This window comes from Sesamum indicum, linkage group LG5 (genome assembly GCF_026168435.1).
Source record: "Sesamum indicum cultivar Baizhima isolate 11 linkage group LG5, ASM2616843v1, whole genome shotgun sequence".
Lineage (NCBI taxonomy): Eukaryota > Viridiplantae > Streptophyta > Magnoliopsida > Lamiales > Pedaliaceae > Sesamum > Sesamum indicum.
The window spans coordinates 14,052,137-14,124,225 of NC_142661.1; the positions used below are offsets into that span (position 1 = coordinate 14,052,137).

General features: G+C 34.8%; 3 protein-coding genes and 1 pseudogene across 5 annotated transcripts; 1 reads left to right on the forward strand and 3 right to left on the reverse strand.

The window, feature by feature from the left end:
- Positions 1-9,721: 9,721 nt before the first annotated feature.
- YAB5 (plant-specific transcription factor YABBY family protein) lies at positions 9,722-15,284 on the reverse strand. Of its 2 annotated transcripts, XM_011080100.3 has the most exons (7): positions 15,036-15,284; positions 13,983-14,108; positions 12,700-12,823; positions 12,323-12,371; positions 11,308-11,383; positions 11,089-11,157; positions 9,722-10,007 (listed from the first exon to the last, which is right to left on the reverse strand). In XM_011080100.3, exons 1-7 carry the CDS (start codon positions 15,093-15,095, stop codon positions 9,960-9,962), a joined length of 552 nt encoding a protein of 183 aa, XP_011078402.1. In that variant the 5' UTR covers positions 15,096-15,284; the 3' UTR covers positions 9,722-9,959. The 2 variants fall into 2 exon arrangements, with proteins under 2 accessions (XP_011078402.1, XP_088736970.1); XM_088880844.1 differs by lacking the exon at positions 12,323-12,371.
- A 6,810-nt stretch (positions 15,285-22,094) lies between these two features.
- Positions 22,095-28,348, forward strand: LOC148788160 (uncharacterized; annotated as a pseudogene).
- An 8,526-nt stretch (positions 28,349-36,874) lies between these two features.
- On the reverse strand, positions 36,875-43,267 carry LOC105162138 (putative GEM-like protein 8). 2 transcript variants are annotated; one of them, XM_088880794.1, is made up of 5 exons: positions 43,152-43,267; positions 42,724-42,976; positions 37,813-37,841; positions 37,451-37,725; positions 36,875-37,336 (listed from the first exon to the last, which is right to left on the reverse strand). In XM_088880794.1, the coding sequence occupies exons 2-5, from the start codon at positions 42,807-42,809 to the stop codon at positions 37,328-37,330; spliced, it is 399 nt and encodes a 132-aa protein (XP_088736920.1). In that variant the 5' UTR covers positions 42,810-42,976; positions 43,152-43,267; the 3' UTR covers positions 36,875-37,327. The 2 variants fall into 2 exon arrangements, with proteins under 2 accessions (XP_088736920.1, XP_088736921.1); XM_088880795.1 differs by lacking the exon at positions 43,152-43,267 and having other exon boundaries at positions 42,724-43,145.
- A 13,080-nt stretch (positions 43,268-56,347) lies between these two features.
- Positions 56,348-58,932, reverse strand: LOC148788161 (putative mitochondrial protein AtMg00820). Its single transcript, XM_088880846.1, has 2 exons — positions 58,502-58,932; positions 56,348-56,712 (listed from the first exon to the last, which is right to left on the reverse strand). Exons 1-2 carry the CDS (start codon positions 58,589-58,591, stop codon positions 56,437-56,439), a joined length of 366 nt encoding a protein of 121 aa, XP_088736972.1. The 5' UTR covers positions 58,592-58,932; the 3' UTR covers positions 56,348-56,436.
- Between the last annotated feature and the right edge of the window lie 13,157 nt (positions 58,933-72,089).

The window sequence follows — 72,089 nt, forward strand, 5'->3', positions numbered from 1 at the left end:
TCTGATCAATCCAATGACAACTTGTTTCAGTGATAAGTTGAAATTTAATTTGAAGATTGATAATTTTATCTCTGTCTCATATCAATTTAAAATCTGCTATGGAATGTAAATAATATTTGTGTTTGAATGTGAAGCAAAAATATAATTATGGTAGTTGATTTAATTAATATATAAAAAACGTGTTGAATTAGAAAGAAAATGTAATGACTGTAATTTATTTTGGTATGTTCTTTTCTTGTGGTAGTAGAATATTCATTGTGATCTTACACGAATTTAACGACCTTGAAGGTCGACCTCTTTACATATAGCTAACTCCTCCAAAATTAAGTGTTGGGTTCCTGAGAATAAAACACGAACGGTGAGCTCGTCGGGTGCGTACCGGACAACGACCCTCCAACGCTCAAATCAGTTTGATCAAGGTGAAATTATGCGATTAGAAGGCTTAGATCGAAAAGGCTGGGAATCAGTTACCTCGAAATATGGCATCTTGGGGTATTTATAGGGCTTAGGTGGATACTGTGGAATGGGCCACGTGGCCTTATCCTGTTAGCCCCCGTCCAAGATCGGACGGTATTCGTTGCCTTGGTCTTCAAACGGGCATTCGGATCCGGGTAAGGGTCGCTCTGCCCCAACTGATCAAAAGGGCACGGATCTGAGGTATGCAAAGACTGAAATGCCCTTCATTAAGGTCATTTTAGGCATTTCGTGCATATTTGAATAGATACTTATCATTACTCCCCAACTTATTCAAAGTGCAATTAATTGCTCTGTGAAGAAGTAGAACGGTCGCGTCCGTTGATTATGTCAGAGATATGTCCACGTGTCGCCATCTTGCTTCTCTGTCAGATGCGCTTCCCCAAGCAGTATTCTTATAAATACCTCACTCATTCAAATTCTGAGACTTGCCCCACCTACGAGCTCTTTCGACCCCTGTATCCAGAATTCGATTTCGATCAGCAGCTTCTCGAGCCATTCTGTTCTCAAGGTACGATGTCTTCTAGTTTTAGTTCAAATTCTAGTTCCGATTCTGGTTCTGGTTTGGGGTCATCTGCGACCTCTCCAAAATCAACCGATGCTCCTTTACCTGTATCTCTTCCTGAATCTCCTAGGGTAGCTAAGAAATCCGTAACTTCTAAAAAACCCTAGAAAACTAAAAATACCTTGGAAAATCATGCTGGTCCTTCTACTTTTGAGAAGTTTCAGGATAGGATGGTTAAAAATCCATGGGAAGCCATTGTTAGTGCCGTTAAATTGCCCATCCATAAGATTAGGGAACGTTACTTCATACCCCATGATTACGAGATCATGATCCCTAGGTCTTTCGATCGCATGCATCAACCTCCATCAGGTTTTTGTGCATTTTCCCTTAAGCACTTCGACGCCGGTCTGAGACTTCCTCTAGCTTCCTCTTTAGCCTCCATTCTTCATAAGTTAGGCCTTAGTCCTATGCAACTGTCACCCAATTCTATTAGCCATATAATTCTTTTCATAATAATAATGAAATTCTTGCGTCTTAAGCCCAATTTTGATAATTTTTGGACTTTATACTCTTTTACTACTTCCAAGCGATCCGGGGATAGGGGTTTTTTCTATCTATCTGCCAAGACTGACTGTAGGTATCTCGAAACTCTGAAATCCAACGTCGGACCCTAGCGTGATAAATATATTTTTATCCGACCTTTTCCTGGTATTGTATGGCCTTTTCGATTAGAATGGAGTAAATATAAGCCCATACCCAAAACGAGTGCAGGGGGCCTAGAAGGCGATCAAATCAATAGCCTTACGGCCTCTAGGTACGATCCAAAGAAGCTCTTAATAGAGAAGGTACTGCGCTCGCTCGTCTTTCTCCAGCACCCCTCCACATTCAGGAAACTTTAGGTGATCTCTCTATCTGATACTGATATGGCTATTCTCTATCTGTTCAGCTATTTTACTTACTTTCTTTTTTTGCAGACGAGATAGTTATGAACTCCCGCATCGCTTTGCGGCTTCAAGCAATTCAGAATAAAATTGGAGGATTGCCCCTCGTCCTTGCTGCAGAAACTTCTTCAACCCCTTCCCCAGTTCAAGGATCTACCTCGACCAGCCCAACAGGTGCTCATCGGAGTCTTGCGCCAGCTAACCCAATTCAGATCGATAGCGAAGAGACTCCACCTCTTCCTCTTCCCCAAAACGAATACAATTCAGAGGACTTGGAGTTAAATCTTGACGACGATGAAGATCAGGGCGAAGGTCAAGCCGGCGACCAAGATGAGGGTCAAGATGATGGTCCGGATGATGAGGGCACGAGCTCGAAAAAGAGGAAAAGGCACCATCATAAGAACAAGGGAAAAGGCAAAAACCATGCTGAACCCTCAAGATCTTCCAAATCTTCAAAATCTTCAAAGTCTTCGAAGTCCTTGAAATCTAGTCGGGGTCATGGGTCGAGATCGCAGAGCAGGATGGCTAAAGAAACTGCCGATCAAGCTGAAAAACGCGAAAACTTCTTAATGCTCGAATGGATGATGTCCTGGTGGAAAGAAGCCAGAAAGGAATTGAAGGGTAACCATCATCTTTCTTCCGAACTGAAGGGGGATCGTTGCATCACGAAATGGAACATCTCAGCGAACACCTCTGTTCTTTTCACTGAGTCGGGGCAAGACTCTTGGGATCTGTTCGATACGTGTATCCTCCCCCGCGATCAAGCTTCCTTGCTGATGAATGCCCCTACTCGGTTGGAAGAGCACGGTGCCCATACCCTGATGCAGGTAATCCATTTCTTCCTTCTTTCTCTGTTCACACAAATTTCTATTTTCACACTACTTTCCTTCGCAGACTATTTACAAACTCTATGAATTTGAGGTGTGTATATAGGTGGATTACTCTAGTAGTAATTACTAAGGCGAGCAACACATCTTCATGATTTCAACAATATTTGGAGAAAAAACCAACGTTGGCGAATCTTGAAGATGTTTGTGATATGATCTTTAAAACAACGAGAAGTTAGTGTGTTTGTGATCCAATCAAAACACGGGCTTGCAAATGAGCAAGATCCAAATACATGGATTGACATACTTCCACTATTACAGATATAATTGATCCATATGACTATATACTTAGTGTACGCATAAATACAAAATTTTAATTTATTTTAATTATCCATTATTGTTTAAAGAAGTCCCATTCTATCATAGGCTTTTCTCAGATCAAGCTTACTGGCCATTGAGCAATTAGTGGCATTACGATTTGTTCTTTTGCTTTTCATAGTATGTAGCGTTTCATGAGTTAAATTATGTCTAAAATTGTGTCTATTTGGTATGAAAGTATTTTGATAAGGGGAAATTAAGCGTACCATGTAAGGTCTATTAACAATGAGATTAGGAATAATCTTTTATATATGACATTACACAAACTTATTGGTTTAAAGTCTTTAACGCATTGTGGATTAGATTTCTTTGGTATTAGTATAATTATCTTTAATGTGGTACCACTAAAATTGATAAAAATGACCATTTGAAACCATCCCGTCCGAGTGCTTTAGTTGGTCCAATTTTATGCAATTAATGCATTGTAGTTTTCTATGTCAGTGACACTTCCATTAAGGAAATCTCTTCGGTTTATTGACTGGTGAGTGGAGTAGGGTATCATTTTAATTATTTGGTTATCAGATTTACAAAACAATTCATAATATTTTGGGACAGTTACGCTCCATTTTTCTGAGATTTGGTATAATTATATTTAGATTGCTTGTGATTTGAAAAATTATATTTAACATATCTAAAATTTGCTTTCGTTTAAGAAATAAGTTCTTCCATTAGTCCAAAGTTACTGAATAGATATCAACAAAAAACTGAATGAAAATTGATATTTACTTTTAATTCACTTATTACTGACTTATTGCAGGTCAAACAATACTTTTGGGACTAAACTACCCTTATAAAGATGAAAATATACCTCTTCACATGCATTAACACATGACATGTATGAAGGTAATTTGGTTATAAAATTATTTATCCGATCTGCAATAAATTAGTAATAAGTCAATTGGGTGTAAATATAGATTTTTTTTTTAATATTTTTGTTAATATCAGTAAATTTGGTGATTTTTGACTAACGAAAAGACTTATTTGTTAAGACAGAAGCAAACATCAGCAGTGTTACATGTAATTTTCCAAACCACAAGAATTTTATGTGTAACTATACAAACCTCAGGAGAGGAGAGTGTAATTATCCCTAATATTTTTAAAGTTCATTTAAAATATCATGAGAGTTATAAATTCAAATATCATTTTCGTTTTTAGTTTATTAAATAAATTTACCTCTGTCATATCTAATTTTTTCCCCTATTTATGAATTTTTTTTTTGCAATTTTAGTCCTATAATTTATAAGGAGTGGTATTTTTTATCCTACACGAATTGATTTTAGCAATTGATCAGTCCTATATATAACTTTCAAAATTTGGCAATTTTCACAATTTGACTGGAAAATTGCATGTAATTTGCATATGACCCAATTAAATTATAATTTTAGTCCTGTAATTAGGGGGCATTGGCTTTTTTGGTCCTATAACTTAGGGGAGTTGATATTTTTGATCCTACATAAATTTATTTATAGGACTAAAATTACAAGTAAATTGCAATTTCTGGCCAACTTGAACAAAAAAGGACTAAAATTGCTAAAATTATAAAATTACAAAATTAAATTATAAATTAATTTGTAGATAACTGAAAATGCCACCCCCACTATAAAACTCAAATTGCAATTTTTCCCCGTTTACTAATATAATAGCATAGTATTGAATTACCTTCCCCATATATAAGGGTAATTTTGTCATAACAAAAAAAAATCACGCTAGTTAAAGATGAATAAGGAGGCAATGAGCTTTTTATTTAAAATCTCTTGGTTGCCCTTTTATTTTGTTCAGATGTTTTTTCGTCCATTTATCATTTTACAGAGGTAAAATGCTATTAACACATATGCAAGAAGCTTTCAAATACTTCTGTTTGTTATAACTTTGATTTGAATTTATTTTAATTTTTTATTTTTAACAATATTAAATTTAGTTTTTTATCTATTAATTTTACGTAGATTGCGTCATTTAGTCTAATTTATGACTCTTACCCTTTTGATGATAAAAACTAATAGTCCATCCTAATATTCTATATGTAATATAAATAAATATTTTTTCAATAAACCTAAACTCTTATACCATTATAGGCGAGCATTACCTACGAGATGTAAAATGAATAGATATATATATGGACTAAAATTGCCCTTAGGTCTTTATCTTGAATCGTCTTTTATCCAATTGGGGAATTAAAAAGCCCTCTTGAAAAGTTGTGTAGGGATAAAATTATCTGAAATTGGAACAAAGGACTAAAATTAATTAATTTTCAAAGTTACTGGACTAAAATTAAAATAAATAAATTTTAAAAAATAAAATTAATAGTAAACAAACTTAAAGGATTAAACAAATCATTTTCCCTATTTGATATAACAAAAACAAAAGATGGGACAATCGATTTTTATATTTTTTCAGTTAAGTTATTTTAAGTTTTATGCTAGATAAATGAATACATTCGATAAAAAATTTAATTTAACTGACTTACAATGAACTGACAAATTAATTAACCTGAAACATTTTCAGCAATAGTAAGCAACATTACAAAAAAAAAAAAAAAAGCGGGATTTGACGCAGATGGGATGATCGTTCCAAAGCCTATTCTATATTGAAATGGTCATTGGCACTCTTGAGGAACAAAAATTGGTCGATGATATCATAATCCTCCTTTTTTATATTTTTTTTTTTTGTTTTGGGATGACCGCACCGTTACCAAAAGTGTTCCAAAAGAAGTGTTACAAGTAGTGTTCATAAAATCGGTTCTCACGTGTAACGGTAAATAATTGAAACTCATTTAGGAACAATTTAGTAATTAGGCATGGTCTTCATGAGACCATTCCTATATATGTGACAAATTTGTGTTTAAAAAATAACAGTTTGTAAATTCATTCCAAAAAATGAGGTACAATTTGGAATAGTTTGAGTAAGTAGCAGGTCAAATATTACAAAAATCGTTCCTAAGTATGAATTTTATTTAAAATGGAATGTGTTATAACGACAGTGACTCAATATATTACAAGTTAGAACGGTTTCAATTTATTATTAATATTGTATTACTAAACCGTTCCAGAGATAGTAAAGCTTCTATGATTTAATGGATACAAAATCGTTCCTATATGTGGTCCTAAGATAGTTATAGATTGCACATTAACGACTATTTTTAACGGCTATTTATATGTGTCAAGAATCATTCCAAAGACCATTCCAAATGTCCCTATATATATGTTCCTCTCTTTCTATTTAATCTCACTATCTTATTTCATTTTTATTATACTCATTTCTCTCGAATTTTCTTGATCTCTTACTATCCTATTAATATTTTTATACTCTCGTTCACCAATCTCTCTCGAACATTTTTTTATATTTAATATTATTTTGATCAAGTAACAACTTTAATCCTTTATTTGTCAATTGATTATATTTGTTGTTCTTTTATAAATTAAATTTAATATTATAATATATATATGTGTTTGTGTGTGTGTGTGTGTGTGTGTGTGTAGGACTCATCCTGTTAAGATAGTTGAAGAGATGGATGTATGAGAAGAACCTACCGAGGGTAGGTCTTACTCCGAAGTTTTGTATAGTGTTATTGCATTTATAGAACGGGTCAAGTTTCAACATGCAGATATGAACAGTAAGAAAATTAATTGTCCTTGTTGAGAGTGCAAAACTGAAGTTTTCAAAACTCCAGACGAGGTAAATTTTAGCTTATATATAAAAAGTTTTATGTTAGGGTATTATAATTGGACTTCACATGGCGAGAAGAGGGTGCAAGAGTATTTTGAGGCCTTCATCGCGCCCTATTTGCAGGAGGAGCAGCAAACTCCCGCTGCTCATGAGGAGGAGTGTACCAATACGTACTAGGTGATGCAACGTAGATGAATTGGGTGCAAAGGATGGTTTTCGATGCCGTCGGACTGAATTTTTGGTCTAATTATAATCAGGATGGTGCACATTGACTGCGAGGAATCTTTCTCTAATATATACACTCGATGCTTGTCTATGTGTAGAAAAAATATAATTATAATTATAACAAAAAAATTATAAAAAGTGATTAGGAGATGGTATTAATTTATATATAAATTGAAAAATTAGCTATAATTAACTAAAGAAAAACGAAAGCTAAGATAATTTTCTAAAAAATATAATAAAGTTGAAAAATGTATAAAATAGGGTGCTCAAGTATGGATTTAAGTATGAGGAAAGCAAATTTTTTAACTTTTAATGAATTTAAAAAAGAAAAGGATATTTAAATCAACATACATTTGTCTATCAAAATACCCAAAACAAATACTCTAACACATTCAATATTTAGTAATTTTGATAAGTTAATCACTTTATATGTCATCATTCTCTTTTACTAAATTAAACAAATAACTAAAAGTTTAAATGTATTTTTGATCCACTAACTTAATTAAATTATTTAGTATTTTCATTCTTTAATTTTTTATGGTAGTATTTTGATATTATATCTTTTTAATTTTAATAATTTTAGTCATTTACCATTCTCATCGGAAAGCTGCATGTGCCTCCCATGTTGACATTTTAAAATTGAAGTTTTTCTTCCTATTGGCCTACTTTTGACAGTATTTTGTCTTTTAACTTTATATGGTAGCATTTTAATTTGATCTTGTATCTTTTTCTTTTTTCTTTCGCAATTTTGGTCCTTTTTTGCCAAAGTTTACCCAACATTCATTCTTTTCATTATTAAAGGTGAACTTCAGTGAATAAAAGGATTGGGATTACAAAAATTAAAATGATACAAGACTAAGATACTAGCCTAGAAAGTTCATTAAAGAATGAAAATACCAAATGACCTAAGTTGGGGACCAAAAATTCTCTTAATTCTAACATTTGAATCCTCAACAAATTGAGAGATGAAATGTTAATGTCCTTCGCTGGTTGAAATCTTACATTTCATCCCTCAATTTTTTTCTCCGATGAACGACCCCGACGCTAGCCTTTTGACCCAACTTCGCCTTTGCCAACCCATCATTTTCCCTCAATCAATTTCCATTTCCATTTACTCCCTCTCAACTAATTTCTATTTCCATTCACTCCCCCTCGTACGGGTAGAGAGAGAGAAAGGTGAAAGGATGGTTTAAGTGTAATTAACCCATTATATAAATAGATAATTATTTTAGAAAAAAAATGTCAATCATATATAAGAAGAGTAAAAGTGAAACACTAACAAAATTATGGGTGTGTTTTGTTTGGATATATATTAAGATCAAATACTTCATAAAATATTTTAAAAAAAATTGGGTGAAGTTAACCTTTTATTTTTAAAAAGCTTATAAGATATTTCAGAATCTTCTAAAGTCGAATGGAAGAAAAAATTACTAAACTATTTTTAAGAGCTTATAAGCTCCTAAACATCTTATACTGAGAAGTTTATAAACTCAGCCAAACACCCTGTTAATTAAGTATATCAAAATATTAATGTTGGACTTAATTTTTCAGGTATTCAGCAACTGTTATATATGGTTTATATATGGATAGTCAAGGTCTTCTGTTTTATATTTTTATTTCAACTTATATTACATTTCCTATCTATATTATATTAAGGCTCACGATCTTAAAAGAAGTTATTTTTGATCGACAATATGCAGATTGATTAAAATATCTTGATAGAGAAAAGTATTATTTTAGTCCGCTAAGTATGTTTAATTTTAATTTTAATTCGATAACTATGTCCATTTTTCTTTAGGTCCAATAACTTACAAAATTACTTACTTTTAGTCCCCCGACAGACTTTTGGACAATTTTACCCCTATGCAACTTTTGAAAAGCAGTTTTAGTCCATATGCACTGATAGGGATAAAATTGTCCGAAAATCTGCCAGAGGACTAAAAGTAAGCAATTTCGTAAGTTACTGGACCTAAACAAAAATGGACATAGTTATCGAACTAAAATTAAAATTAGGCATATTTAGCGAACTAAAATAATACTTTTCACTATCCTGATATATAATTATTCACGCTGTTTAAATAATTTTTTATTCACACACATTTACAATTTATCTATTTTTATCAATTTTTGTCAAATCATTGCGTATATATCATCAAACATTTGTACAAGGGAATTTAACTGTTATATATATATATATATATATTTATATATATATATTGTACTCCAGAGAGGACGACGTTTGACCTTTTTTCAGACACAAAATATTCCAAATTAAATGCTATTTAAAAATTATAACGAATCAATATTCTATACTATGATATGATCAAGGATACAAAACTTAAATTTTTATAACTACAGTATAATCAATATTCGTAATGATTTTAACCTATGGCCAAAACATCTATTGTAAATTTTAGTTGTAGCTAATATTTCGACCTCGCTTGCAGAAACAACGGCTAACAACCATTGCAGTCACGATTAATTAGTATTTTTCATAATTTTTCAGTTTTAACCATAATAATTAACTATAACAAAAAATTATAATTAACTATATAGTCATTAGTCTATGCCAAAAAAAAAAGAGGAATATATAATTAAAGGCATTTAAATAAATAAATGCATTAATTTATAAAAAAAAATACTTTAGGACAAAAACAAAAAGAAAATCTTTGTAGGTTATTTCCAATAGCATTCTTATTTGGGCAATGTTGGGATTAAAACTGATAATCTCATTGCAAAATGTTAAACTGAGAAAATAATGAAAAACAATCAACAGAAGCAGTCACCACAACTGACATAATATTCCATAACAAATACAAGACATAATTAAACTTAGGATATTACAATGTTCTAAAGCATATATATATATATATATATATATATGTAGTAGGGCTGAATTTTCTTCAATGAGAGAGAGTCTCACACATGCATATATATGAAAGATGATCATTTTTTCAGAATGGCAGCCCTCCTCATTTGATGTTTCCCAGACCCCTGCATGCATGCACCCAATATAATTAAACTTCTCTTCATTAATAAATATTATTCAGACAGTAACTCATTTCTAAATAGGTATTTAAATTCACTTAAGTTTGAACACATTGACCAAATTCGAATACAAGATCTCTCATAAAAAAAATTTTACTCCGAACTATTAGGTTGTCCACCCAAAAGACGGCAAAGTCTTCATCGTCGATATTTTTTCTTGAATTTAAATAATAAATTAAATACACAACAAACCTAGTTATTCTATCTCTCATGTTTAATAAATAATATATATATATATATATATATACACACGTATATATATTGTTTAGCCAGTGAAAGGAGAGATAATAATGTCAGCATCGATCTTCCAAATGTACCGGAGACCAAAAATACTAAAAGTATAAGTCCTCCTGTTTAATCCTATATGCATCTATAATAATGTCCGAATTCTTCGACAAAATACATGAAATCATAATTAATTTTCAGTATTTACACAAATAGGCCAGATGGCTTGTATTTAATTTCCTTTGTAAAACCACTTGTTCGTAAGCGGAAGTATGGCATGAACTCTTGGGAAAAAATTAATTTTAGTTCTGTAAATTTATGGAAGGTGGTATTTTTTGTTCTGCACGAATTGATTTTTATAATTTAGTTATGTAACTTTATAATTTTGGCAATTTTAATCCTTTTCTCGGCCAATTTAAGTTGAAAATTACATGTGACTTGCATACGGCCAAATTAAATTATAATTTTAAATTTATAACTTAGGAGGTAAAGGCATTTTTAGTCCTATAATTTAGAAAAGTTGGTAGTTTTGATTTATACGACTAAATTGTAAAATTTAACTGGGCATATGCAAATCACATGTAATTTTCTGCTAAAATTGATCGAAAAAAGACTAAAATTATCAAAATTACGGGACTAAAATTGCAATTTTCCTCTAACCCTTGCCAGCTTACTAAAATCCAGAACAAATGTTTGCAGAATGCATAAAATAAAACTGATAAATAAAATAAGGAGTACTGCTCGCTTATAATGAAAAAGAAATAAAAAAGTGAAATTAAGGAGAAATTATAACATTAATTACCTCATTAACAAAAGCTTGGTTATTGGTCTCCAACATAAGCCCGAAATGGATGTGAGGGAAGTGTGCCCACTGCATCAAAAATGTCCATCAGTCAATACCCTAAAGAATAATTTGTACTGAAATTGCAGTGATGAGCCAACAAAAATTGTACAAGTTTTCACTTTCGCATGCACTACATAATTTAAGTGTCGAAATTCTCTAACACAAATGCCCACTTACATTTTTTGCAGCAGTACTGAAAGCTTCCCTGTGGCTGATCTCTGGATTATTGGCCTTAATTCTTTGAATCTCCTCTCTGACAATTCGCATTTACAATTCTCTCAATTAATTCATTCATTAATTAAAATGCCATCTAATATCTGCATTTATATATATATATATAGGGGGATTTAATTAAATTGAAGCTGCCTCTATATGAAAATTGAATATATAAAGCCCCCTTTAAACTTAAAAAAGGGTAAAAAAAATAAAAAAAGCCTTAATATTTTAGAAAAGGAATTAACATTTAACCCCGCATCTGTCGGGAAAAAAAAACCTTACAATTGGCTACAATTAACGGTTATGGCTAAAAATTATGGTGAGTAACTATATGTTAACAACTGTTAAATAAAATCGATGCAAAAGACTAATTTTTTCACTATATGAAAAGATTATTTGAGACAACTAAATAAGAGTCATGGTAAAAATATTTTATATGACTTTTAGCCATGCATGACAAATGTTTTAACCAACATCGCAAAAACCACGACCAACAACCGGTGCGCGGCCGTGGTCCAAAATTATCTACAACTGTTTATTATTAATCATAATAATTAGACATGATTAAACGTTATATGTCTTAAAGTGCATTTTGTTGTGTTCTTCAATTGCACAAATTAATTGCAATTAATTTTTATGTTTTAGGCTGTATTTTATATATTTTATTCTTATTTACTAACTATAAAAGTCGGGCCAAAACATTTAACTAGCACTTAATTTTCTTTTCTCTCCATCTCCACCGCACAAAAGAACGAGGTGCGTCGAGGTGGGAGAGAAAATAAAACTGAGTGCTAATATTAATTGAATTTATGCTTGGTAAAATGATGACAAAATAAACTATATCTAGACCAAAACATGAAAATCGATTGCAAATTGCGATTGTAATAGAAATTTAACCCTATATATGCATAAACAGTAGAGAAAGAAATATATATATATATATAGGGATGATAGAATTGTAGGTTTTGGTAATTACTTTATGAACTGGTTGTATGCAGACGGCACTCGCTGCCTCTTCTCCGGGGCTGCGGATTTATGAAATAAACGAGAAAATGAAGTAGAAAAATCAAATTCGCGATGAACTTAGAGAATTAAATTGGGAAAAATGCAATAAGCCTCCTTATGATATTGTAAATGAATAAATTACTCCCTTATGAACACAATATAGCGATTTACGACCTCCCTGTAGTTTCTAGAAAAGTCAGTTGTTTTATTTTAAAACACATAGAGGTAAATTGTTATTATTTTTTTTTATAGGAGAGTAATTTGCTAATATGCAATATTACAGAGAGGTAAATGCATCAAACTTGATTAAATATCAATTAAATTAGAAAGGAAAAAGAGAAAACGAACGTCGATTGACGATCCTCTGCTCTGGTTTGTGTGTGATGGAAGGTTGGATTGCCATCTTGTTGTTCCATTTGGAAGAGGAACCTAAGTGATCAACTTTGTACTCAGTGGAAGTGTGGCCAGCAGCCTGAAGTTCAAACATTTGTACAAGTGAAAAAATGAATAGCAAAACACATTGAAAAAAACAAAAAAAAAAAAGAGAAAAATGAAACAGTAAGACCAAATCTTGATATAAATTTTACATGCAAACTGGCGAAAAATGTACACTCAACGCGTAATCACAACATATGTAACACTTTTATTAAATTTATATTTTTTTTATCGATTGTAATTGAGTAAAATAAAATAAAGAGGAAAAAAATGGATGAAAGAAAACTCAAATATGGATAATTGGGATAATAAATTAGTGGGAAGTGGTAATTAATTAATTTAAAATAAAAATGGAAAAATAACAGATCAGAAAATATAAGAAACTAAACCACCATTTTCGATTATGACTTCAATTGAAAAGCTAAAACTTGAAAACAAGTTGAATAATTATACATAATTAAGAATATAAATGAAAGTCCGTAGGGACGTGATTTATTTAATAATATTGTAATTTATTAGCAGAAAACAATTGAGTGAAGACATTAATATATATTAAATGAGGAGAAAGAAAGAGAGATTTTGAGGGAAAGGGGTAGCACTGAAAAGATGTTTTCTCAGGAAAAAGAAAGAATAAAATAACGATGTTGAAGTGACTGAATCAGTTGGGAATGATGAAGAAAATGGCAGCTGTGATTGACAGTTTCTACATATATATATATAAATCTAAGAGGAAAAAACCAGTGTTTCCATAGCAGCAGACAGTTCCTGAGGATGTCTATATTTCATTTTTTTTTTTTTGGAAAAAAAATAGAACTTAGATCCCAACTTTCAAGCCCACCAACACATCAATCAAATCAACTAATCATTAAAAGAAACCAGAAAAAAAGTTTGAAAATATTAATAAAGAAAGAGCAGAAAAATCAAGAAAATTCCTTACATCCTACTAGAAAAGCAAAACTATATATATAGGTACTTAGATTCTGGCGGCTGTTAGGGAGGTAGGGTTCTCAGATGTAAGATCTTGGGAAAAGTATTTCTGTTTTTTCTTGAAAATTTAATACTGATTTTTAAGAGATTGATTCCCTCGAAAGAAGCAAAATCCAGAAACCCTAGATTTCAGAAGCCTAGCTATATATGTATGAGGTTTTTTATGATCGATCGCCCACAAATTGAGCTGAAATGTTGTTGAGAAAGACCTGAACATCTTGCCAGGACGGCTGCAGACATTGGAATGCAGCTGCCATATTCACACCCCAAACGTTGCTGCAGTGCCCACATCGAACTGTCACAACATCAAACAAGTTGTTGCATGGAACACTCACCTGCACAAGAGAAGCTCAAAATTTTTCAAGAGAGAGAGAGAGAGAAAATTTCCCTAGAAGTAACATTGAGAAACTTCTGACTTTGACATCCACAAGTAGAGAGAGAAAATAAAAATTGAAAGGAGTAAAAGAAAAGGGTCATGGAGAAACACTAGATATGAAATTAGCATGAATTTTTCCAGAAATTAAATGAATTTGTGGGAAAACAAACAAGGGCTTGAAAAAGAACCCTAAAATGTTAGGGTGAGCAGGGAGTGTGACTTTTCAAGAAATGGTCCAACCCAGGGAGCTTGAATTTTGATCCAGAGCCAGAAGCTGCTGGAGAAAAGCTTAATTTTGACAGCACTCAGCGCTTAGGAGATGGTGAAATCTTTTCAGCAAAGGAAAAAAGCTACAGCACACAGACGAGGAAATCCACTGCTCAAGGACTTGTCTTCATCAGCTTAAAATAAGTTTATACTACTTTTAGATAATCGACACAAAATATATATAATCTCTGTAGTTTCTCTCTCTCTCTCTCTCTCTCTCTCTGAGAGGTGGTTCTAACTTCAGGGCCTGAGGTATGACTTTTTTCTACTCTTTGACTGTAAAAGAAGAGAAGAAAGAGAAAAGTCTAATTGAAGATGTAGACATGACTGTATCAGAAAAAAAAAACACAAGAAACCCTGGCGGAAAATTAATTGTATTTCAGCAGAATAGCACCAAAAACCTGATCTCTGAAGCAAAGTTCAGCTTTAATCATCAAGGAAATTGTTCTTTCTTTAAAGAAACACACGCGAGAGAGAAAGAAAGGAAGGAAGCCCACAAGCACAAAAAGATGCATATAAAAATGAACAGCTCCATGCATAATTAATTGCTAGGAGTTTAGGGGATTTTGAGAGTATTAAAAGCAGATCCCAGAAAAGAATGTCTCTTAATTTGTTCTACCGCAAGAACAATACTGCAGAAGTTGCAAGGAATGTAACAGAGCTGCTCCGGCACATCCATTTCTTCAGAAGAAATTGAGAAGAAACACCAAACACAAGATCGAAGAAGTAGAGAAATGAAGCACTCTCAACACAAAAGGCCTATATATATTCTCTCTCTCTCTCTCTCTCTAGATTGCTTTCAAGATGAGTTATGTATCAGAGAAGCACAACTTCTGCTGCTATATAAAGAATTCTAAGGGCTAAAAAAACTTAACTTTTCCAGAGGCCCCCAAGAAAAAAGAATATGAATTTTTTGTGTAGGAGGTGAAGGGAAGTATTTAAAAAAAAAAAAAAAAGACAGAAAAAGCTAGCTAGGGTAGGATCCATCAAGGGTGGTGGTAAATAAAGGTGAGATATGAGGGGAAGGGCTAGGGTTTCTGAGAGAGAGGGGAAGTCATGAGCTTTGGATGCATTAGCAAAAACAGTGCATATGGGGGGGGGGGGGGATTGTTGCAATTATTTGTGAGATGTAAAGTGTTGACCACTCCCTTTCACTGTCTCTGATGCACCACGGCGGACTAGGGGGGCGAATTTTCTCTATCATAACCATATAATTATATATATACTTGGTATGTAGATATATATATGTATTATTTTCGAGGCTATTAATTGTAGATGTACAAAAAATATATGTACGTTCACATGTATTTCTACCTATGATATCGAGGAATAAATGGTTGAGTAGCTAGGGACCATCAGTTTTAAATTTTCTTTTCGTAATTTCTTATCACATATACATTTCATAATGTTAGGATTTCTTTCTTTTGGACACATAATATATGGATTGTCAATGGATGGCATCTAGAATTAAGACAAATAATTGAACATGGATGGTTTTGAATCGAGTACATGTTTCTATTTTTATTCAAACTTAGTAAGGTCGTAGTTGGAAATTCAGCCAAAGCACCGTCTCATGTATTTGTAGAGGAAATCAAATGCAGTATTTTGATATGTAACCTTTACGTACAAACTCTACACTTCAAACCTTTCTTTTATGAATGGGTGGCAACGAGATTTGAGATCAGGACTTGGGTCTTGGCCTGACTTTGATTCTATTTTGAAGAAAACATTGCAATTATATCGCAGAGTATAGCCTAGTTTGCAATATTAATCTCATACTTTTCGTAATAGCTAATATTAATTCAACATTTTAACTTTTTACTGCACATTAGTCCCAATGTTAAAAATTTGATGAAAACCTTTAGTCGACAGGATGAAAGATGTGTGGCAACCTGCTAAACCCGATTTTGTTTGGGGCGGGGGCGGGGGCGGGGGCGAGACAAGCATCACGTACGATGCACGTGATGCTCGTGTTATTATTATTGTCATTAATATTTAACATAACCAAGTTAAAGTAGATAAAGTATTTTGCCAAAAGTAAAATCCAAAACTACACTCCCTAAATGAAAGAACCCTAATCCCCCCCCTTCCCCCTCGGCCCCAAATGGCTCCCCAAGAGCAAAGAGGCAAAGAATCAATTGTCGAGGGAAGCAAAATGTTGCGCCCTCATGAGTTATACGATGCCTGACTCCAGATTACGATAAGTATTTTTCTAAATGTTATTTATTTTATTTTTTTTGTTGTGCATCAAAACATGTAGTTCGTGTAGTGAAGTGGTTTATGTCAATATTTTGTGTTTGATTTTAATTATAAATTTTTTTGTAGCACACTCTATCGCTACTAAGGCTATATCTCCCCCTAAACATCATTTTTAAAATAATCCCTAGATCTATATATATAAATATGCACATAATCTCAATGTCACAACAAACACAATCAACCCACAATATTATATACATACGCATATATGAATGACCACAAAGTAATTAATCACAAGTAGTTCCCACGCTTTTAATTCCGCTTTATATAACCAAAATGTGGTTTGTATTTTAACTGACAATGAGGAGAAAACTGCACAACGGCCCGATCTGACTGAATATAACACTTGTAACTAGCCTTTGACAGGCAGACACCTCACGATCTACTCCTGAAAAAGAAATGTAAGTAGAGGAATGAGTCTGTAATTCAATAAGTAAATATCCAGTGCTATCTATATATGTATATCAAATATAACCCAAACAAAATAAGTGGGCAACATGCATAGAATATAATCAATTTAATCCCAACATAAACAACTTTATTGCATAACATAACCAACTCGCAATAAAATGATCAATTAAACTCCTTTTTTTCCTAATCTGCTTACCAGAAAGTGATATAGTGTTTTTCCCATCAACTCAATCTCACTGTTATATAAAGTTCAAGTGAATTCCCTTGACAGCCGACTCATCAATCTCATTTCACATCACAAGTCTTTCAATTCGCATCATAGCTCGTTAATGTCTCATCATAACTCTTTTCACATAACATCATACCTCTTTTTCATATCGCATTAAAACTTTTTTCATTTCATTTCTTTCTCATATCACATCATAACTCTTTTTATTTCATTTTGCCTTGCAGGCTTTTCAACAACATCAAGGGTATTCACATCACAATTATGTTCAATTTCCATCACTCCTTCATTTCCATCATATGACCAAATTTTGAGCAGCTAGTAACGTAAAATCATATATCAATATATTATCATTTTCAGGAACCCACAATACATCATACAACGATTATAATATTTCAATATATTTTCTCATTTCACGTACACAATAATTAAAGTGAATCAAATTAAATCATCCACCACTCCTCATACATTTTCAGATAAATCGGCTTCAGCATGAATCATAAATTTATATAAAAGCAATACCACAAATAAAGGGCACATATATAGATACTAATTATTTACTTACCTTGGCCTTACAGCGCTTTTATCTACCCAATATATAATTATTCAGTCCTTTCACGTTATCCATGTATCCTATAATGAGTTATAATTCATATAATTAATATATATCAAGAATATCGTAATTTTTGAATAGAATATTAAATATTATTTGCATAATTTTTAATAATTCTTTAATATTTTATTTCTATAGAAATATAACATAATGTTTGATTTTGTTTTTAACTTGTTTTTGAATATTTTGTAGAGATAGAGAGAAAAAAATAAAGATAAATAAAAATAAGTTAGAGATAGTGTGTATGTTTGGATTTGTTTTTGGAGATAATATAAAATAAGTATGGTATGTTTGATGTTGGGTAGTGGGGAGACAAAAAGTACTGTTCATTGTCAAATCATGTCTCTTTTATATATATTTATGTATATATGTATAAAAATGTATATAATTTATTTAGTTGTGAGTGGATTAAAATAAATATTATTTTCTAATTATATATGTATGGAAATGTAACAAAAAATAATTTATGTAGATACACTTTTATAAATAATTAAATGCACTCTAGTAATGGATTAACAGTATTTTTTGTTAGACGTTCTGTTCGAGGTGATAAATTTAAATATATTATTCAAATAATGTAATATATGAATTAACCACATAGAATTTGTATATTATTTAATTTTTTAATTATTCCAATGATGTAGAAAATATTACGTACAAAATATTAAGTGGTTAAAATAAAATGTTTTTGTATTTAAAAATCAAATACAAACCTCACCAAAGAAAATATTATACATCTAACATGTATATCAACCCTCTAATGCATCCTTCAATTTTTTATAATTTGAAGATCCACATAATCTAGTATTAACTAAATATAATTTATAACTACAGATTGCAATGGTTTGAAAAATATATTTTGGATTAATACGGCGTAATGTCCAATTAAACTATGACAATGAAACCCTTAAGTCATTGAATGATAAATGACGCACATAATCATGTTTTCGTTAACTTTATAATTAACATATGACAACAAGTGACTGACTCACATATTCTACAACAACACCACTAATACTTAAGGATTGTCACGTCGACGTGGTGGAATTCCGATTGGTCACCGCGAGCGTGCTGTACTGTCTCCCTTACTATGCGAATGGCCTCCACGGTCGGATTGCACGCCAAAGCGACGAATGTAATCTGTCCATGACCCGATCCCGCCAACTCCCGAACCCATGTCCAGACTTCTACGTGGCGCTAATAAAATATTGCGCGCCAATCGTAGGCCACCATCCCCACGAGCTACCTGTTCCTCAACATCCCAACTGGCAATATGGGTATGCATTTGGTGAGTTGGTGCAGTGGATCCCGATATGATAATGGGGGCTTCTTCGCCACCTCTCACAAAACTACGCGGTGCGTAATCTCGGCTATGCCCCCCGTCACTGTGCAACTCAGCTGGACCAAGCAGTAGTCTAATTGGGCCCCATATCTCGAGCATGCTGGGGTAATGAGGCTCTGGATACTGGTAGTATCGTCTAGCCAACGGGTAGATCTACAACAGGTTCATATTGACAATCAATCAATGAAAAATAAATAGTAATTCGGAATAAACAGTTACTAGGTTGCAATGATTTAATTAAAGCGATAACATGACATACCCGTGTCGTATGTGGTCGTAGCTCATCAGGAAAATCCATACAAAACGTTTCAACATCATAATAAATTCCTGGTATCTGAGTGATTTCGTGGAACTGACGAAATCGCTCTTTCAATTCATAGAATTTCTGACGAACCTGATCTCGTGTGTAATGATACCCAAAATGCCGTCGTAATCCACGAACCCACTGATTCATGTGTGCCTCCGCACGTCGATCATCTCTCATGGGGACTCGGGCGTTGTCATCCACAATCATCCACATTAAGCGCTGCTCAACATTTAATGTCCAATGCTCCTCCTGTGGAAAGCCAGCCCGTTCCAAGTATCTACGATATGCCATGCCTGCAAAAACTATTCTTAAAGTATAAAATATAAAGCATGTATACACCGAGCTGATATCATAATTAAAATCTTATGAACAACTAAATTATATGTCGAACACATTTAAAGGTAGTATAATAGGCTGAATGTAATGACCTTAACCAATTTTGGATCACAATCCTCATTTCGTACTTGTTACACGCTAGTCACAAGTTGCACATTAACATTACATTCGAATTGTCTACTTTACGTTTACCAATACCTAGGTTGGATTATAAGATGCCCACATCTGCATTGCTATGTTGTCGCGGAATATGCGTTGTGCTTCTAGTTCAGTCACGGTAGGATGTCCTCTATGGTAAAATGCATCCATATCGGGAGGAATTTCATTTTCTGGTTCGTTGAAAATGATGTCATCATGACTGAACCTACGGATGAAGTTATGAAGTATACAACAAGCGATAACTAAATCCACTTGGTGCTGAAGAAGGTAGCTTGGCATCCCCCACTGTAATATTGGAAACCGCTTCTTCAGTACTCCAAAGCAACGCTCAATTACATTTCTTAAACAAGAATGGGCATGGTTAAATAGGTCCTGTGGGGTACGGTATTGACGACCATGGCCCCTATACTCGGCTAAGTGGTATCGAATACCTCTGTAAGGCGCAAGAAAACATTGATAGTTTGTAAATCCAGCATCCACTAGATAATACTTGCCTGCAGTACTTCATAAATTATTTATCAGCTGATAACTCTGCAATTATAATGATTTTATAGCAATTTAATCTTCCTTTTTAAGCCAAAATATTCCTAATTATGTGATTTTATTGCATATTCAACAAAAAGGAAGATTACAAGGACGTTTCTGCAGAATTGACAAAGCGTGCCTACGCTTAATGGAGTAGTCAACTCGGGATAAGGATAAGCACGAGCGATTTCCCCACGAGATAAAGGAATCAAGTGTTTAGATTTAGAAAGGATTCTTTAAAGCTTATCTTTTGTAATTTATTTACCTTTTTAGAGTTTATCACGTATCTATCCCCCCACTACGTCTAGATTCGTAGGGGACTTTTATTATAAATAGGGGGGATCTCTTCATTAGAAGACTGTTCAGTTTTTATCTTAGAACTCTATAGAATTCTCTTTTCATCTCTTCTCTTTTATTTTATTCTACTACCGGAATTAATGGAATTCCACTTTCTAGTGTGTTCTTCTATGTCCGGCTAAATTCCTTATTTTCTGGTTAAGGTATGGTGATTGCTTGATTCCCATTATGTTGTGAGATCTAATCTGCGTTCTACACTTGTCAAACAAATATTCATGTTATTCTCTATGCTTTAATTACAAACGTCTGATTTATGAATGATTCGGCCGGTTGTTCATTATCAAGAAGGTTTGCTTAGCTAATTGAACTTTATAAATCCGTATAATTGTTTATTTAGTTCAATACTTAGTGGCAACGTAGCATGATTAGTTATATCACAGTATTTAATTATGTTATGGGGAATGCATGATCTAGTTTAAACGAATTGTCCTCGTAGGAGTTTGTTGATTAGAATCAGGCCTTTCTAATTCTTAATGCTGTTAATAGATTAAATCTTGTGGACGTTCCCAAGGTTGTCTGTTAATTAGAGATCTAGCCAACGGTCGTACCTTGGCTAACGAAAAGGTAAGGAAAGGTGAGGTTGTTAGGTCGTACCAACGACCATAACTGGTTTATTTGTCCATACATGTGTTATTCTTGCATCAATGATCAACTCACGAGAATCAAGCATGATCCTAGCCTTAACCGGAAAATCTCTCTCTCATATTTTTACCAGGTATTTTTAATTATTTAGTTTTCAATTACTCCTTTTTATCAACAACCTTCTCCATTATTTTCTATTTTTCTAAAAAGAAATTAACTTAAAACCAATCCCTGTGGATCGACCCTACTCCCACTTTCACAAGTGTAGTAGGAATTATTTTTGGTGATTTCGACACTCATCAAATTTTGGCGCCGTTGCCGGGGATTGGCGTTTTTAAGTATATTTCTTTATTTTTTTTAGTTACTTGATTTTTATCACCGTTAATGCCAAGGTCTTCTCGTACAGGTAAATTGGTATACGACCCCGAAATCGAAAAGACCGTACGAAGACTTCGTCAGGAGACTAAGTAACAATTGGAAGGAACATCCGCTCCATACGAAGACAAAGAAGACCCAACTTTTGAGTTTGAGGAATCCCTAAGCGAAGCCGAAGAAGAGACAATGGCTTTGATCCCTGAAAGATCGATCAATGACATGACGTCGCCCGATTTGAACCAGCAGGCACTGTGCATTGAATACCCCGATTTAGAGGTAGATTTTGAACTGAAATCTGGATTAATTCATTTACTTCCTACCTTCCGTGGTCTCGCAGGTGAAGATCCACATAAGCATCTGAAGGAATTCCATGTGGTGTGTTCCAGAATGCGACCACAAGGCATAAGCGAGGAACAAGTCAAATTGAGAGCATTCCCCTTCTCTCTCGCCGATCAAGCGAAAGATTGGTTGTATCTCCTACCTTCAGGATCCACAACAAGATGGAACGATCTCAAAAAGCAGTTTCTTGAGAAATACTTCCCTGCCTCAAGAGCCACAACAATCCGGAAGGAGATCAGCGGAATTCGACAATTCGCGGGAGAAAGTCTTTTCGAATATTGGGAAAGATTCAATCGACTAGTGGAGAGTTTCCCCCATCATCAAATCCCGAACCACCTGTTGATCCAGTATTTCTATGAAGGTCTATCAAATATGGATAGAAAACTGATAGATGCGGCAAGTGGCGGAGCATTGTTCGACAAAACCCCCACCGAGGCGCGTAAACTAATCTCGACTATGGCGTCCAACACGCAACAATTTGGGGTTAGACACGATGATCCACCTAGGAAGAGCAACGAGGTAAGTAATCTTGAAAAACGTTTAAATCAACGAACAACTGTTGTTGAAAAAGTTATTGCAGATACTTACCAACAAGTCAAAGCGTGTGGTATTTGCACCTTAACGGGGCACGCAACCGACATGTGCCCAACTCTTCAAGAATCAACTACCGAACATGCCGACGCCATAGAAGGATTCGCCGGACAACAACAGAGAAGATATGATCCTTTCTCCAAAACATACAACCCCGGATGGAGGGACCACTCGAATCTGAGTTACGGTAACCAACACTTTCAAAAACCTCAATACCGACCACCTCCACAACCTAACCCCACGCCCAACACATCCCTCGAAGACATGATGAAAGCGCTAGTGACCAACACACAACAATTCCAGCAACAAACCCAGGCGAATTTCCAACAATTCTAACAACAGACACAACAATTCCAACAACAGACACAGACGAGCATTCAAAATCTAGAATCTCAAATCAGTCAATTGGCGTCATCTGTTGGTAAGCTTGAGTCCCAAGGTAAGCTACCTTCTCAATCTGTTATTAACCCTAGACAAAACGCTAGTGCTATTACGCTTCGTAGTGGAAAAGAACTGCAGGAACATGTGAAGGAAGATGACACAAAACGTGGGCACGATGCTAAAAGAAAGCCGGAAAAAGAAATTGAGGTCCAACAAGAACAAACCGAACACGAAGTGGATCATCTGAAGCCTTTGGTAACTAGACCACCCTTCCCAGAGAGATTCACCAAAGCGAAGAAGGAAGAGGAAGAAAAAGAGATTTTTGAGACATTCCGCAAAGTAGAGGTAAACATCCCTTTACTCGATGCCATCAAGCAAATACCCCGATACGCGAAATTTCTCAAAGAATTGTGCACTAGCAAGGGAAAACTCAAGGGAAACGAACGGGTAAGTATGGGGGAGAACGTCTCTGCAATCCTCCAACGAAAATTACCCCAAAAATGTAAGGACCCAGGTACGTTCTCCATACCTTGTAAAATTGGCATGATTGGAATAAAGAAGGCCATGTGCGATCTTGGAGCATCTATAAATGTTATGCCTCTAACCATTTTTGAGTCCTTGAAAGTTGGCCCTTTGAAGGAAACAGGGGTAGTCATCCAACTCGCAGACCGTTCTGTAGTCTACCCGGAAGGAGTCTTGGAGGATGTTCTCGTACAGGTAAATGAATTAGTATTCCCTGCCGATTTCTATGTATTGGATATGAGGGAGGACAACTCCCCCAATTCCACATCAATCCTGCTAGGAAGACCATTCCTCAAAACGGCTTGAACAAAAATCGATGTGCACAGTGGAAGTCTCACTATGGAATTCGATGGTAAAATCATAAGATTCAACATCTATGAATCCATGAGGTATCCAATTGACTTACCTACCGCTCTTCTTGTGGATATCTTTGACCCTTTCGTGCAGGATTCTATAGCAATAGGCAGCGAGGACCATGTGAAATATGCATTAGACGAAAGCCTCACGTTGGAGAAAGCAAAAATTTTGAAGGAAAAAATGATCATAGATCCAAACATCGGTGACACCGTTTCTAAACTCGACTTCCTTCGAATTTTACCTACTAAAACTGCTTTCATCGAATTACCGCATTCTCACACTAAAATTGTTCCCTCTATATTGCAGGCACCCGCATTGGAATTAAAGGAGTTACCAAAACACCTTAAGTACGCATTCTTGGGGGAGAACAAAACACTACCGGTGATCATCTCAAGCAAGCTCACCAATCTTGAGGAGGAAAAACTTATCCGAGTGCTTCGCGAATTTCGAGAAGCCATTGGATGGACTATTGCCGACATTAAAGGTTTAAGCCCTTCGACTTGCATGCATAGAATACTCCTAGAGGAAGGCGCAAAACCTTCAAGGGAAGCACAACGCCGGTTGAACCCTTTAATGATGGAGGTAGTAAAGAAAGAGATTTTGAAACTTCTCGATGCAGGTATGATCTTTCCAATTTCTGATAGCGAATGGGTAAGTCCAACTCAAGTAGTACCTAAGAAAACAGGTATTACTATAGTCGAAAATTCTGTTGAAAATTTAGTACCCACAAGTGTTCAAAACGGGTGGCGAGTTTGTATTGACTATAGAAAGCTTAATGCCGCCACGAGGAAAGATCATTTTCCACTTCCATTTATAGATCAAATGTTAGAAAGATTAGCCGGTCAATCTCATTATTGTTGTCTTGATGGATATTCAGGTTTCCATCAAATTCCAGTGGCGCCGGAAGATCAAGAGAAAACAACATTCACATGCCCATTCGGAACCTTCGCCTATAGAAGAATGCCCTTTGGCCTTTGCAACGCACCCGCTACCTTCCAAAGATGTATAGTTAGTATTTTTTCCGACTTTGTTGAACACTTTATTGAAGTTTTTATGGACAATTTTACCGTCTATAGAAACTCATTTGAAGATTGTTTGGAAAAATTGACTAAAGTACTTGAAAGGTGCATAGAAAAAAACCTCGTTCTAAATTATGAAAAATGTCATTTTATGGTCGATCAAGGTTTAATTCTAGGACATATCGTGTCTTCTAGGGGGATAGAAGTAGATAGATCTAAAATAGACGTCATAAAATCTTTACCTTACCCCGCTAGCGTGCGGGAGATTCGTTCTTTTCTTGGACATGCAGGATTTTATCGACGGTTTATAAAGGACTTCTCGAAAATTGCCCAACCACTGTGTGCGCTGCTGCAGAAAGACGTAACTTTTGCATTTGATAACGAGTGCATGAAGGCCTTTGACAAGTTAAAGGATTCCCTAACATCAGCACCGGTGATTCGTCCACCTGACTGGAATCATCCTTTTGAGATAATGTGTGACGCTAGTAATCACGCCATCGGGGCTGTCTTAGGCCAAAAGATTGGAAAAGATCCCCACGTGATATACTACGCATCACGGATGTTGGATAGCGCTCAAAGCAATTACACAACAACGGAAAAAGAACTTTTGGCTATTGTTTTTGCTTTAGAAAAATTTCGCCACTATTTACTTGGAACTAAAGTTGTTGTGTATTCTGACCATGCAGCGTTGAGATACTTGTTGTCAAAGAAAGATGCAAAACCACGATTGATAAGATGGATACTGCTACTGCAAGAATTCAATCTAACAATCAAAGACAAGAAAGGGGCGGAGAACCTCGTAGCTGACCATCTTAGCCGATTGGTCACCGACGAAAACCTACCACCTCTGAACGACGAGTTCCCGGACGAACATCTCCACATCATTCAAGGAGTCACCCCATGGTACGCTGATATTGTTAATTTTTTAGTCACTGGTGTCTTACCACGTGATTTAACTAGAGCACGAAAAGATAAAATCAAAAGTGATGCCAAACATTATGTGTGGGATGAGCCGTACTTATGGAAATTTTGTTCAGATCAAATCATTCGAAGGTGCGTTCCTGAAACTGAAATCCCCTCTATTCTTGAGTTTTGCCATTCATATGCATGTGGAGGCCACTTTGGACCAAAAAGAACAGCATGAAAAGTACTAGAATGCGGCTTGTTTTGGCCAAATATGTTTAAGGATGCATATCTATTTTGTAAATCTTGTGAAAATTGCCAAAAAGTAGGTAATCTTGGCCATCGTAATCAAATGCCCCTTTCCCCAATACTTGTGTGCGAAGCATTTGATGTGTGGGGGATCGACTATATGGGCCCCTTCCCATCTTCTTTTGGCAAGACTTACATCATTTTAGGAGTAGATTATGTGTCTAAATGGGTAGAGGCAAAGGCCACTCGTGTCGATGATGCTAAAACTGTCGTGGAATTTGTCAAGGCTAACATTCTCTCTAGATTTGGTATGCCAAGAGCAATTATAAGCGACCGAGGGACACACTTCTGCAACAAGGTAGTCGACGCATTGTTTAAGAAATACAACATCACGCATCGAATCTCGACCGCCTACCATCCCCAAACGAATGGCCAAGCGGAAGTCTCCAATCGAGAGATCAAGTCCATACTCGAGAAAACGGTGAATCCTAACCGAAAGAATTGGAGTACACGCTTGGATGATGCACTTTGGGCTTATCGTACGGCATACAAAACACCCATAGGTATGTCCCCTTATCGTTTTTGGTAAATCTTGTCACCTCCCTGTCGAACTTGAGCATAGGGCGTATTGGGCGATCAAGCAATTCAACTCGTCAATGGACGAAGCGGGAGGGCAAAGAAAGTTGCAAATACAAGAGCTCGAAGAATTACAGAATGATGCTTACGAGAATTCAAAAATCTACAAGGAAAGAGCAAAAGCATTCCATGATCGCACCATATCTCGGAAAGAGTTCGTTGTCGGACAAAAAGTTCTCCTTTTTCATTCTAAGCTCAAGTTATTTCCGGGTAAGTTGCGTTCTCGTTGGATTGGACCTTTTATTGTTACTAATATTTTTCCTCATGGTGCAGTCGAAATCAAGAGCCCCACGACTCAAAAGGTATTCAAGGTGAATGAACATCGGCTCAAACCTTTCTACGAGGGATTTCAAACATCAACAATCGAAAAAATTCAACTTGTGGATCCCGCATTCACCTAAACGAACTTCTCTTCGTCTAGCCAAAGACGTTAAAGAAAAGCGCTGCATGGGAGGCAACCCATGAAATCCCTATCCTCTCCTTTCCCCTTTCGTTTAATTTTAGTTATTGCAAATTTTATTCAATTCTGTTTGGATGGCTGAAAAACAGATTTGGAGATCCCACTAAGCGTGCCCACGCTTAGTCGATCTTTCAAAACTGTTCACATCACCTCCCAAAAACAGATTTGGAGATCCCACTAAGCGTGCCCACGCTTAGTCGATCTTTCAAAACTGTTCACATCACCTCCCAAAAACAGATTTGGAGACGTTACTAAGCGTGCCCACGCTTAGTCACCCTTCGTAGGCTGTTTTTCACCTTCCTTTCCCCTTCTTTCTCTTTAATTTCCCCTATTTATTTTTATTTATTTATTTATTTATTTAACAAAAAAAAAATCAGAAAATCAGAAAATCGAAAAATATATGTCAATTACCTTCTTCCCTATTTCAACCATTTAACCCCGATTTTTCTCTTTCAGCAAATCGCCGCTGTCACCGCCGTCGCCGCCGCTGCTCCGACGACAGAAACCCACTCCCGTCGTCACTCAGCCCGCCCGCCGCTACCGTAATCGCCACTGTCGCCGCTGTTCGTTCGTCGCCACTGCCGCCCGCTGCCGCTCACGAAGCCCGCAAATCGCCGCCGCCGTCTGTCGCGCCGTTCGCAACCACCCATTCTCCGACCCACCTCCATCTTGTCTTCTCTCTCGCTCTCGACAACAGAAAAACCCACCAAGTTTCTGAAAACAGAAACCCAGTTCGCCGCCGTCGCCTGCTGTCACGCCGCCCCAATCTCTCTCTGTCTCCTTCCGCCTACGACAACAGAAACCCAGATTCGCTGCCTCACCTCCGACACCGAAGACCGACAACCCCAGTCACCATTCGCCGCCGCCGCTGCTCCGACGACAGAAACCCATCCCCGCCGTTGCTACCATTCGAACATCCGCGGCCATCAGTACACGGTTTTCTCAACCTCCTCCGTCTCACTCTTTTCTTTAACTCTCTCTGATTTATTTTCTCCCAGTCGATTGACGATGAGTGGCCGAAAAAGAAACCGTGAAGCAGGAACTCCCTCTCGATCGGGACCCCGTGCCCGTAGCATGCGCTGCGCAGACATACTTCCGCCGTCATCTGAAGCCCTTAGCGGCACTCTCAAATTCACAACCCGTGCGGAGAAGGATCGGTACGCACTACTTAGCACTCGCTCTATTTTACCATGGAAAATTTTGAGCACTGATACTCTCCGTACCCTGCATGCTGTTGATAGTAGTACCTTATTGATTGACAATATTGGTTGGAAATGTTTCTTTGACTGTACCGAACATGCATATATTGAACTCACGAGAGAATTTTACACCACTTTTGAATTCACTACTCCATCATCACTCACATTAGACACGCCAGGAGTAATCAAATTTCGCTTAATGGGGCGTCACTTTTCTATGACTTTGACCGAATTCAATATTGCATTGGGTTTCACTACCACTGAAAACGCACGCACTCACGAATACGTTAACTCTCTATGTGATTATCGTGATGATTTTAATCCCTTCAAAGAATGGCGTAGACTGTCTACTGATCCCCTTGCCTATCACCCTAGTAGATCGAAAAGTCATTACTTGAAAAGCCCCGTGCTCAAGCTTGTTCATCGTTTCTTAGCTTTCAATTTTTCCGGTCATCGAGATACATCTGGAATTTGTTCTAAAGCTGAATTGTTTTTCTTGTGGTGTATGTTACGTGGAATTAAAGTAAATCTTGGATTTTGGTTAGCCACACAATTCCAATCCTCTATTAACCGAAATCGTGCTTTAATTCTTGGTTCTTACATTACTTTGATTGCAATTAATCTTGGTGTTTTTCGTCCTTCGTTCCATTACCTTCACATCGCTTGTGAATCTGAACCATTGGACATGGCCACCTTAACACGAATGGGCCTTGTCACTAGAAATGGTAGTCTTTTTGAGTTTGTGGATGCAGGACGGTCGCCCAACAGAGATACACCCTCCACTTCACGACCACTCCACAACAATGCACCACACGAGGATGTCAACACCACCAATGAAGACAGCAATGATGGGGACGATGAAGATGAAGCCAATGATGAGGATAGCGAAACCAACAACGAAACAACGGCGCAAGAAGAGAACACCAACACCACTAGACCATCATCACCACCTCCGACGCCACAACAAACAACCTTGGACGACATAGCTCGCAAAATCGCTCGCATAGAAGCCAATTTGATGGGTTTATTTGAACACTTCGGGCTGACATCAAGGCAACCACCCACACCTTGACCTCTTCGTCACATGCACTCAGGGACGCTTCCTTAAACTCTCTCCTTTTAATTTTTCCTTGAGTTGCATGTCATAGTGCACATTGAGGGCAATGTGGACTTTAAGTGTGGGGGTATTATTGTTAAGCATGTTTATTGAAATAGGTGTTGTTGGTTGCGTGATTGGAAATGGTTGTTGCTCTTGTTGATTGTCGAAATTGAAAAGATATTTTTGTGCTTGATCTTCTTGACTTTTGAGATTGAGTTTTGTGGAAATTTCTTAGCCTCATGGAAAATTTTTGCTTGATTTTAAAAAAAAAAAAAAAATTATTGGCATGATAAAACCCCTTCAATTTTGGATTAATCTTGGTTTGATGATGTTATGTGTAAGAAAAATACATGTTTTATGCTTGAGGATAATTCACTAGTTGAAAGCTTGTCTTCACCAAAATGACTTGAGTTAAAACCTTCTGATATAGGATTAGTGGACTAAAACACACCTCGTGAGATTTTGAGCTTGATATGTTCATAAAAAAAATCTTCATTCTTTCTTGAGAGAATAACACTTTTATGGCTTTGTCTTCTTAGAACTTGCCTTGAACCACATCGAGGCCACACAAATGTGCATTTATTTGGATATGATAAAGGCATTAGAAACCACTTTCGCACATTAGAGAACCCCTTTGAGCCTCTTGACCTATTTTGTTGAATAACCCGTCATATACAAACCTATCCCGTCGCTTGTTTAAAACCTTGATTTTGATCCCTCTAAGAACTATTAGAGCATCAAGGGAAATGGGTTTATGTTCAAAAGAAACAAGTTCTCAAAATGGGAGATTTTCAAAACCTTTGTGATTTACATGCTTAAAAGATGTATCTCAAAATGAGTGTGGGGGTTCCAAAATTATGTTCTTCTTTACTTTGTGGGAACCGAAATCAATTGTCTTGATCTATGCCTATCACAAAAAAAAAAAAAAAAGAGAAAAAAAAAATGTATGAACTCTCCAAAATGAATAAGAAAGGCATAGTTCAAGGAATTATCGAAAGATCTTGAAGGGAGATGAGTAAACTTTGAGAGCTTCGAATTATTGTTCACTCAAATTCTTTTGGTGCTCTAATTAGTTTCTTGGAATTTAACCTCATTATCCTTTTATCCTACCCCAAACCAAAGCCCCATTACAACCAAAATAAAAGACCTTTTGATCCTTATACGTGCATATTTCAAAAGTGGTGGAGATATGGTGTATAGGCAAGCCTATGGTGAAGCATTGTCGTAGTAAGTGTCGAGAGATACACTTGAGCCATATATACACTTGAGAGAATGGAAAGTGGAGAGAAAATAGTCCACTAGTTTTATGCGATTGGTTTTGATAATGGTTATCATGTGAAAACTTGTTTGATACATGTTGAATTATCTCCCTCATAAAATATGTCATTTACTTTGCACATGATTACAAATTGCCATTGAGTCGTTTAAAATTTGGAGGGATTTTTGAATGCATCTTGATTTTGCTTGAGGACAAGCAAATGGCTAAGTGTGGGGGTATTTGATAACTTTGCAATTATAATGATTTTATAGCAATTTAATCTTCCTTTTTAAGCCAAAATATTCCTAATTATGTGATTTTATTGCATATTCAACAAAAAGGAAGATTACAAGGACGTTTCTGCAGAATTGACAAAGCATGCCTACGCTTAATGGAGTAGTCAACTCGGGATAAGGATAAGCACGAGCGATTTCCCCACGAGATAAAGGAATCAAGTGTTTAGATTTAGAAAGGATTCTTTAAAGCTTATCTTTTGTAATTTATTTACCTTTTTAGAGTTTATCACGTATCTATCCCCCCTACTACGTCTAGATTCGTAGGGGACTTTTATTATAAATAGGGGGGATCTCTTCATTAGAAGACTGTTCACTTTTTATCTTAGAACTCTATAGAATTCTCTTTTCATCTCTTCTCTTTTACTTTATTCTACTACCGGAATTAATGGAATTCCACTTTCTAGTGTGTTCTTCTATGTCCGGCTAAATTCCTTATTTTCTGGTTAAGGTATGGTGATTGCTTGATTCCCATTATGTTGTGAGATCTAATCTGCGTTCTACACTTGTCAAAAAAATATTCATGTTATTCTCTATGCTTTAATTACAAACGTCTGATTTATGAATGATTCGGCCGGTTGTTCATTATCAACAAGGTTTGCTTAGCTAATTGAACTTTATAAATCCGTGTAATTGTTTATTTAGTTCAATACTTAGTGGCAACGTAGTATGATTAGTTATGTCACAGTATTTAATTATGTTATGGGGAATGCATGATCTAGTTTAAACGAATTGTCCTCGTAGGAGTTTGTTGATTAGAATCAGGCCTTTCTAATTCTTAATGCTGTTAATAGATTAAATCTTGTGGACGTTCCCAAGGTTGTCTGTTAATTAGAGATCTAGCCAACGGTCGTACCATGGCTAACGAAAAAGTAAGGAAAGGTGAGGTTGTTAGGTCGTACCAACGACCATAACTGGTTTATTGGTCCATACATGTGTTATTCTTGCATCAATGATCAACTCACGAGAATCAAGCATGATCCTAGCCTTAACCGGAAAATCTCTCTCTCATATTTTTACCAGGTATTTTTAATTATTTAGTTTTCAATTACTCCTTTTTATCAACAACCTTCCCCATTATTTTCTATTTTTCTAAAAAGAAATTAACTTAAAACCAATCCCTGTGGATCGACCCTACTCCCACTTTCACAAGTGTAGTAGGAATTATTTTTAGTGATTTCGACACTCATCATCAGCATTGATAATATAAGGATTCCTTCTTCTTAATAACTATGGAGTATAATGGAATTGTGTTAACTTGTTTACTCACCGTTTGGAGGAAAAGGGAAATTTGGGTCCTGTGATATAGCATGGTTCAAGACACGTGCGTCAGCCGCATTCCCTTCCCACCCAGCATAAACGAACGTAAAATTCATATCGAAGTCACAGATAGCCCAAACATTTTGTGCTAGTCGTCCTTTACGAGATCAATATCGATTTTGATCTATCTACGGGACCTATGCCCGCACCAAAGTCTCATGCATCGCTCCGACACAATCCTATGGTTCTTTGAAAAAAAATATTAAACTATGAATTGATCATAGTTATATGCCTATGAATTGCTTAGTAATTAGTTGACAATGCAAGGCGGCTTCTTGTAGATAATTAAGATACAACTTTTACCTTAAAGTAAGGGTAGAAATCTGAATTGGTAGCCACACTAGGATGAGTGTCTGTAAAATTTGGGTGAGTGATTAGTTCGGGTGCCATAGCGCACAATGCGGATAGCACTCGGTGGAATCTACGGTGAATAGTCTCAAGTGAGTGTTGGAATCGCTCCATATTGTCGCGTTGTCGTTTATGCATGCCGACCGTCTGCATGAAGAGTGCAACCTCCTCAATGGAGCTAACTCTCAAGGTCTGACCATGAGGCAGCAATCCCCTAGAAGTTAGCGCATCAGCTAAAGAGTAGAAGCATGGTTTTGTCATGCGAATATTGTCATAAAACCTGCCCGTATGTGGAGTTGTCATTATCTCGGCTACCCATCCTTCGCCTTGCAACGAACTAGTATTACGAAGGACATTTTCTCTAAATAGCTCCGGGCATATCATATCTCTAAAAGCATAAAACTCTTCAGGGACAGCAGATTCGTTGCTGCCTGGAGTCCCGGGTGTCCCCGGGCTGCCACTGGATGAATTTGTGTCTTCAACAGCTCTCTCGCTTGCACTCGCCATAGTTCTGCACGAGTATATGAAAAAGAAAAAAAAGGGACACAATATGGAATCTCGAGTTGAGACAATAAGCATCAGCAATCATATTAAATAGATGAATACTTTAAACTAACGAAGTACAGATGTGCAACCCCATGGTGAGTGAGACAGCACACCGATTATAAAGTTGAACAAGAACACACATAGCTATTTAACCCATAGTCAATCCCCTATGACAAGCATGAATTACTTTCCCAATGAGAACAACCAGCGCAATTTGTTGTCATCATCTAAACGGAGGAATATCGTTCACGTGCTATGACTATGAAAACGCTCCAACGCTGTTGTGAAGATTACGTCAAGCAGATCCTTAAATTTTGTTAACTCATCTACGCAACGCTCGATAGACTCCGTAGCTTTAACACAAGTTCTATCAATCTTTCCCTGCAGTGACTCTTGCAACTTGTCCATTGTCTCGAACTTCTTGCTTTGCAATTCACTCATCCCGCGCCTTGTTCGGCGTTTGCTACTAGATGATGAAGTAAAACTCTGTGCCGCAGGAGTGGGTAAGTACCCACCAGGTGTCGGTATCGATTGTGACTCGGAGAATGCTGTATCCTCATAGTCCTCACGTGAACGGCGACTACCCGAATTCTCACCCGTCATATGTTCATCGTCGCCGATGGATACAGTCTGACCTCCTCGGGTGGGTTGTCCGAAGGATCGTGTAATGCCTCCCGTTGCGGTGTTCCTTGAACATTTGGGTGCACAGGTCAAAGTGAGGTATCCCATGTTCAACAATTTTTTTGTACTCCGAATTTTCCTACATAGGCAGTTTTTAGGCAATTTTTATTTGAGCAACGTAGAATGTTTCTTCATCAAATTAAAACAAGATGTTCGGTATAGTCCGCGTTATATGTAAATTTAAGACAAAAAGGTTAATATCCGACAGAGCTCCTCCAAACGTCCAAACTCATCTGTAACAGTGTTCCGCTCGTAGTCCCATCCCCACCCAGTTCTCCTGTTAACAAGGTCATTCAAAAGGCACCATGCACGACGCATCCTATTTAGCTTACCCTTGAGTTGTTTCGGGTTAAATACATAGCTTTCACCGAATGTCGAATTCATCCTATCGGTTATACGAGCCCAGACAGAGGGTGAAAAAGTTGATGATTGCAGACGATGGCTTACAAACTCTTCGTGCATAAACTCGATGAAAATTCGTTCCATGTACTGGGTCCATACAATTTTTCCACGCGAGACGTATGCGAAGAACCTATGCCGTCCGATCGATGCATCTATATGGTGAGGCGAAACAACTTTTAATAATTTTTTTCATCCACAACCATATTAATTACAGATTCTTATTTCTAATAATTAACTATCTGTTAGCATCTGCAGCTGACGTTATTCTCATTATGATGAATTTAAGGCCCATAAATCATTCGTCCGACTAGCCCATATCTCACAAGTCCAGTAAACCTAAAAACTCTCTCAACCAAAAATTAAAAAAAACAATAATAATAATAACAACAACAATAATAATAATAATCATAATAATAATAATAATAATAATAATAATAATAATAATAATAATAATAATAATAATAATAATAATATAAAACAAACAAATAAATAACAAATTCTAATATTTAATTTGGACAATTTTGGGTTTATGCACCGGTAACTATTGATTGAGTAGAAGACTTAGACTAAAAAATTTGGTATGTGCAATGTTTTATTGAATATTGAATTAAATCCATATCAGGTCAGTTTTGGTGATTATTAATGTTTGTTTATCTAGTAGATTCTTTGTCAAGATATAAAAATTATTTTAAACTTACATTCTAAAAATAATAATTAAATTTATTTAGTTTTTAGATAATAAATAAAATGATAAAAATATTTAAAATAAAAAAAATATGTTCATAAAAATAAAATATTAAAGAAATTGAAAAAATATTCTGGTATTGATAAAACCACACTAAAGATCAAGTGGATAAAAAATAATTGGTTATTCTTTCAATTGTTCTTTCAAAAGCACTCTTTACAATGATTTTAGGGGGGTGTAAAATCAATTTTATACTCTCACCAACCACTAATTTGCGAATATAATTTATTGTTAATGTATAATTTAGTAAACAAGATAATTAAAATTATACCACCTTGATCTTTCGCTGCTTCTTATAAAAAGGATTTGACTTTTTGTCACAATTTGATTGAGTATTTTATTTCCATCAAATTCTAGTTTTAACAAAAGAAGGAGAAACGATTATTAATTAACGTATATACTCACATTAACTGAATCCCAAGTAATTATGAGAGCTCAACTAAGTAAAACTCCCTGTTCCTATAGCAAAATCGATATTAACTGTGAATGCAAAAATAAAAATGTGACCCGCCCGTCGGCATTCCGTTTCTAGCCTTTACAACTAGTAAATGCTACTATTCCCATACCTTCATTTACATTACTTTTTACCTGCTACCCCATTCATTATATGCATCCACCCACTATTATTCTCCATACATAAACGCTTGTCATCATCACAATAAACAAAAACAATCTCATCATCTTATCCTTTATCATGAATGAATGCATAAGCAAAAATATTTTTTCTTCAATCCAATCTCAATTAATTACACTATTTTAGAATCTAATCAACCCCACCTTATTCATAAAATTCTAATGTACAAGTCACCTTCATGTTCACAATCTTATAACTACATCTCTAATTCACCTTTGCCTTTGCAGAAAGCAAATAATCATTAAATTATATGTTATTTTTGTACCCATATTATGTATATATTAAATACAATAAAATATATAATAAAAAATGTGATTTGATAATAAAAACTATAAATTATAAACAAAGCAAGTAATCAATCCATTAAAAAAGCTGTGCAACTCGCAAACTATAACATAGAACACCATTATTAAAACAACAAAATACCCTAATCAAACTTCAATTCCTTATATGCATATATATATATATAAGCACATAAAAAAGCACTTAACATACATTTTTTTCAACAGAATAAAAAAACTTTTTTTTTAAGAAAGAGAAATACAATACATTGAAGCCCATCAAGAAATTAACCAGCCAAACAGAGCACAATGACAAACAAGTCGAAGTAATTCATCATGCCAATGTCAACAAGAAGCAAAACCAAATTAAGCATTTTTTATCTTAAAAATTTGAAGAATATAACATTTAAGATCACGATTAGTAAGTGAAATTAAGATACATACCTTAATAATAAGAAAATGATAAAGCCAAATGTTAGATGGATGAGAGTACTCGACCAACAATGTGTAAACAATTGCAATGCAATACTTTACTTTCAGCAGAATAAGCTCAACAAATAGAACGAAAGTGCAAATCGCATAAAGAGTTGTAACACATTATATAGAGAGAGAAGGAGAGTACACTTCACGGGTAAATAGTAATTTCTTTCATTATATCTCCAAGTGACTTAGTGCAGAAAAAGAGCATCCAAGAAAATATTAGTGCAGAAAAAGTAACTTAATAGCCGATAGATGTCTCAGAAGAGTACAGAGTATACAAAAATTGACTGAAAAGTTTCTGCAGTGATACATAGCACCACATGCAATGGCAACAATTATTGATGGCGAAACAGTAGCCATCAATAATTGAATCGACTTTGAATTCTAAAAATCACATAAAAATTGAGAAAAATTCAGAGGAGTGCACATTAGCACCCTATTCTCGCGGCAACATATTGAAATCAGAAAAGCGTTATACCAGTCTTTGCAGACAAGGGAAACCGTGTTCCTGTCCTTGTGTGAATCTATGAGTGACAGGAATTTCTCTAAGACTTCATCTGGGAACAATGAGTGAGAGTGCCTTCAACCATTCGAGTTGGGTAAGTTTGATGGTAAGACTTTGGAGTTCTTGGGGTCTGGATTCATTTGAGTTGTTTGATAGTAGTCGATTCGGAACTCAGATCACCTGCACATAGATACGGTAATGTTTAAGATTTTCAGATTCCATCTTTCGATAGGATACATAATGAGGTTATAATTACATGGAGCTGATGCAAGGAGATTATGTAATTTCACTTACCTTATAATGTGCTTTGAGTAGCTTTCCAGTCGAAGAAGAGAGTTTGATGGATCTCTCACTGCAGAAGACAACTTTATTATTTGAAATGAAGAGTACTCTAGCTATCGGCCCAGCTGTTGTCGATAAATAGCACTGAGAAGCCTTCAACAACTTTTCATCGTCACCAATTTTGAACTTCTTCTTGAACACTTTCTCCACTCCACCAACCTGAAGGATTCTCGCCCCCAAACTCAGCTTTTCTTTTACCATTTCAGTCAACATGGGTCCTAATCTCACTTCAGGATTCATAAACACAGCAATATCAGTATATCAACACTGTCATATTATCATACAATGTCTTCAAGTTTTTTTGAAGTAGTTACCATGCTCTCGGATTCCTTGAGCATCAAGGCTGCAAATTATAACATAAATGAACAAGAAAATCAAGACCGCTGTCATTTAAATGCATATGCATTCATACCGCAACAAAAAATTTTAATCTTTAATTCAAAATTCTATGAAAAAGAAAAACACAAAAATCATATAAAAGAGAAATCTTGAATATAAAAGGATTGGTATGCTCCCTTAAAGAAAAAAGTAGAACCCATTTCGTATAAACATACGAGTATTGCTCAATCGAAGCTGAAATGGCGGCGGAGGAGATTTTACCTGCTTCAACGATGTTGATAAAAACTGAAATCCAATCGGATCAAAATACTCGCCATGTTGAGAGGAGTGGAACGGTATAGAATTAAACCCTTGGGTCATGGAATTGTTTTACATCAGAAGAAGAATTTGGGAAGAAGATGAACAGAGGTGAAGGCAGTAGGCGATTTCTGCGAGATGAGGAAAGGCGATTTCTGTGAGATGAGGAAAGAGAAAATCTGCAGTTGTAAATGAAGACAGAAAATTCAGTTTTGTCCCCCACTACAATTACAAAATACCTAAAAATAAGATAAAAACGAGTAAAATACTCAAAGCCAAACATTACATTGATTTTGGACCATCTCAGAAACGAAGCCAAACATAAGCTAAATCTTTGTGCTTGTTCTTCTTAATAACTAGACACTCTAGGCTTCATAAAAATACTTATAATTTATCAATTGATTCGTAGGAATTCATTTAATCAAACCCCTTATATATTTGTAATTATTATTTTTAATAACATCCCTAAATTAGATTATCATTAAAAATCTTATTTTTCCTCTTTAATAATATAATATTTTCTAAATATAATTTCTGAAATATTTCCATGAATTTTCTATCAATTTCTCGCTACTATATAATTTAATTAGGGAAAAGTATTATTTTAGTCCGCTAAGTATGCCTAATTTTAATTTTAGTCCGATAACTATATTCATTTTTGTTTAGGTCCACTAACTTACGAAATTTCTTACTTTTAGTCATTGGGCAGATTTTCGGAAATTTTACCCCTATGCAACTTTTGAAAGACAATTTTAGTCCATATGCACTCATAGCGAACTAAAATAATACTTTTTCCATGAGAAGTCCAATTATAATACTACGGCATAAAATCTTTCATATATAACTCAAAATTTACCTCATTCGTGGTTTTGAAAACTTCATTTATGTACTTCCGATAAGGACACTTAATTTTCTTAATGTCCATATATGCATGTTTGAGAGTTGGCCCAATCTATAAATGTAGCAACACCATCCTCAAACTCCAGAGTAAGACCCACCCTACTCGGTAGGTTCTTCTCTTACATTCATCTCCTCAACTGTCTTAACATGATGATGAGTCCTACATACATACATAGACACACACACATATATATATTATAATATTAAATTTAATTGACAAAATTACATCGAATATAATCAATTAACAAATGAAGGGTTGAAGTTGTTACCTGATCAAAATAATTTCAAATATTAATAAAAATTCGAGAGATATTGACGAACAAGAGTATAAAAATAATAGTGGGATGGTGAGAGATCAAAAAATTTCGAGAGATATTGAGAAAATAGAGGAAAGAGAGGAACATAAAAATATAGAAAAATTTAGAACGGTCTTTGGAACGGTTACTTGAACATATATTCCTCCATTAAAAAGTAGCCAATATTTTACAATTTAAAACGGTAATTGGACCGAAATTAGGAATGGTTTTTAGGGACGTTGAATTATAGCCGTTATACTTTATTTAGAACGGTCTTAGTAATACAATATTAATGAAACAACAAAATCATTTCAACTTGTACTGATTTTGGGGACGGTCATTGTAACACATTCAGTTTTAAGTAAAACTCATACTTAGGAACGATTTTTCGCATAATAGCTTAGATGTGTACTCAAAATCGTTCCAAATTGTACCTTATTGTAAAATACATTTACTAACTGTCATCTTTTGGATATCAATTGTCTCACATATAGGAACGGTCAGTACAAGATCGTCTCTAATTCTAATAATGTATTCCAACCAAAGTTCCAACTGTTTACCGTTATTATGTTCAAACGAGACAACTGTTGTAACTATTATTTAGGAACACATGTTGGCACGGTTTGGCTGTTTGAAAAAAATAACCCATAAAAAATAGGGATCATGACGTCATCTATCAAGTTTTGTTCTTATCGTATTTCAATACCCATTTCAATATGGAACTGTCCGCTAATTTGTGCCAAATCCCGTCTTTTTTTGTGGTGAAGTTTTAATATATTTACCTTTTGTTTGCAATCCAAGCAACTATGTATTATTACATTTAAATTTAACAATGGAAATACTTTCTTTTATAAGGCATTGTGTTGATTGTGTATGAGGGGGGGTATGACAATTGCCTTTCATTGTGTTGATTTGGAAACATTGTCAATAAGGGTGTTGGATGACTTTGCTGAACAAATAGGATACATGGAACTAAAAAATATTACATAATTGATGGTTTATATAAATTCATACAGATACAATTCGAAACAAAACATAACACTCAATGGATGCTCAAAGGCTTGAAATTAACCTAGATTTAGAAGTTGAAAGAACTTGCAAACTAAGAAAACTAATCATAGAGGGTAGATGGAGAAGGTGATAGAATGGGGATAAACCATGATGAAGATGTATGGGACAATGAGTTATGACAATAATTACAATTTAGAAGAGGGGGACAGTGAGGGAACATGACTGACGATGTTATTTTTCAAATACATGTTGATGAAGATGCAAAATGGGGTGGGCCAAGTGAGCGGAATGAGACTATCAAATGGGGAGGGCTTGGCACTCTCAAATTCGGGTAGGGTGCAAGTTATCAAATCTGTTCTTATGGCACTGAGTGTTTATTGGGCTTCTGCTCATTCTATTGAAAGGGGTCATTAAGGATAGAGAGAAGTGGTTGCTGACTTTCTTATGGAAAGTTATGGGAAATAGTGGCTACCCTAAAGTAGCGTGGAAGGAGGTCTGTAAGTCGAAGGAGGAGGGTGGACTGAGCTCAGAGACAAATGTACTCTCAATCGTGCGCTGATGTGTAAAAAACTGTGTGAAGTCATCCGATGTGATAGGACTTCTATTTAGATGGACTGGCTGTTTCATGGGCGCCTACGGGATAGTTCTGTTTGGACTATCCTTGAGCATCGGGGGTCGTGGGGGTGGAGAAAGTTATTGCGTTTGCGGGCTTAGGTTAGATCGGTGGTGGATTATCGCGTTTGATATGGGAGGAGTTTTTATCTCTGAAAGAAACCGTGGCACCACCTCGGTCCTCTTCTAGACAAATTCCCGCGTGGCCTACCAGTTTGGAATTACATGAATCTATCATATTGAACTAGGTTATACATGAGGGCCAATGACATTGGCCAATGATTACGGACATGAAGTGCTTGGATATTGTACACATGTTGCCGCAGATCTATGGGGGTGAAGATCGCATTCTGTAGAGGTGTTCAAGTGGGAGCCCCACTACCCATGAGCTTTATCGACTTATTATTCCACCCGAACCATAAGTAGATTGGACTTTACTACTTTCGGGATCTTTGAAGATTCCTAGACATATGTTGATACTGTGGCTTGCTATTTTGGGAAAGCTAGCCACGGCTGATAAGCCTTGGTTATCCCATCTTGGGAGCTACGTTCTTTGTGATGAAGATATGGTGGAGTCACATAACCGCCTTTTCTCTATTACAGATTTAGTAGACGATGCCTCAGCTGTGTTCGGCGCATAGTATGATTCCAGTGGCCTAATAGGGATTAGGCAAGAGATATTGACTGGGCAGCAAAGAAGTGGCGAGGGAAGCACATCATCAATATAACATACTATGCCTTACTTGGCTCATGCGTGTGCCATATTTGGAGGGAGCGGAACTTGAGACGATTTGAGTATGAGGAGAGGCCTCCAAGTATTGTGGCTAAGTTAATTGTGAATGATGTTAGACAGCGTATACTTAGTATTAAGTTAGCTAGCTCTGTTATTATATTTGCATTGTATCGACCGTGGCGCATCCCTTGGCCTGTCGAGGGAAATACCTAAAGGGGAGCACTGTTGTACTATATTTTTTCCTTTATTAATGAAAAAATACATTTACCCAAAAAAAAAATGAAGATGCACTTCAGAAAGTGGAGTCTGACAGAGATAGAAATAGTGATAAGTTTGATAGTGATAGGGACTCAATTGATGGGAATAGGGATAAAACATATTCCTTATTCAATCCGAATGATAAGTTTGAACCAGCTTTAATGATTGGGATGATATTTAATAGTAAAAAAGAATTTCTACACTCTCATGTTATTAAAACATGAAAAAAATTAAAAGTAACTAAGAATGACAACAAAAGCATATACGGAGGTGTTCAATATCAAGTAGTAACTGGTACATTAATGCACTTAAAATGAAAAATGAAGTTTCATTTCAGATAAGAGAATACAACTCTGATCCAAGTTATGGGACAAGCTATCATGTGAAAAATCTTAAGACACAATCATTATGTTTGGATTAATGTTTTGGGTGTTTTTGTTTTTGGGTTTTGGAGATAGAGAGAGAAAAATAGAGATAAGTTAGTATGTGTTTTGAGATAGATGGTATGTTTGAATTTATGTTTTGATATAATATAAATTATTGTAAAATAAGTGGTGTAGGTATGATGTTGGGATTTGGGAGACAGAAGGTACTGTTCATTGTCAAATCATGTCTTTTAATATATATATTTAATAATATATATGTGTATGTATATAGTATTTTGTTTGTTAGTGAAATATAATATATATATTGTTGAGCAAAATGCCAACATTGATACAAGTAGTTCATAATAAAAAAGAAAATCCTAAATTTAAAGAAAGAATAACAGTGCGGCTGACCGGAGAAAAACATGAACGGCGTATGGTTGTTGGGTCTCAGTCTCCAACTCCGTTTCAACAGTCTCATCTCTGACCCTCTTCGCCATTTCCTCACTTCACATAACAAACCCACCTCCAAAACTCATACACTTGAATTAAACTCTTCGACAGAAGCAAAGACAACATTAGATAAAAGATCAATTATGGAACAGTAGAAGTGTTGACTTTGGTGGCAGCGACGACGCGAACGGCATATCTTTAGGCGTTCCAATTGCTGTAAAATTCACACAATACAAATTAGACCAAACAACAAAAGAGAAAGAAAAAACAAAAGCGAGAAAAAACAAGAAAAGAGAAGGAAAACAAGATGGGGCAAACGTCTGCCAAGAAGAACAAAAATAAAAGAAGAAGAAAGAGAAGAAAAAAGAGAAGAGAAAAAAGAAACTGACCCTCTGCCAAGAAAAACAAAAATGAAAGAAGAAGAAAGAGAAGAAAAAGAGAAGAAGAAAAGAAAGAAAGAGAAGAAGCTGTGGAGAGAAGAAGGCGATAGAGATGAAACAAGAGAAAGAAAAGAAGAAGAGAGAGAAAATAATAAAAAAATTAATAAAATATTTAAAATTCAACTTGCACACCTAGTGGAAGTGTGCAAGTTATAAAATCAAACTTGATTTTGTGTTTTGTAGAGATGGGCCAAAACACAAAAACAAACATAGGCAATGGTTGTCTAACAAATATGAAGAGGCTTAGATCTGGCCCAAAGAGGAATATAAAGGGCTTTAGAAATGATGTCAATAAGAACTTAAAATGCAATATGTTACAATACCACAATTACGTACAAAGCTAAGAAAAACTCTAAAGGTAATTAGGGCAACTTTGGTGAGATAAGTTAAGTTATGGGATTATTCAAGTCCATTAAGAATAAAAATCTAGAATCCACAGTGATTTTGAATTTGAATGATGAAGATAATTAATGGATTAAAGGTCATTTTTGTCCTCTAACTATAGTCATTTTTCATTTTGGTCCTTTAACCTTTTAGGGTTGCAAAATGGTCCTTTAACTTTTTTAATTGCTCAATTTTGGGATATTTTTTCCTCGAAAATTTACCTAGCTCGATGAAATGTTATTGGTTATTTGAAGCTGACTTGGATAATTTTTTCGATTTTTCTCAAAACCAAAGAAAAGCCCATGTGGCATAACTTGCCACATCACATGCTGACATGGAATGAGAGGAAAAATAAGATTCCCATAGCTAATACATGTGATTGTAAAAGTAAGCAATACTTAATCGGGCTAAAACCCTAAAAAAATCGCGAACAACTTTTCTCTCCCAAATCTCTAGAAACTACTCATCAAACCCATCAAACAATAGAAAGAAAACACTAATTTTTGAAGATACTAAGAATAGTGGTGCACGATGGTAATGAAATTGCCTGTGAGAATACCTTATGAAAAGGATACAAGAAAACATGGATAAGAGTTGCACTGAATGGAAGAACAGATTTAATAAAAGTTGTACTTAAATGCAAGAAAATATGGATAAGATTTGTACACCACCATGCACCCCTTGCTTCAATGCATTTAAGCATATATAGAACCTATTTAATCTTATTTCCCCATTTCATCTTCAATTCCCAAAATTCCAGTAGACTCAGGGTTTGTTTTCTCACCTCATCAGCATAATCCCACAACCTATTGAATTGGTACTAAGGACTACCCTCCAACTTTTCAAGGGCTTGATTTTTAGCTTTGTAAGCTTGGTCTTTTGATACGTGTTGTCTCATTCATTCATCACATTAGACCTAAAACTTATCACATTTCGATTTGGATCAGACTTAAACTTTGGAATATATTTCTCATTTGACCAGTTTGATTTCACATTCTTAACCTGAAATGACTGTGGGCATGTCTTTTAAGGATTGTTGCAATACTTTTGGAATGTCGATTCATCTTTAACCATTATTGCAATTATTTTCCACTTAAAATCTTCCCCAATGCATGCTTCATACACCTTGAATTTTTTCCTTTTTTGTAAACATTAGTGTTCTTTTGGTCTTTATAGATGAGATTGCACTTCTACTTCCTGAACTCAGTTTTTGTACTGAAAGTCATTCTCACTTCAAGTTTTGGTCATATATTCCCATAGGGTTAAACACAGGATATGTAGACCCATCCCCTTCCTCATCAGACAACCTTTTATGAGTTAAGTAATTATCACTATCAACAACATCTTCATCACCAGAATCATCTCCTGGATCATCCCCCTCCCAAGAATGTGTATCATCCCTTACCATGTCTCTCTGTCATCTACATATTTGCCGAACAAATATCATCATTCATGTTGCCATCTACCATGTCATAATCACTATCCAAAATTGAATTAGAACCCAAAAATCATCACTATCATCAAACTTATGCCCATCCTCATGTTCAGTTCCTAGAATCGCTTGACCTGCTTACTGACCTCCACATCTGTGACAACCTTAACAAACACCTATATTTCACCCCTAACATGTTTTAAAGCTTAATATTTTATGCACTATCATCAAGAAATAGTTTTGAAACCTTTGTTCATTATCCAATACTAACTAAAGATTATCATCATAATTGCGACCAAAACATAAATTTTTAGAAGAAAAAGAAAAAAAAAACTAACCTAGAGCAGAAGCTTCACATGGGTAAAATGGAGGAGGAGGGGACTGACCTTTTTCATGCACAAAAGAATGAAGGAGGTATGGTTTCAATCGATTTGGGGAATGGGGGGGGGGAGGGGGGCAGTTTCAGAGATGGAGGAAAGATTAGGGAAGGGGGGGAAGAAGGGGAAGGAGAAGGAGAATAGAAAAATTTTTGTTAAGTGACATATTTATATTAAATTTTTGGAACGATCTTTATTAGTAAAATCGTTTCAATGACCATTCCTATGTAAGTAATACAACATCGTTTTATGTAGTGTGGACTGGTCACATTTTGGAACGGTCATGTATTATAATTATTCCTAAACTATTCCTAAATCCAAAGACGACGTCGTTTTTAGAGGTCGTTTAAATGGCTGTTCCTACATTTAGTAAACCGTTCCAATTTAAGTGCCAAATATATATTTCTTTTTAACTAAAAAATATAATAAGGAAGAAAAATCGTTATGGACATGTTAATGATTAAAGAAAAATAAGACCACTGAAAACATATAATTTTTTTCTTGAAATTGATACATGTTAATAAGGCTAAGTATATTTGTATATCTAAAATTGTTAGTCTTAGATAGATGTAACTAGTATCTTAGATTGTTATACTGCATCGTCTAATCAAACTGTTAAAATTTTGATAAGACCGTTAGATATGATCAAAACAGCAAAAGACTACATTTGATGAAGTTTTGATTTTGTTATAAGCATATTGAGATATAGTATTTGATTCATAATCAGCAAGGTCCAAAATGGTAACCTTCAATTTGGCCATGTGATTTTAAATCACACCGTCAGATTTATTCAAATAAATAGAATCTTATACGTGTTTAAGTTTGGAATTAACCCGACTAGTGGATGTTGAGATACTGTAATCGAGACATATACTAAATACTTTCTATACACATTTTGGAACGGTTATCAACAACTATTGGAACGGCTGATGATAATTTATAATTAGAAAAGATAACTGAATATAGCTAGGAACGTTTTTTAAAAATATCATTAGGAACGGCTATTTAATATATAACCATTCCAAGTTTTATTTTTTTTACTTTTTTTTTTTTTGCAAGAGGCACCAAATTAAATTGTGTTGGAACTCATCTTGGAACAGTCAAATTGAAAAAACCGTTCCGACGAATGAATTTTCCTCCTTTCTTTGAGGGGAACGGGTATTGTAGCGGTAAAATTGAAACAAACAATTTCAAATTAAAATTTCACCAAAATTTGGGACTGGCCCTTAATGGTGTTTGGAACTCAAAAAATAAGCCTTATAATATAACCGTTGCAACACATTTAGTAACGGACCTTGGAACACGTGTAGGAAAGGCACAGTTGTAACACCATTGGAACAGTTATTGTAATACCACATTTTCTATCCATCAAAGCCGTGACGGATTGTAACTCACTTTGAAATGATTCTTGGAACACATATAGTTTTCCACAAATACTATATTTAGGAACGGACATTGTACCTCATTTTGGAATCTTTTTTCAATGGTCTATTTTTTAACGGACATTTGGACCTCATTTGGAATGGTAACTATATTCAATTGGTCAGCCGTTTCAATGTTTGTTCAATCGTTCAAAACTATGTTACAATATATTACCGTTCAAAAGTTGGTACAAACGTATGAACACAACTTGTAACACTAAATCTAGAAAGGCTGCAGCAACGATCTGGCCATTCCAAAAATAAATGATGGAATTAAATAGGATCCTGATGTCAGCGAACTGATTTTGTTCTTCAAGGGTTCCAATGACCGTTCCAATTTGGAATGATTTTTGGAACGATCATGTTATCCGCCCCAAATCTTGTATTTTTTGTAGTGCCTCCTTGACAAGTATGGTGAGGCTAAGTTGGGTCTCTTTGAGAGCCCTACTTAACACACAAGTTGTGTATTAGTTTGTTACTAGTATCTATTATCTTAGAGATATACAATTTTGAAAATTAGATTTACATATTCCTCACTCTCTCTAAAGAGAATGTTTACTTCTCCCTCTCTCTCCCCTAATTCTCCTATTGTTATTCTTGGACTAGATTCAAGTCAAGAACAAAATTAGATTTGATTACACTAATGAAAAGTGTTAATTCGAATTTTTGCTTCAATAATCTTGTTCTACCTAGTAATAGATCCTGATTTTCAGTAGTGTGGTGTGGACGAATGAGAGGGGGTCTAGGTTGGTCCCTCGCACTGATGAGATTTCGAAGAAAGGAACAACACATGTAGCCAATCCAAACACGAATAACGAAAAGGTATAATCAGTGGTTCAATTTTTAGACTATTTTTGTTTTTCCTAGAGCTACTAAAACGTTTTAATGCATATTTTACATTTTCGTTTACATTTTAAGTATCGAACGCCGGAAAAATCAAAAGAAACACCCATTTGATGCGAATAAATTTGATTTATTTCACTTCTATTGTGTTTTACGTTTTCCCTGATCGAACCGATTACTTTCACTCTTCACCTTTGTATAAACTTTATCCAATAAACAACAACAAAAGCTAAGCATAAAATGAAGAAAACAAAGTTCTTTTGGAGTTTTGTTCGTGGAGAAAGGGAGAAAGAAAAAGTGGTTAGGAATTTTGACAAGACAAATGACGTTTTCTTTCTTTTTAACTATATTTATCTTTTTCTTCTTTTCTTTTACTTTTTTTTCTTTATTGCGGATTTGACAATATCACTCCACGTTGGATCCATTTCCATGTCATTTAAGTGAAATCTTTTAAAATGCTAGCTAGACCAGCAAGTGATCAAAATGGCTGAAAAAAAATCTCTATTTAAATCGAGTCAATATCGTCGGAATTGGACCAAATTCCTAAAAATCGTAAACATACAAGATCAAATTGTGAAAAAGAAAAAACGTACAGGAAAAAAAATACAAACACCCCATACATACATTACCAAAAATGCAATTTTTCCAAATTAAACATATTCTAACCTGAGTTTTTGTGATTACTAACTAATATTACTCATTTTAGTATTTTGGGGATCAATTAGAGCTCCCCCTTATTTTATACTTGTTCAATTAAAATCATTACTCAAAACTCTTTTGCGATGCTTAATTATTCACACACACTTGAGATTATATGTAGACGTTTATTTGGACTTCTCTTTTAGAAAATAAATAATGTGAGGATTGTACGCTAGTTCGTTTGTGCAATAGTTCCGAGTAATTAGTCTCTTCTCTATTCTATGGATATTATCTGACATGGATTAAATTCAAGTTACTCACATTTGAAAATTGAAATAGACTTAAACCCCACTTTAAATTTTCTTAAAAAAAACAAGTCCGAAAGATTAATATTTTGAAAAAGAAGAAAAATCTGACCCCCATCCATCTTTATGTGATCTTAATCGTTCAATTTGCTATTATTTTTCATGTTATAGTTTGAACCTATTTTTCCTTATTTATCAACTATATACAACCAAATATTAAGCTAGTACTTAGTTTATTTTATTTCCAACCTGTTTATTTTGTTTCCAACCTCAATACACCGCATTCTCTACAAATAAATTATTTTATTAAAACATAAAACTTGCGACCGAAATACTCCTTCAAATTTATGATGGACATCGTAATGGCTTCGTGACGGATGATGCCATCTTGGGTGTTAGACAAAATGGATCAGCTTATCATCAGAACATCAGTTGCAAAAGTCGTAGTAAGGCTCATCATTTGCAGTGGAAAATACAAATCCAAAAATATTTTCCGTCCATTATAATTTAGACGGATATTTTGGTAGCAGAAGACTGGTGTCACGAATTGGTGATAGATATTGGATAGATTCAATACAATTGGGACAACATTTCAAGCGAATTTTCTTGCCATTTCAAAATCATTTTAATAACCACCTCAAAATGCCAAAAGTTTTGCAACTTCTTTCTTGTTCCATTGCAGAGTTAGAAGACCACAATCAATGTAACTGTTATATTCACAATGGCTGCTATACCCGTTGCAAAGTTGTAGCAAAAATCGTTGGAAATTGTGATGTTAGATGATGTTATACGATATTAGACGACATTAGATCTCCTTGAACTTTAGAGAATTATTTTGCTTTATATATCAAAATTGTTCTGGCAAAGCATCGTTCGGGATGCCAATTTAATTGTCTAATTATTGGTTATGAGGCATCTTGTGACTTGCCTATTTCTTTTTCTAGTTATTTATTATAAGGCATCGTATGGGGTGCCTATTTCATTGCATCATGCCTACTTTATGTTTCAATTATTTATTATGAGGCATCGTGTGGGCTACCCATCTCATTTTATAATTTATTTGTTATGAGGCATCGTGTGGGATGCTCATTTCATTTCTAATTATTTGTTATGAGACATTGTGTGGGATGTCGTTTTTAAATATTATATTGTACATAATTATTTTGGAGTGGTGGATGAAAAATACTGTGAGATGGTTGAGTGTGAGTGTTGTTGTTGCTAACTGTAGATTTAGGTTAGAATTTGTCACACACACTCAAACAAAAAAAATATAGACAAAAAATATGATGCACACTCAACACATACACATAGTATAGTTCAAACACGTTAGATTTCAAAGATATTCTGTCTGGGGTGTCATCCATATGTGTGGCGTATGAAATTATTTACTACTATAATTAGGGTTTCTTCTTAAGTCGTAATGAGTATAGTTTAGATGTGAGGTCTTTTTACTTCGAATAAATGTAAGGAAGCTCCTGTCATAGTGATGGAGGTCCAAGGAGGTCCATTAAATGGAGCTCACAATGGAGAGTCTGAAGAACGAAAAGAGGATTACAAATGCCATTAGTATGTTAATAGTTTAAAAAGTTTGTCATAGCATAGGGCCTATCCCAGAAAGACCATTAATCAACTACGGGTTTAGTAGATCGCATAGGACTTGGGCTTCTGATCATCCAATAAGGACATGCTTGGCTTGATTACATGCTTTGCATTTGGAATGCTTTATTTAATATTGGATATCAACCAAGAATGCAAAACACTAATTGATGAGGCTCGGTTGTTAAATAAAATTAACTCTCACTTGGATGGTCTAAGTTAATATTAAGGTCATTAATGGATTAATAATCAAATGGTTTCATTCAATCTAAGTCTTCCATCCACAACAATATAATATGAATGTTATCTCTACCCTTTCGTGCTCTCACGAGTCGTGGCATGATTGAAATGGAGGAAACTATACTTTTATTATGAACAAATGGGATATTCTTTTATTTTTCTATCTCACGAGTTGTGGGGGCAACACTAAAGATATTCATTTGCTGATGGGTCGGGCCTAACACTAAATATTATAATTCGCTTGGAGTCCTTGGGATCATGTGAAGTTGCAAGGCAAAATATCTTGAGGATCTCATTAAATGAGAATGGTAATGGTTAGTCCCACAAAATAATTTTTATGTTAATCATGAAAATCCGGCATGGAGAATTGCGTTGGTGGACTCCAAGCTTACTGGAAAATAGTTTTTCAAAATCCCACTTGTGAGAGGCTGGCTTTTGATGAAATAGTTAGGAGCCGTTAATAACTAAATACCAAGTCTTAACTTGAATTCAATATTACGATAATCTACTAACTTTCTTCAATACATTTGATGTGGATGTCTAAGAATCCACGAACTATGATTTTTGAGACTAACAAATTTGAAGGAACCATTTATACCGACTGATCGAGAAATCTTAGAATTGTTCTGGATTTCGACAACCAGACTTGTATTCTTGATTGGTTTTTTCGAAGGGGTCCATGCTTGAAGAATATTTAACATTTGAAAAGTGATATGAAGATGACTAAAAGTTTTGCAGTATTGTATTTTTGTCTATGACTTATGAGATCCAAAAATAATATGATAGGCATGATGATTTCAAGTCGATGATGCTCCGCATGAAAGAAGTTTGTACGGTTCTAGACCGATATATTAGATATGTCGTTACGAAAGCATTTTTTTGCACCAAGATAACTGAAGAATCCTCTATGCCAAAGCATGGAATTAAGATCCTTTTTCTCGTGAAAAAACTTGAGAAAATCTTCAAGCTAGGCTTGAGATAACACATACATCGACATGATTCTTTAGTTTCTTCCTCCCTCCTACAACATGTTTTGTCGTAAACTTCAACATAAATGGGCTTTCGAACTTCATAAATCAGCTAATCATTATGTCTGTCCAGTTTTAGGCAACAACTAAGAAATTGGAGCCAGGAGTCATGGTTGGGAACGTTTTGACCTCAAAAGAAAAAGACAAGAGAACCGGATGCTGGAGAAGGAAAAAGGGTAAGGCAAAAGCCGCTATACAAGCACTTTGAGCACTCTTGTTGCCACACTGATCATGGGCAAGGAAAAGAGGAAGGTAGTTAGGTAGTTAGGAACTGCAAATAATGTTTGCATAGATTGTCGTGAGAAAGGCATTGGAAGATGGAATGTCCCAAGATCTTCTCCAATCAAGGGATGTTCGTTGTTGAGTATAGCATGAATACTTCTTGGGTATTGTTAGTGGCAGTTATGACACCGCAATACAAATTTTATTATTATGCCAATATTATCCCTAAATTGATATTTTTTTTTTTTGTTGTTTCCTTTCTTTCTTTCTTTCTTTTCTTTTAAAAATATGATGTGTTTGTTCATATATATTTTTTGTTTATAATATATTTTAAAATATAAAATATTATTTATTATATGCATACAAAAACATATACCAAAATAGCTAGTTATATGACAATGCTGAGAAGGAACACTCCTGCCATTTAGGCTTGTACGACTCAACTTGGGATAAACATAGACAAATGTGGTGTGGACTACCACAGTATCAACCATAATCTAGTGAACAGCTACCACAGCGCATAATCTTTTCATAGGTCCCATCCTAAATAACATAGAATCGGTAAATAAATTATTACGAAATAATGGAATTTATCCCGTTGTGGTATGAGAAATGAATAAAAAAAAAATTATATAAAAAATAAAATAACAAATTATCCCCTACATTTTGAAAAATAAAACAAATTACCCTGTCAAGCAATTAAAAATTAATCCAGCTGGGTTTTGTTTTCCAATAATTTTTCAAATCATAAATCCAACAAAGCTATCAAGAAAATGACAACAACCAAAATTAAAATCTGCTTAGATATTCGATCGAAATACATTGTACTATAACTTAACAAGAATTAATGATTTCCTATATATTTATTAATAATGTTTAGCTACTGACATAGTTCAACAAAATGACAATTCAAATAAAAAAAAAAAAAGAAAGAAAGATGACGACCATGGTTTTCTTTGTAAGGATTTGAGAATACAGGTGTATATAGAGAATGATTGTCGGGAAAATAAAGGTTGTTAGGTATTAATTACAATCATGGGTCAGAGTATCGATCGATACACATTCTGATTGATCCTTATTGGTTCGAAAAAATCGATCGATACTAGATATTATTCTGGATAACCCGTAGGCCGTGGCTTATGACAAACATTCTTGTCCCTCACTGCAAAGCACGCATAGCTTAAGTTGTAATCATGGGCTTATGCCTAAGTAATGGTTTGTCTTCATATGGTCCGCTATTCAACTTCAGATAAATTTTGGGTAACAGCCATAAATATGAATATGAGATGTTTTTTTAATCAAAAAATGCAGAGAAAAATTGACTTTTGCCAGACTTTTCATTATTAGATAGATGATTGAGACTTCTTAATTTTTCTGCAGTATTTTTAGTTTTTTGTAAACTAATCATTGGAATCAATGATTGTATGGTGAGTATTCTAAATTCTTACCGTACTTCCGCGCTAGATCTGACATGCATATTTGGAATTTATGCACTAGATGTAATTTTATTTTCCCAATATTTTGGATTTTGGATATAGTTTGAGGGATTGACAATGGGCAAAATCTTTTTTTGTCCTTAAAAAAATGTCATTTTCAATACTAATAAATATACAATTAAACTTATATAAATTATATACACAATTAAATTTGAAAACATGTACATATTTATATAATAATTTGTGTATATATATGCATATCTATATATATAGAGAGAGAGAGAGAGGAGGGATTGTCGACGAGGAGGAGGCGACCACAACACTTTTGATCCTAATGATTATGAAATTCTCACTTTAAGGAGAAAAACTTACGACTTTTCTTACTTTTTGTCCTGTCGTTACCATTTAATGAAAATGGCCACGTGATACTCACTTGACCATTGAGTTGGGGCGTGTTGGAGGAATTAAACCAGAAAATAATAAAATTAGGGCTAACATTGTTTAGGTCCTTCCAAACTCAAAGAATTAAGTTTCTCAAACTAAAATTATGACTTCAACAAGTGATTCAAAGACTGCAAAAAATCAAGTATTGTGGATGAGAGCTTCATGGATGAGCTCAAATAAGGGAAGAAGGTTCTACGGCCGTGACAATAATATAAGTGATAAGACCCACCAATTTGCCCAAGAGCGAAGAAAGTGATACCTGGGCTCCTTTGCAGATTGGCCAGAATGGAAGAAGAGTTGTCTATGATGAGGAAGAAGGCCAAAATTTTCCGCCAAACCACCCACTCAATAGCCACATGAGTATCATGTGATTCTTTTCATCAATTATTTAATGGCTATGAGGAGTACCAAGATGAGATTCTTGTAATCATTATTCACTCTGATTTCAACAGCAAGAAATCTTTCCATCTTGTAGCCTTGAAAATGAGCATCTTGTTTGCTATCATTCTCACTTTTCTTATAAACGATTTCTTACCGTAGTAACACATGATACTTGATTCTATAGCAATCGAATCATTTGTTCAAGGCATAATTTTCGCTTGAGAATCACAATTTTCACAATTTAGATGGACCAGATGGTGTTAGATTTTGTTATTTTCGTTCCCTTGTCAAAAATTGCATTCGTTATCTCTCTAAAAACGATGCATGTACCTCTCACATGCCATAATTCCCTCCAATACGCCCCAACTTAATAGCTATGTAAGTACTATGTGATCGTGTCCATCAAATATTTAACAACAGGATTAAAAGTGAGAAAATAGCAAATTATTGTTCTTTAAGTGAGAATTTCGCAATTATTGGAATCAAAAGTAAACAAATACGGGATAAAAAATAAAATTTTCCTGTGAGAGACACGTACCTCATTTTCCTCCGAGAAAACACGCATTTGACAGCCATGTGAGTCTCACTAAACTTTCCATCAATCATTTATTGATGGCTAAAAGTGAGACAATATAAGAAATTATTAAAGTGAGATTTTTGTAATTATGAGACAAAAACATGAATATGATCTAAGTTATAAAAGAAAAAATAAGATTTTTAATTATTTAGAAGCGTAAGCAAATTACAAAGTTTAGTTGATTTAGCTTGAGATTTTCTTCAAAAAATGAAAAATATTGTAACCTACGTTGATGAGATGTCCAAACATTGATTCAGTTGAAATAAAGGCAAATGGTTCGAATTTCAATGTCTGAACAAGGGGTAACTGCGACAAAAATTTAAAAAAAACAGAGAGAGAGAAAATCAAATAGCAATAATGAGATGAGGGGAACCAAACATTATCGAGATAAATCGAATGATTGTTGGATAATTGGGAGGGGACGGAGCCATTAATCTTAAGTCGTTTTCCATGTCTGCTGCAATAAATTTTCCTCCAGAACGGGGTACATAGCTCATGTAGCTCCTCAATGTACATATATATATATATATATGAATAATTATATACTCTTTTCCTAAAGTTTGGTGTAATTACAAGTAGGCTTCTTATAATTTAGAAATTATATCTAATACTCCTAAAGTTTGATTCCATCTAATTAATAATTCTCATATTATTCAAAATTTACTAAATTTGCTGATATTAACAAAAAAACTAAATAAAAAAATTGACATTTATCGTTGATTGACTTAAAACTGACTTGTTGCATGTTAAATTATTTTTTTCCGCACTAAACTATCCTTATAACGGTAAAGATATACCTCCTCACATGCATTAACGCGTCAAGACATATGAGGGTAGTTTGATCATAAAAAGATTTACTTGACCTGCTATAAGTCAGGAACAAGTCAACCGGGATAAATATAGATTTTTTTCTAATTTCTTTTTGTTAATATCATCAAATTCGGTGAATTTTAACTAATGGAGGAACTTATTTATTAGATGAAAGCAAACATCAAGGATGCTAGATGTAATTTTCCAAACCAAATGAGGTTTATGTATAATTACATAAAATCTAAAGGGAGGAAAATGAAATTATCCCATATATATATTTATATATATATATACCTCGAAATGTTTTTAATTTTTAATACCACTATAATAAAAGCTAATATGAAGAATAAAACATCAACTGATAATCTTAAAATCATCCTAAATAATTTTTATTTCGTTGTATTATAGTTTTTGGAAATTATTAATTAATAACACATCTAAAGTGATAATTTAGTGGTAATACATGTGTTGTTTAAATCTTTTTAGTGTAATTATTTATACAATATTATTAACACTAATTTTTGCTATTGACAAGTTTTACAAAATAATTATTAGTATTAAAATTATAAAACTCATTATTGTGACAAGATACAAAAAAAAATTATCATTGTACTATAAAAAAATTATGTAAAATAGCTAGAAAGTTTTTGAAATGAGAGTAAATTTATTGTTAAATAGCAAAAAATTTAGCAAGGGATAAGAATCTTAAGTTTTTATAATTTCAAAACTAACATTAGAAATTAAATATTTCTTTGCTATAAATAGGAAAGAATTGGTAAATTGACATCTAATTTTTTAAACATTAATTAAGGTGAAAATATATTTGTTATACGTATCTTTATCGAAAATATATTAATTTTGCACCTTTGTTCAATACGAAATACAACCTCATTAACTAATCTAAAAATATTCTCATTTTAAATAAAAATTTATACAAATTTAAAAACACATATTTTCCACTAAAAATTGACTAAAATAAAACACATTCTCATTATGTTCCAAAACACATAGTTGGCCTTAGCCAAAAATTTGAAAAGCTGTTAATAAACTAAAAAAACTGCCCTAAAACTGTAATTAACATCCTCAAGTGACAATTTCATTAGCTGTTGTATTCAAACTCCGGAGAAAAAACATCCCCATAGTCTACTCCTTCAACTTGGGTAAAACCTTTAGCGACCAGACGAGCTTTATAACGATCTACTGTCCCATTAGCTCGCAGTTTGGTTTTGTAGACCCATTTACATCCAATTGTCCTCTTCCCCTCGGGTAAGGTGGTTAGTTCCCAAGTATGATTTTTCTCCAAGGCATCTAATTCAGACCGCATCGCATCTTTCCATTCCGGATGCACAACCGCCTCTGTGAAGGACCTAGGTTCCTGCAAAACAGACAATGAAGCCACAAAAGACATATATGCAGAGGTAGTCTGAGATAGGGAGATAGCGGAGTTAGTGGATTTGACATTACAGACGAAGTCATTGAGCCAGGTAGGTCGCTGCCTATTGCGAGCAGAGCGACGTGCAGAAATGAGGTGAGGTATGTGGGTAATGGATGGCTATTCGGCTTTCAGAAAAAAAAAAAAAAAAAAAAAAAAAAAAAAAAAACTGCCCTAAAACTGTAATTAACATCCTCAAGTGACAATTTCATTAGCTGTTGTATTCAAACTCTCAACAAAAGCTCCCTAAATATTTTACCAACACATTTTACGAACAAATATTTTTTCTACTAAAACTTCTAACCAAATTAGGGAGAAAAAAAAAAAAAAAAAAACCGATGCTAACATTTGCCATTAGCTAATTACGTGCAAAGTGTTTTTCTTGCTAATTTATGTTAACAACGAATTCAAGTATTTCTGCAAAGAATTTATTTTGTTCTTAATGACATAATTTCTCGTACTGTATAATACATTTAATTATTAATAATATTAAAATTATCCCCATTTTTAGCCTTTATTTTTTTTTTTTTTTTGTAATGTCGTAAATAAAATGAAATTATTAACAATTCTTTTGCTACCCATTTTCTTTGTTCTTTGGGTTTTTTTTTTTTTTCTTTTTTCTTCTTTTTGGGTTGTCGGCACCAATTCTGTTCAGCCGTACCATGTAATTAATAATGAGGTTCAGAGAATGAAATTCGATTGAACCCTTGTGTTAAGAAAAATAAGTACAATATTCTTTGTAGTTTTTTAAAGTAATGCACACTAGCTCTCCACGTTCATTCATTGTTCTTAATGGTATTAAATTTTTTATTGAATTTTTCATTATACACTTGTAATAATAATCATTGATCTTCAATAGTTAATAAATAAAATTCAAATTTCAAATAATTTAGAAATATAATTTTCATTTATATTATACACAATTGTATATACACATTTATAGTATGCATATTGATCGGTATGGCCCAAGAACAAATTAAAAGGCCCAACACTCTACCTCTTGGCCCTAACTCTACCAGGGAAGGAAGCTGGCCTCGTAGAGTACAATAATTGTCGCCCAAGTACCAACAATTAGCCCTACCCCTACTTACTCGTTACTCTCTGATCCACGTGGCATACACTCAAACCCTTCACCGCGTGCCCCCCAGACTAGCGTGGAGTACATGTGGCAAGAAGGTTTTCCTCAAGAATCCAAACTCCTGCCTTCAGCAGACTCCTAGAAGACTAAGAGTCCCCCTCTGCCTCGGACTCTCTCTTCACCTAATTAATAATCCTAACAACATGATCCCTAAAAAAAATAGAATTTGATCATGCTTTATCTTAACTAATTTCATCTATTGACTGCAAGAATAGGGAGCATGGTTGGTTCCTTAGTGAAGGAGGACACTCCACTATAAATAGGGGGCTCATCCACAGGCAGGGGGCACCTTTATCTGTCGAAACCTTGGCTACCATTCTGCTGCAACTTTTCTACCTTCACAGACGCGATTTATTCCTATTTCTCATTATTATGCTTCTTCCTTATAACGATTTCTATTATTTCGAATCATTATCCCCTGAGTCTAATACAAACTTAAATATCGGAGTGCTGACGTTTTGTTTTGCAGGTCCTCTTTCTCAAGAGTTGTCATTCAGTTAAGCCCAAGCCCCACGTTCAAATCCAAAAACTTTGGATCTGTACTAAAATTGCATGCATCACATATAATATAATATATATGTATATTAATTGTACCTGAGGTGCGATGCCGCTGCCTCCATGGGTGGTGATGCTAACTCTTAACGATGGCGACGCTGCCCAAACTATTCTGGACGACTTCGTCATTGCCCAACACAAAAGTGGGTGACGTTAGAGGGAACCATCACCCCTCAATGTGGGCAAGGTTTCCAGAAACCATGGGCAACCTCGGAGAGGGAGATCGGGAGGTGCAAGTGGAGGTGGGGAAGTCGGGAGGCGGACGCGGACACAAGGTGCGGGAGGCAGAGGCGGAGGTGGTTGGATAGTTGGTAAGACAACCCATTTTTTTTTTCTTCTTAATTGTTAGTATTTTATTTAGCTTTTTAAACTTTAATGTGATGAATTAACTTAATTAGTTATCATTTTATTAATTTATTGTAATTTAATTGAAATTATTGTACTATGATATCAAGTCCATGTCCAATAGACCGACATTAAACTCAATTTAGTTGTAAGCCGATCAATTTAAGGTTCATGTCTTTTAATCCTATTAAAAGACCCAAACCAACTCTCTCTCTCTTTTAATTTATAAATTAAATCAAGCCCAAAAAAATTAATTCAATTAATTTTAAAAGGCTTAAACTCAAAATTAATTAATTTAATTAATTAATCTTTGAGAAAATCCAATCTGTGGATTTTTATATAAATGATCTAATCATTTATTCTCTCCAAAAAATAATTTTAATACAATTAAATTAATCTCTTCATTTTAGAATTTATTCTAAATTAATTCCATCACATTTTGGGGATTAGAGTATGATGCTTTAGGTTCAACCTCAACTAACCTCGGGTGTATGTGACCACATTATTAATTAAATCTAATTTAATTAATTATTTTTAATATACTGATAATCAGAAATCGCCCGTTACAATGGGTGCCTGTCTAGCAACAGCCCATGATACGAGAGACTAGGTGAATAAAAGCGTGAACATCTAGGCTCTGAGTTTCATACGAATACGGTCCTTCCATCAAGTCTCCTAACCTTAGTATAGGGTATTGAATTGGATGTCGGTTCCCATGATGTACAAAACATCTATACTCATAACTCAAGCCCTCATTTACCACATTCGTTGACAAGGGAAAGTATCTCATATATTCAGCCACTATGGCAATAGATTCTAACTGCTTAAACGAGGTCTCAGAATGTATAGGAGACACTACTATCACAATACTGACAAGGGACCGATTCTATCTTGGAACTCACCATTCTTGCTACATACTCCGACAACACTATACAATACTTATGATGACCATGCCACAGGACACAATTACCGCTCGCCATGTCCAAGTTATAGTCTTCGTGTGCAGGTGACTGTCATGATTCCTTAAGTTTAAAGACTAATCCAGTACTATCGTAATCTAAAACACCAATCATACTGACCAAGCCTTCAAGATTTTCATATGACGATTCCTACAAGCCAGCTCAATCAATCGACTGCCTTGCCAACTAACTCACTAAAATTGCATATACAACCCACATCTCCTGCCAACGAAATAGGTTGCAATACTTAGAAGTTAGTTTCGTAGCTGTCAAACCTATGCGCAGCCCAACTCCATAGGTTTAACCTTTCTTTCTGTGGGATTTTGTTGTGATATTAAAACACCGTCAACATAAATCATAAGCACAGCAAAACACTAATATCAGTATGATGAACTCTTACTATATTTATCATTACTATATTATTTTAATAAATACTGACGAATATAAAACAACCACTCTTGGTTTTGATCAATTATTCTAACAGAGAGAAAAATGCTTCCAAAAATAAATAGTTTTCATGTAATTTTAAAAAAAGAAAATTGAGATTCCAAAACCAATCAACACAGATTGGTCCAGTTAGTGCGCAAGTCGTGGGCAAAATGGTTATGAGTGCTTCTATGTATCAACAGAAAAATAAGCATTCCTTCTATCAATACTAATTTAAATTTATGGTGCGCTTTATAATTATAAATTACTCCCGCTATTTTTCCAAACTTCCATAGAATGTCATATGAGTTCTCGAAAAATATTTTTTTAGTGGGCTTGAGGTCCATAATACTATTTTCATATCCCACGATTACAATTCAAATGAAAATAATTCTATGGGTTGACTTTCACCATTCTCATTTCCATGTGTTCTTCAAGATATTTTTCTTTAATTTTTACATAATTCTAAGAAATCTCCGTCTATGTTAGGTCTGACCCATCAAACATAAAGACCCTCGGCTATTAGACCCCTCATGACTCGTGAGGCAAAGAATAACAAGTAATCTTAACTATTCATAGTGCCAATATAGCTTTTTACTTCTTTGATAAACATTCCACGACTCATGAAACAATGAAATGAAAAATGATAACATCTTATATATCGATACAACGGATGGAAGGCTTGGATTATCATATCCAATTTGATTTTATTCATTGTGGGCTTAATACTTTTAACTTGTACATTTAAGTAAGAGTTCAATTTTTGTTTTTAAGACGTGGTCACAACATTATCAATTCTTGTTTTGCTTGTTTATCAATCCATTGTGGAAATAGTCAAAGGAATCAAAAATGCAAATTAATGAAATATGTGTGTATTGATTGGTTGTGTGTATCTTCACATTTTTGAAATATGAATTACACACACATGGACTAGTTGTGTGCTTACCATAGCACACAAGTTAAACTTATCCATGCCATATCAATTAATTTCCTTAATCAAGTTTGATCAATCATTGATTTCAAAAAAACAAGGTGGTCGAAATGGATGCTTCCTTGGAGCATATTTTTTGCTAGATTCATCCCAATAATGAATCTACCACTCTTGCTTGATCCAATTTAAGGATAACTTTTCTTGAGCTTTTGATTAATTTAACCATTCAATTAATTCAAGTATAATAAAGTTTATTAGGCCATTTTTTTATTAATTCAATTAATTAAGAGCCCACCAAGTTGCTCAAAAACTTTATTTAGTCCAATTAAATAAAATCTAGCTCATCTCCATCAATTAATTAATTTAATTAATGAATTGAACTAAATTTAATTAAATTAATCAAATTAGTTTAATTGTACAAAGCTTAAATTTAATTAGTCCAATTAATCAAATATTGGATCATCCATCAAATGGATTATCACATTCAATGATCCAACCGTTTATCCTCTAGAATTAATTTAAGCTATTTCAACTAGTTCGTTTATTCTAAAATTAATTTCAAATTAACTCTACTGCTTCCAAAGTGATTTGTGTGTGACTCTTTAGGTTCATCATCGCCTAGACTTAGGTTTGTGTTTAACATAATTTATTAATTAATTAATTATGATTAACTATTAATCCAAAAGCACCCATCATTTTAGGTGGCCGTCTAGCAATGACCCATGGCACTATAACTAGGTGATGGTTAGCGTGACCATTTAGGCTCCCGAGTACCATACAGGTATGGTCATTCCGTCAAGTATCCACCAATCTAAGTTTACTAGACAACTATGCTCAAAACTCTTAACACTTTTACTCCATTGATTGACACAGGACACATCTCCTATTTCACTTGTTGTGGCCACAGACTTAGGGAGCCTAAAAGCATTACAAAAAGCATAGAAGATCTAATTATCAAATACTGATAGGCGACGGATCTTCTCTTGGAACCCTCCTTCCTCACTACATGCTCCTATTTTACTAGACAAGACTTATAATGACCACATCATAGACATGGTCAACTCACCAGATCCAAGATACAGTCGTCACATATATGAGGCTGTCATCATTCCACAAGTCTGAGAACTGGATCCCATATTATCAGAATCGAGGAATACCATTCATACCGTTCAAGCTTCAAAGGCTTCTATATGACAATTTCTCAGGAACCAATTCAGTTGGCTTTACATCCCATGTCAACCGCCCACTAAAAGATGCATAGACATCCAAGTCTGTCGCCAATAAAATACGACACTCATCTAATGAATACGACACTTAGTGCAATTCTCAATAGAACATTTGATTCACAGTCCCGTAGTTCTTGATTTGGAATTTCAGACTTAACCTCTAGTAGTTGATTTCATAGTTGTGGTTCAATGCAAAGTCCAACTACCGTGATTGTTGTTCAATCTGTGGACTTTGTTGTGATATGAAGTAGTAAAGAAATTCATATAAGAAGTTAACACAACAAAATAGTGTCATAGAATACAACTCTTATTCATAATTCAATATTACAGTTGGAAAGAAATCGTTTTGAACAAATTAAAAAACACCAGCCTATTAACTTTTGATTACTTATTCAAACAGTACATGTGTGTGTGTGTGTGTAAATATATCTACACATCTATATGGGCGTAGGTTTGCTTTCACAATACATACATATATAAATATGCATCACACAAGAAAATAAAAGCCTAACACGCATGTCCCTGTTGGGAATGACTAATGCCAATTTCCTTGTCCCACATAGATAGTATAAACAACTTTACTTCTATATATATTAAACCAACTTGCTACCTTTAAAATGATAAGCGGGAGTAGGTGGATTTTGGAAGAATCACTACACGCGCACGCCCGCCCCTCCTGTCCCGATTCGAGCTGGGCTGGGCATGCGCGGTTATATATATGTTTTGGGAAAATTACATTCAAATCCTTCATTTTTCATGTTTTGAACTCTTAGATGACCAAGTCTCCTTACTGACCGAATTTTTTGGTTTCTGTCACTAGAGAATCAGTTTTTAATTTTGTTAAGGAGTCCGATTTTTGTTGCTGGTGAAGAGTCCAAATTTCTCAAATATCCGAGCTGCTCTTCTATAACAACAAAATCCAAGTTCTACCCTCTTCTATCTGCTCCGCTTATACTTTCTCTCTTTCCCCTTCTGAGTGTTATTCTGTTTATTGTTCCAAGCTCTCTACCATGAGTGCATGTGTAAGAGAATTACAGCTGTGTTAACCCTGGGGAGCGAATGATTTATACTATCTGCACCACGGTAGTACTGAAATTTCGCTTTCAAGGCAGTGATTTTTCACGGCACAGTCTTTAATTTTCCAACAGTTGAAAGCAAAAATCCACCGAAAACTCCAGCAGAAATCTCCACTCTTGCCATTACTGCAGCAGCGATCTCTACAGACGAGACGACCGCAAAATCTAAGGATGAGGCAAAACAGAAATACGATAGAGACAATAAAACAGTTAGAGATCACCTGCTTAATCATATGAATAATTATATGTTCGACTTGTTTGTCAACTATAGGAGTGCCAAATAAATTTGGACTACAATGGATGCAAGAAACAAAGGTGATGACACTGGAAGAAAAAAGTACGTCGTCGATAAATGGCTTCAATTTCAAATGGTCGATGAGAAGCCTATAATGGACCAAATCCACGAATACGAGAACTTAGTGACTGAAGTCCTGAGCGATGACATGAAAATGTGTGAGATTTTACAAGCCAATGTACTACTAGAAAAATTCCCTCCTACTTAGGAGTGAATATCGAAATCATTTGAAGCACAAGAAAAGGGATCTAACTCTCTAAAAATTAATCAGCCATATGAGAACGGAAGAAGTGAATCGCTTGAAAGATAAGGAAACTTCTCTCTCTTATCTTTTAGTTAAAGCTAACCTTGTTGAGTCTGTTGGATCTAAAAACAAGTTTCACCAGAATAAAGGAAAAAACCTTCAAAAGAACAATCAACACAAGCCATTCAAAGGACTTGACTGTAAGATCCAAAAGAACAAAATATTTTGCTACTGCTGTGGGAAACCAGGACACAAAGTGTACTAGTGCTACCAAAGAAAGAATCAACAAAAAAAAGCAAACCAAAAACCAGTCACTCAATCTACTCCAAAAGTCTACCTAGCCGAAAATGACGAGATCATCGTTGCGGTAGTTGTAGAGGCCAACCTGGTGGAGAACAAAGAAGACTATATACTACACACTGGCGCATCTAGGCATTTCTACTCCAACAAAGCCCTATTTCATGAAGTTCTTGATGCAACGGACGGCGAGTGTGTCTTCATGGGGAACTCTACAACCGCCAAAGTCTTGGGTAAAGGAAAGATCTTCCTTAAACTTACTTCTGGCAAAACACTAGCTTTGAGTGACGTATTATATGTGCCTTCTTTACGTAGAAATTTAGTTTCTGGTAGTTTGCTTAATAAAGCTGGATTGAAATTGTGTTAGAATCTAATAAGGTAATAATCACTAAAAAAATGACTTTGTAGGAAAGGGATACTTATATGATGGTTTATTTGTCCTGAACATTGTTCCCACTGCTATTAATAAAAATTTTTCAAGTTCTACTTATTTGATGGAATCTATTGATATTTGGCATGGTAGATTAGGACATGTGAACTATTCCTCTATTAAAAGGTTGAAAATTATGAATCTTATAAATATTTCTGACACAAATGGATGCTCTAAATGTGGAGTCTGTGCAAAGGCAAAATATGTAAAGAAACTTTTTAAACCTGTCACATCTAGAAGCACTGAATTACTTGAATTAATTTACTCGGATCTAACTAATTTCAAAAATACATTAAGCAAGGGTGGTAAAAAATATTATATCTCCTTCGTTGATGATTTTTGTAGATATACTAGGATTTATCTATTAAAATCAAAAGATGAAGCTGCTGAAATATTTTTGATATTCAAGGCTGAAGTTGAAAATCAATTAGATAAGAAGATTAAAAGACTTAGATCTGATAAGGATGAAGAATACAACACTAAATTTTTTAAAGAATTTGCGAGATTAATGGAATAATCCATGAGATGTCTGCACCTTATACACCTCAACAATGTGACATAGCTGAACGAAAAAATAAAACTCTAAAAAAAATGATGAATGCTATGCTTTTAAACTCAGGTATGCCAGATAATATGTCGGGGGAAGCAGCTTTATCTGCATGCTATATCCTTAATAGAGCCCCACATAAGAAATTGAATAAAATCCCTTACGAATTATAGAAAGGGTTTGCTGCTAACTTTAAACTTCTTAAGGTGTGGGGTTGTCTAGCCAAAGTGGCATATCTAGAATTTAAGAAAAAAAACATAGGATCTAAGACCTTTGGCTGTGTGTTTATTGGGTACCCCCAAAATAGTACAGCATATAAATTCATGTGTTTAAATGATAACTCTCTTTGTGAATCAAGAGATGCTGAATTCTTTTAACTAGTTTTTCCATTGATTAAAACTACTAGAACAAACCTGGCGTCTTCAAGCAACAAACTTTTGTTAACTTTCTCTAATTCTGTTGTGAATGAACCTAGAAGAAGTAAAAGACAAAAAACGAAACATAGTTTTGGAGCAGACTTTCTAACTGTTTTCCTATTGGAAGACCTAGAAAATCTAAATGAAGACTTTGTTTCAATGCTTTTAGTTGAAGATGTTCCCAAAACATATATAAAAGCAATAACCTACATAGATTCTAGTTTTTGGAAAGAAGGCATTAGAAACGAACTAGATTCTATCATGTTAAATCAAACTTGAAATTTAGTGGATTTGCTTACAGAAAGTAAGCCTATAAATGCAAATGGGTTTTTAAGAAAAAAAACATAAAACTAGATGGGTCAATAGATAAATTTAAGGCACGATAGTGGTTGTGGGTTATACTCAAAAGAAAGGCATAAACTATTTTGACACATACTCACTTGTGATAAAAATTGCAACCATTAAAACTCTAGTTGCACTGTCAACTATTCTTGGCTTAATAATCTATCAAATGGATGTAAAAATAGCCTTTCTAAATGGTGACTTGAAAGAAGAAATATATATGGAACAATCAGAGGGGTTTGTGGTACCTAGCCAAGAAAATAAAATTTGTAAACTTAGAAAATCACTATATGGACTAAAACAAGCACACAAACAATGGTATGAAAAGTTTGATCATACTTTAAAAACTAATGAATACAAAACAAATGTATCAGATACATGTGTATACTCAAAATTGTTTGGGACAGAATGTGTTATTTTATGCCTATATGTCGATGATATGTTGATTTTTAGCAGCAACAAAGGAATAATTGAGGAAACCAAAAGATTCTTATCAGCACAATTCGGCATGAAAGATCTAGGATAAGCTAATGTAATCTTAGGCGTTAAAATTAGAAAATGGGTTCTCTCTTTGTTAGTCACACTACATAAAGAAAATCTTGGACAACTTCGGTGGTCAAGATGAGATACCAGTCAAAACACTTTATTACCCGAGCATATGTCTCAAAAGGAATAAAAAGGTGATAGTGTGTCACAAGCTGAGTATGCAAAAACATAGGGAGTGTCATATTTCTCATGAACTACAGTAGACCTGACATAGCTTACACTGTGAGTAGACTAAGTCAGTATACCCATAAACCCAATAATGAAAACTAGAATGCGCTATGTCGCTTTTTGAGATATATAAAGGTACTATAAACTTGAGTTTGCACTTTAATAAATTTCCCACAGTGCTAGAAGGATTTTGTGATGTGAATTGGGTTACTGATAATGATAAAGTAAGCTCAACTGGTGGATATATTTTTACTTTGGATGGGGGAGCTATTTCCTGAAAATTTGCAAAACAAACTTGTATAGATCGCTTTGAATCTAAATTTATAGCTCTTGAATTAGCAGGTCAAGAAGCAGAGTAGCTGAGAAATTTATTGGGAGACGTGCCCTTGTAGGGGTCAACTGTGCCAGTGTCTCTGCACTGTGACTTCCAAGCTGCTATTGGAATTGTCTATGCTTACAATGGTAAAAGGAGATATATTCGTATCAGACATGAAGCAGTAAAAGAACTACTAAAGAATAGGATAATCTCCTTGGATTATGTGAGGTCCGAGAGGAACTTGGCAGATCCTCTCATTAAAGGACTTACGAGGAGAATTATCTTTGAGTCTTCGAGAGCAACGGGGCTAACACCCCTTGACTGATGGAATATGGTAATGATCATATAAATCTATAGCCATGTGTTTGGGTGGTCCTAATAAAAACTTGATGGATAACCCTGACTTTGTTCAGGAAGATAGCCTCATAGCTCAGTTGTTGAGTGGTCCATATACTTGATTAAGCTATCTAGATGAGTGTGGAGGTGGGCCGCCTTCTATGAAAGAAAAATAAAAGTTCTTTCTAGAGCACTCGTTAGAACCCAAGGTATAAGCGCAAGGCCATTAATAACGCTCGGAATTTTATCGCGGAACAACAAACACTAAGAAATTCATACGTGACTGTGGGGGTCTCAATTTGAGGTATCAAAAGTTCAAGAGTTATATCACTCTCGTTAGCCAAATTGATTGCCTCACTTCACTATGCATTAATTCAATCAAAAGATATTAATGCTTAAGTATATTTCTTCCTTCTCTCAGAAATTATATTCTTCATCTACATTAGTCATTTGTGGGGGATTGTTGGGAATGACTAATGCAAATTTCCTTGTCCCACATAGATAATATAAACAACTTTGCTTCTATATATATTAAACCAACTTGCTACCTTTGAAATGAGAAATATGGGTGGGTGGATTTTGGAAGAATCACCACATGCGCGGACTTGCCTTGCCCGTCCCGTCCCAGTCCAGGCGGGGTTGGACACGCGCGGTTATATATATTTTTTGAAAAAATTACATTCAAATCCTTCATTTCTCACGTTTTGGACTCTTAGATGACCAAATCTCCTCACTGACCGGATTTTTGGCTTCCGTTACTGGAGAATTAGTTTTTAACTGTGTTAGGGAGTCCGATTTTTGTTGCTGGTGAAGAGTCCAAATTTCTCAAACATCCAAGCTGCTCCTCTATAAATAGCCTCAGGCCCTATACATTTGACACAACAAAATCCGAGTTCTACCCTCTTTTATCTGCTCCGATTATACTTTCTCTCCTTCCTCTTCTGAGTGTTATTTTGCTTCATTGTTCCAAGCTCTTTACCACGAGTGCACATGTAAGAGAGTTATAGTTGTGTTAACCTTGGGGAGCGAACGGTTTATACTATCTACACCACGATAGTATAAAAATTTTGCTTTTAAGACAGTGATTTTCCACAGCATAGTCTTTCATTTTTCAACGTATGTATATATATCTACACATCTATATGGGCGTAGGTTTGCTTTCCCAATACATACATAGATAAATATGCATCACACAAAAAAATAAAAGCCTAACACGCCTATCCCTTTTGGATGATCATAGACGCATTCCTATGCAATCCATCGAGTCCGTGGTGGATCATTGGTCAATTTAAAGTGTTTTAAATGCTACCAGACCTAAATATTACATGCGTGTAGCCCATACATTCATGGTTCACCTTAGGCTTTCCATCTCCATGGAGTTCTTTTGATCTCCATCAAATAAATTAAATAAACTATTTCTCACCACCTAATTACTACTTCTATTATATTTAAAAATCTAAAAAGACCTCGATTAGCAGTCGAGGAGAGGTACATACGAGGAAGAAACAATTTTACAACCCAAATCACAACAGAAAATGGGAGACTCGTAGGTCTAATTTAAAGCACCAACAAAATAAACCAATCACATATAATCTAGGGTTCCATATTCGTCCTTTATACATTTATCACATAAATGAATAAATTACATATCACATATGCAAATAACTTTTATATATATCTCACACACATATATATATATATATTTATTTCTAATATAACAACACAATTTAATTTCATATATTAAATCATATGATGGCTTTCAAGGATGAAAGTGAAATTTAATTCATGGGCAAAACAAATTTAATAATTAAACCATTCATAAACTAATTTAAAAAAAAAATGGACTTTCCAAATAAGAGTCCTAATCAAGTTGAAGAAAAGAATTCAAGTTTATTCAATAACTTATATACCCATTGTTAATAAAATGATGGCCCAAACCAATATGATTGGGCCTTGCTCACTGGATGGCCGGATAAAACCAAGGCCCAAATTCTCTAGCCCACCGACCCGGTCCACTCTAAGGTTTGACCCGGCAGCTCCCCTTTAAATACTTTCCTCTTCATTTCTCAGCCCTAATTTCCGCCGTCTTCTCCATCCCTTTCTCTCCTCCGAACCCTTCGGGTTCTTCACCCGTTCTTCGTCTTCTATAACTCCTATTCTCCAGATAATGGCTGTAAATGAGCCATTAAGTGCTAGCCTCCATATATGGCTCGTGCTTGCTGGTTTGTGGTCAACTAACAGATTATTCTCCTCCCCCTTTCTTCCTCCTTGAAAGTTCTAAAGCCTTTGTGGCAAACACCTTAGTGGTTTCCGATTCTAAAGCCTTTGTGGCAAAATCCTCGGTGGATTATTGTGAACAGCCTTTGTGGTTGTTGGCCTTTGTGGCCTCGGTTATATCCGTGCAACCGTGAGCAGGGTTGCGGCCTACGGCCTCTCTAGGCCCTGGGTCTTAGGCCTCTGAGCCGATCATTTCTCGTTCTGCAATTGTATTGCTTCGGTTTATTTTTCTTGTAAGCTTAATTCTTATTCGGTAGGTTTTCTTGTAATTCATTTAGAAAGCCTGTAATAATTTTTTAAGTAATCACTTGTATTGTAACTGTGCCGGAGACCGATCCACTACTAACAGTGGTATCAGAGCGGGGTTAAGTCTCTGGCCTGAGGCCACTCACGGTAACATCGTTCTAACCTTTCCCTCTTTATTTTTTCGGTCCCAGTTTCCCGACCCCTTACTGCTAACCTCCCTTGGCCGGGCTCGTGAAGCCGTCGGGTATCTAGTGGAGGCGTAGTCAAGGCCCTAGCACTATTAACTGTGTTTTTTATTTTCTGTTGAATCTTCTGTGATTGGGAATTTGCTGCTGCTTAATATTTGCCTCTATTACTTGAACTGTGAATTTCTGTGATATTACTGAAACTTGCTAAAATGTCTGGTTATAATTTACAACCATTTGACGGAAAAACTGACTTTTCTATATGGCAACAAAAAATGAAAGGCATCTTAATACAGCAAAAGGTTTTTAAAGCAATTGAAGGAAAATATTCTAAAACTGTTTCTGAAGAAAAACGGCTTGAAAATGATGAGCATGCTTACAACTCTATTATTTTAAATCTGTCTGATTCTGTAATTAGGAAAGTAGGAAAACAAAACACTGCTAAAGAACTGTGGAATAGATTAGAGGAACTTTACACAGAAACTTCTCTTCCCAGTAAATTATTCCTTTTGGAAAAAAATTTCAGATATAAATTGGATGTTTCAAAAAATATTGAGGAAAATGTTGATGATTTTACTAAATTAATTCAAGACATAAAATTGACAGGGGATAAAAATATTGATGATTATACTCCTATAGTTTTATTAAATGCTATACCTGAGTCTTATAGTGATATTAAAGCTGCAATAAAATACGGACGAGATAATGTGACCTTAGAAACTGTAATTAGTGGCTTAAAATCAAAAGAAATGGATTTAAAAACAAATACCTCTAATAGTAGTAATAACGAAGTGAACTTGGTAAGAGGAAGACCTAAACATAGGAATAATAACCACAACTCTAAATTCAGAAAATTCAGTAAAAGTCGAAGCAGAAGTAGGGGAAGAAGTCCATCTAGAAATAGATATAATAACAATAATAATAAAAGAGATGAAGATAAAAACAAAAAGGATTTTAGGTGTTACAACTGTGGGGGTAGAGGTCATTTCATTAAAGACTGTAAAAAGCCTAAAAAGAACCAACAAAATGAATCTGCTAATGTCTCAGAAGAAACAACTGATGAAGTTTATATGGTGTCTGATGTAAATTTTGTTGAAAACTCCTTAAATAAATTTGAATGGCTTGTGGATTCTGGATGCACTTTTCATATGACACCTTATAAAGAAATTTTGACAAATTTTAAAACTGAAAGACTAGGTTCCGTGTCAATGGCAAACCAAAAATTATGTGATGTGCTCGGTTTTGGTGATACCTGTCTTATTTTTGAAAATGGTTCGAAAATAACCCTTAAGAATGTTAGGTATGTCCCTGATCTTGCCCATAATTTAATGTCATGCTCTGCCCTAGAGGAAGAAGGGTTAGAGGGGAAATGGGGAAAAGGGATCATGAAAATTTCTAAGGGTTCCATGACTATTTTCAAAGCAATCAAAAAGAGAAATCTGTATTTATGCACCGTTAAGTATGATTCTTTTTCTGGAAATGTTTTCACAGAAAATAAATCTGAAATTTGGCATAAGAGGATGGGTCATATCAGCTTTAGGGGGCTTGAGTTGTTACACAAAAATGGTTTTTTGCATGAAAAACCTTCTGCTTTAAATTTTTGTGATGATTGCATAGTAGGAAAACAACACAAAGTAAAGTTTCCTACTTCCTCATACCCGTCACCCACTTCTTCAAACTGCATTTTAGAGTATGTGCATGCAGACGTGTGGGGTCCTGCTAATATTAGTACTCATGGGGGTAATAAGTATTTCCTATCAATTATTGATAATTATTCTAGGAAAGTATTTGTTTTTCTAATAAAGCAAAAATCTGATGTTTTTGAAAAATTTCAGAATTGGAAAAATCTGGTTGAAAACCAAACAGGTCATAGGCTTAAAGCATTAAGAACTGACAATGGCTTGGAGTTTTGTAACAAACAATTTTCTGAATTATGCGATAAGTATGGTATTAAAAGACACAAAACCACACCTTATACTCCTCAACAAAACGGGGTAGCTGAGAGAATGAATAGGACTT

What these genes read in the sequence shown, in the direction of transcription:
- YAB5 (XM_011080100.3), bottom strand. Translation starts at nt 15,095, where the DNA reads ATGGATGTGCCGGAGCAGCTCTGTTACATTCCTTGCAACTTCTGCAGT. An exon ending in TCTGCAGTATTGTTCTTGCG is followed by an intron (nt 14,109 to 15,035) that starts GTAGAACAAATT and finishes TCTCTTGTGCAG; the next exon opens with GTGAGTGTTCCATGCAACAA. An exon ending in TCAGTACTGCTGCAAAAAAT is followed by an intron (nt 11,158 to 11,307) that starts GTAAGTGGGCAT and finishes TTTTTGATGCAG; the next exon opens with TGGGCACACTTCCCTCACAT.
- LOC148788161 (XM_088880846.1), bottom strand. Translation starts at nt 58,591, where the DNA reads ATGACGAAGTCGTCCAGAATAGTTTGGGCAGCGTCGCCATCGTTAAGA. An exon ending in GCAGCGGCATCGCACCTCAG is followed by an intron (nt 56,713 to 58,501) that starts GTACAATTAATA and finishes TCTGTTTTGCAG; the next exon opens with GAACCTAGGTCCTTCACAGA.
- LOC105162138 (XM_088880794.1), bottom strand. Translation starts at nt 42,809, where the DNA reads ATGGCGAAGAGGGTCAGAGATGAGACTGTTGAAACGGAGTTGGAGACT. An exon ending in GCCGTTCATGTTTTTCTCCG is followed by an intron (nt 37,842 to 42,723) that starts GTCAGCCGCACT and finishes TATAATTTGCAG; the next exon opens with CCTTGATGCTCAAGGAATCC. An exon ending in TCAAGGAATCCGAGAGCATG is followed by an intron (nt 37,726 to 37,812) that starts GTAACTACTTCA and finishes TGAATCCTGAAG; the next exon opens with TGAGATTAGGACCCATGTTG.